This window comes from Cyrtonyx montezumae, unplaced genomic scaffold (assembly GCF_038088225.1).
Source record: "Cyrtonyx montezumae isolate F1298 unplaced genomic scaffold, pur_monq_1.0 scaffold_3, whole genome shotgun sequence".
NCBI lineage: Eukaryota > Metazoa > Chordata > Aves > Galliformes > Odontophoridae > Cyrtonyx > Cyrtonyx montezumae.
Window position 1 is genome coordinate 87807851 of NW_027072034.1, and position 60288 is coordinate 87868138.

Here is a 60288-nt window from a genome sequence, read left to right on the forward strand (position 1 = left end):
AAACCTTCAGCTCTTCCTAAAACTTGGATGGAACTGGGGTGGGTGTGCTGTGGAATGCACAGATCATTTTGTGGAGTAATGTCTCTCTCACATCTCCTACTTCTCCTTCACTATGTCCTGCATGGTATTATAACTGTAGTGTTTTGGAGAGCTGCTGGGCCAGAATATCATTTTAGGTGGTTCCAGTAAGGTTAAAATGCATTTCTTCTTTCTCAGGTCTGGCTGGTAATGTGCTACTACCTGCTAGAAATTAGTGTGGCCTACCAGTTCTACCTTTTGTTTCGTTCCTCCCACTCTGTGCTGAAATTTCCCTTTGTCATTCTCAATTAAGTTCTCTATTTCTCCTTAATTCCTGTATGCTTGAATTTCCTTTTCTCAACTCCATAATCCATTTCTTTCTAGGTGTCTTAGCACCTCCTTATTGTATTGTGGTTTACATTCTGCACTGTGGTAATCATTCCATTAGCAAGGAATTATATTGAAAGGAACAGGTAAATCCAGCTGATGAACCCAAGGCACTGAAGCTGCTGTAATGGGCATGATTTTGGGTTTCTTCCCCATGGGATGCTCTATACTACGCCAGATTTACTGGCACCTTAATGAGATGCACCTTTCTCAGATGGAGGAAGTAATTTTTCTTTGGATGTTAGCTGACCTGATTGGTAGAAATTTAAACTAGATTTGCAAAGGAAAAGGGATAAAAACACTTACTAGTGGTATGTTTACCACTATCATGACAAAATTTCATTGCATCCTAGAGAATTCCTTCAATCTGCTCCATGAGGTGCTGGGAACAATTAAGTAAATTAGAAATGTTTGTACATCAAAGCATGCAGCATAAGGAACTAGCAGAAGAGCTATAAACCTTGGCTCAGTCCCAGAGCTAACAATACCATTGACATAAGCAAACTGGGAAGAGTACTGTGACTGGTGTGCTGAGGTGGATGATTCTAGGCTCTTTAAAAGGAAAGACAGGGCAAAAGATGTTACTGTGTATGAGGGAGAGGCTGGACTGTTCCAAACCCACAGCTGGTGATGACACGGTTGAGAGCCTCTGGTTAGGATGAATAGACAAGCAAATAAAGTGGATGCTGTTGCGAGAGTCTACTGTAGGCAAGGGTGATTACACCAATGAATTATTCTTTAAGAGATACCTCTAGATCAGCTGCCATTGTCATTATGGGTGACTTCAATTTGCCAGATGTTAACTGGAACACCTGATACAAGCAGGTCCAGAAGATTCCTAAAACACCTTAATGATAAATTCTTGGAACAGGCACTAAAGGAGCCAGCTGGACAAGGTTCCTGTCTAAATTTTTGCTTCTAAACAGGGAGGATCTCTCTACACCTCATACAACCTTCAATCAAATGGGTCAGTAGAAAGAACTTACCATTAAAAACTGAGTTTAATACTTCACTTGCTGAGAAGAGAGAAGCAACTACATTATCAACAACACTACAGTCAAAGCAGCCTGTGATGGTCAAATTACTGTCTATTTATGCTGGGCTTATAATTTTTAACTAAATCTTATAGCCCATTTATCTGGACAGTAGTAGTGCTAAACATAGAAATTAATGATTAATGAATTTATCCTACCTTCAATGGTATTATTTTGAATTCTCCACTGAGACAATCTTCTGTTTTCTTTTACAGTGCTCTGCAGAATGGCAAATGGAAATATCGTGTCCATACTGCCATCTCAGTCTCTAATTTTGTTGTGCTCTTTAGTCTGGTATGCAATGGGTTGATGTGCACACAGAAGTATGAGATATTTATTTCATTTCTGCACAGAGATCGGTGCTGAGTGGTTCATCCACAAGGTTAGTATGCCCTCACACCAGTACAGAGTGGACCAGGGATGCAGGGTCTCCTTACCTCTGAGTCTACTAGTAACATTTACCTACATGAAAGTGTGCAACTTCTCTTAATTTCTACTTGGAGTGGTAGTGCTTTCTACTCTCAGTTCTGCTTCCTCTGATTAATACTCAGAATTGATGCCATTTACAGCTGGTGCATTCCATTCAACATTCATCCTAACAAAGACATCTTCTTTCAACTTAAATTATGGTCAGAAAACCTATAGAATAGAAGTGAACTCATGCTTATGATCAGTAAACTCTAGTAACAAAAACTTGACTCTCTCAACCATGGTCACGCACAGAAATGAAGATGGTAAGTTAATATAACTGTGGAATAGTACCAGTTTAACTGGTTGTTCCTGTTGCAATGGCTGATGCAAATTTTTGTGAGCTGTTCTGCAGATAGAGACATATCCTAGTACTGAAATGGAAGAAGTTAAAATATTTTTAGATGTTGTCTTGAAGGTCATTATACAGTAATTCTATAAAAGAATACAAAGTTTTTGAGGAGACATAAGGGGAACAAAGATGAAATGTTGCATAGAAAAATTTGGTGAAGATGCGTATGTAATACTGGTGTGAAGGAAGTGAGATAGGATAAACGAGAAAAATGCTAAGGAAGATGAAGACTACATAAGGAGGATATAAAGAAGGGCAAGATTGTAAGTAGCACAGAGGATGAAGAATTAATGAGAAAACTGAGGGTTCTTTTTTTTGGTTCTGAATAGATTTAGTGACTGAAGAGCTTAGGCCAAGTGGACTAGAATGGGGGAACTGTATTTCTCTAGGGCAGGTAAATCGGAGGTGATATATATATATGAAAAAGAGCTAAGGAATAATAGTAAAAAAGAACAAAAAGTTATCAGAGAATCACACAGAATCACAGAATTGTAGGGGTTGGAAGGGACCTCCAGAGATCATCAAGTTCAACATCCTTGCTAAAGGAGGTTCCTTATGTAGGTAGACATCCAGACAGGTCTTGAATATATCCAGAGAAGGAGATTCTGCAGCCCCTCCGAGAAGCTTATTCTTGGCCATCTCCTCTCCAGGCTGAAGAGTCCCAGGTCTCCCAGCCTTTCTTCATACAGGCTATGCTCCAGGCCCTTAATCTTCTTTGTCAACCTCCACTGGACTCTTTCTAGGAGGTCCCTGTCTTTTCTGAACTGGGGAACCCAGTACTCCAGAGATGGACTAACAGGGCAGAGGAGGAGGATCAACTCCATCAACCTGCTGGACATGTTTTTTTAATGCACCCCAGGATACCATTGGTCTTCTTGGCCGCAATGGCACACTGTGGCTCATGGCCAGCCTGTTGTCTACCACGATACCCAGGTCTTTCTTTGCAAAGCTCCTCTCCAGCTGGTCAGCCTCTAACATGTACTGGTCAGCCTCTAACATGTACTGATTCATATGGTTATTCCTCCCAGGTGCTAGACTATACAGTTACTTGCTTTTGAACCTCATCTAGTTCCTCTCAGCCCAACTCTCCAGTCTGTCCAGGTCTTGCTGAGTGGCAGTAGAGCCTTCTGCTGTGTCAGTCACTCCTCCCAGCTTTGAATCATCAGCAAACTTGCTAAGGATTCACTCTATCCTATGAAGATGTTGAGCAAGACAGGATTCAGCACTGACCCCTGGGGAACACTGCTAGTAACAGGCCTTCAATTAGACTCTGCACCACTGATCACAACCCTCTGTGCTCTGCCAGTCATCAAGTTCTCAAGCCCACCTCACTGTCCACACATTCATCCCACACTTTCTAAGCTTTCTTACAAGGATGCTGTGGGAGGCAGTGTCAAACGCCTTGCTTGAAGTCAAGGTATACAACATCCACTGCTCTCTTCCCATCTACCCAGCCAGTAATGACATCATAGGTTGGTCAGTCAACATGGATTCCACCAAGTGGAAATCATGACTTCCAATTGCTTAGAGATGGTATCCAGAAGAAGCTGTTCCACCACCTTTCTAGGTTTCCTGCGTCATCCTTCTTACCCTTTTTGAAGACTAGAGTGACAAGTAGGTCCTTGAAGAGGTCAAAGTTAGCTCTCCTGAAGTCTAGGGTATCAATCCTCTGTTGCTTTGTTTATTACACACAAGGTCCTGAACTCCACCATCTCATGATCGCTGCATCCCGAGCTGCCCCCAACCTTTGCATTCCTAACCAGCTAACCAGCCCATCCTTCTTTGTAAGAACAAGGTTCAGCAGCATAACTCTCCTTTTTGGTTCCTCCACCACCTACATCAAAAAGTTATATTCAGTGGATTGCAGGAACTTCCTGGACCATGTGTGCTTGGTTATGTTTCCCGTCAAAAAAATACCAGGATGATTGAAGTCCCCCCATGAGAACCAGTGCCTGGGATCACAAGATTACTTCCAGTTCTTTGTAGAAGGCCTCATCAACCTGATGAGGTGATCTGTATTATTACTATATGATTTCTGATCAGGTGGTCTGTAGTACACACCCAAAATGGTGTCACCTATATTAGCTTGCCCCTTAATTCATAACCACAAGCTTTCCACTTGTTCAGCATTTATCCCCAGGTGGAGCTTGATACATTCCTGTAGCTCTCTCCTATAAAGAGTACCTTGCCTCCTTGCTTGTCCTAAAAAGGATATAGCCATCTATGGCAGCCAGTCATGTGAGTTGTCTCTCCGTGATTGCAATGAGCTCATGGCCCTGCACACATATCTCAAATTCTTCATGTTTATTTCCCATGCTATGTGCAGTAGTATACAGCCACTTAAGTGAAGCAGAGGGTGCAGATATCCCTAGAGAGATGGAAGAAGATTTCCTTCCTAGCCCATCCCTTGTGAAGAGCTTATAGCCATCCACTGCAGCACTACAAGTGATCTCACCTTTTTTCAGTGGTGGCAACCAAGTTGTAGTTTGCCTATCATACAATAGCTTCCAGCTCCTCTTGTTTGCTGCCCATGCTGCATGCATTATTGTAGATGCACTTCAGCTGAGCTGCTCATCTCTGCAGTGTGTGTTCCTGAACCATCTCGCCTTCAGTTTTGGATGCTCTCTCTCTCATTTTATTTTATTTATTAGCTTCAATTCCAATTATATTGTTTTATATTGTGTTATCTTGCATTATGATATCATATGTAGTAAATTAGTTTTCTCTCTTGGCTCGTTGCTGCTATTTTGTTCTTAGGCCCATTTCCCTGCCTTTTCCCATTTTCCCCCTTCCCCATCTCCCAGGATTTGGGCCTGTGAGTCCCCTTGCCTAATTAGTCACAGAACTGGGCTGAACCAGCCTATAAGCTGTTGACAAACAGTGGTACCAACTTGTCAAGAAAACAAACCACACTGAGGATAAAGATATTTGTGGCTAATGCTTGGAAAAAGGTTTCATGAATGGCCTCTGCCATAGTGAGCAGGATGTGAAATGCTAATGCACTATGGATGACTAGATGGCAGGGGACAGTGTCATTTTCTATCTTGAATTCAGTCACTACTTTAAAAAGATCTTCTACAGGTTTATTTATTTATTCATTTATTTTATTTTTGTTTGTTTTGCTTTGTTTGTTTTTCTAAAAAACAGAAGAAATTTGTCATCCAGACTGATTTATAAATGCTGAAATCTGTACTTTGCCTTGCTAAGAGTGGTAGAGTCAAGAGCTTCCCAGAACAGTCATTTCAAGAAATTGTCAAGAAAAGGATATTAATCTCTATCAAAAAAACCTTGAAAGTTAATCTGACAGATGTCATTGAAGTAGCAGCTATGTTAAGATTACAGGGACTACCAACTTTTCTTCAGCTTGGTATAAACTGAATTCCAGGTGAGAATGGTGCTATATGCTTGTGACTCATGTAAGATCATCCTGCAATGGGCTACAATGTTACGACCCACAGAGTGGTGCCAAAGAAACAAAATGACACAGCAACCACAGAGCTCAGGCAAGCACTTTCTAATCCACTCCAGTGCAAAGGCAGACACATACCTCTAAATCATTTTCAGCAATGGCTTTAACTACTTCAGCTGTCTTCTAACAGCTCAGTTTTCAGATGGTGACCTCCAGTTATGGACCAAATAGAAAGTACGTAGTAAAATGTTAAAATTGGGATAGTTGTTTGCAAAGTGGCACAACCAGCTGCTCTCTTGCTTCTTTCTTCACCAAAGGCTTTAACTAAACTTTACCTTCAACTGCTTGCTTGCCTCTCATGAGCTCTGAGATATAAGAATATACTTTTTTTTTTTTCATTATAATGATGGTTAAATGCTGAACAGGCACCAATAATGGTTGTAGAATCTCTGTCCGTGGAGATACTCATTGCTTGGCTAGAAAAAGTCCCAAACAGCCTTCTACAAGTGGGCCTGCTTTGAGCCAGAGGTTGGCTCAGTTAAAGTGCAAAGGTCCCTCTCAACATCAGCTGTTCTGTGATTTGAGTTTCTATCAGCAGGTTCCAAACACACTGGCATTTAACCACTTCTGAAAAGTCACTGTGAAGGTTTTACTTCAGTAGAACTGTTTCCTAAGCAGAGTCAGGAAGATTTCACAGAGAAGAGTCTTGTTATTATTGACGTGGTCCATTATTCTTGTTTGAACATAGCTCTGAGACAGAAACGAAGCTGTGATGCATTCTTTCTTATGCGGCACAGAACTTCAAATTCTCACCTCATTTGCAAGAAATTGCCTGAAGAATTATAGTAACTGTGAAGGATTTTTGTCAAGAAAAGAAAAAGCCCTTAGCTCTTATAGCAGCACTAGGCAGGAAAGGACAACTTATGCTACTAGTTCCCTCCAGTTACAGCCATCTACACAATACACAATCTAGTGTGTAACACGCACTACCTGAATCCACACAGTGTCTACACTGTAACAAAACTAATATCCCTGATACAAATACTTTGAAGTCCACATCAGGGGTGTCCAAAAATTGCGTAGGGCCACTGTATGTGGGTTGCTCCAAAAATACTGCCTCCTACTTATTTCCATGGAAATGACAACAGATGAAATGAGCACAGTAACTATGCTTGATAGAGCAATTTCTCAACTAAAAAATGATATTTTTCAACATACTCACAGCATTAGCTGTACATTTTCCCCAACAATGAAGAAAAGCCTACATGCCCTGCTCATCAAAACCTGCACCAGAGGAGGTGTCACCACTGCTAAAACGCACCAGCCACCACCTCACTCTGCTCACATTGACTATTTGATCTCCATAAACACTCAGAAAGCCCTGGTTAATGTCAGTGAGTGCCATTTTGTCTACATGGAAGAGTTCAATGGCACACCTTAGTTTCAAACACATTTCCATGTCAGACACTGTTCTGTCAGGCTGCCCCTGTGCTACCATCTGTCACTGTTGTGGTTTTGTGAATTTTGTTGTCAGTATTCCTCATCAGAAAATCATGTAAGACAATGAGAGTTAAGAATTAATGTTCTGGTTCTGTGGATTGCCTTTTTTGGGGCATTTTGGATCCTCGGATGTGAGGGGAGGCGCGGCATTCCCCAAGGACCTGGCAGGCAGAGGAAGAAAGGTGAAGCTCCTGGTGTCCCACACCACCCCCTCCCTCTCCGTTTGCCGCGGAGAAAAGCATGTGCTTCCCCTGCAGTCTATCGCATAAGACCTCGTATTTTTGGACTATCTTGTTCTCTCATTTTGTTTGATTTTGTTGGATTTAGTAAATTACCGTTCCTCCTTAGATCGTTGCTGTCAGGTTTTTTTTAGACCCATCTGCTACCTCCGTACCCTTTCCCCTCTCCCCCTCTCCCAAGAGCACACAGCCCCACTCAGGGCTGGCCACGCTGCAGAAGGTAGGGCAGTTTTTTTCCTTTCCCCCTCTATCCTTTGTTTGTTTGTTCGTTTTTCCTGTGGTTTTTTTTTTGTTTGTTTGTTTGTTTTTCCCTGTGGGTTTTTTTTTTATTTTTGGTGTCCCTGTCACAGACTCAGATCTAGGGACAACTTCTTGACAGTCACAAAGCAACAAAATTTAACAGAATACTGATGGCAAGTTTCATTCTCCACTGCCATACCACCAATATTTGTCTCTGATGTTATGTGCCACTATAATAAAACAAGAGGTATGACTTTTGAAGCAGCCCTCACAAAATATATAATATATTTAATGTATAAGTAATAAAACATTTTAATGTTAAATATTTTTATTAAAATATTAAAAAAGAGAGAGAGAGAGGGGAACAAAACCATAAAACTAGTGGGATATTTGACCTTGTTTTTGTGAAACTAACTGGTTTGATGGCAGTTGTTGCAGTTCTTAGTAAGGTCTCAAGGTGTTCATCAGAGATTTTTGATGAAATTTTACTCTTTCTGTGCTTCATCCTTGACTATAGTTATTCAAAATGTGTGCACTGCCCAAAAGCAATGACATGAATGAGGTGTGATTGCTAACCAAAGGATATTTTTATCTGCTAGGATAGGGATTACGGAAGTCTGGTAAAGAGACACAGTCAGATTTTTTAGTTGAATATCTGATTGCAACATTCCATTTGAAAATGTGAAGGTCATAGAAGGTCATATATTGTCATAAATGCTCAGAGTCCAATCGGAGTTTTTGGAATATTTTATTACAATCAAAAGGTGAAAAGCAATAAGCAAGCAGCGCTGGGTGTGCTGGGAAGTCTCCGCTCCGCCAACAACGCACACCAAGAAGATGGTTCCCTTTTATACAGTGTCTTATTTAAAATTCCCTGAAGTCCCCTCCTCCTTTCAGTTAATCATTTTATTCTTCTATGCTTGCGTGGCTAGTCGCTAGGCAGTCACACATTCCTTCAGGTGGTCTTTCGGATGAAGTCTGTTTGTCTTCCTCAGTGCCCTCTGATTCATCCCTCTGGGCTCGGCCCTGCAAGGTTTGCATTTGAGATGCTTATCTCTGCCACCCCTTGATTTGAGGAATGCCACTCCGGCTTCATCTTGCAAGGTTTTGTGTTTGAAATGCAAACAGAGTTCTGTTCTCAGTTTATCCTTCCATGCCTTATAAGGAAATTTTACTCCTTTAAGCAATTTTCTCTGCCAATTATGGTTAAGGCTAGTTTACAGTTCTTGTATCAGCATCCTTGACACTGTGTCTTTTGACATGAATCACATCAAGTTTTACATATATCAACTGAAAATAGTCTTAAAAACGTGCATTTTTTTGTTCATCTTGCAGACTTGAAACCCTAAGCTATGGGCTGCAGTCAACACACCTGAGGAACAAGATGCCATCCAGAGGGACCCAGACATGCTTGAGCAGTGGGCCCAGGAGAACCTCATGAGGTTCAACAAAACCAAGTGCAAGCTCTTGCACCTGAGCCGAGGCAACTCCACTACCAATACAAGCTGGAGGATTAAAGGATTTAGTATAGCCCTGCCAAAAAGACCTGGGAGCACTGGTTCATGGCAAGCTGGACATGAGCCAGCAACATGCCCTTGCAGCCTAGAATGCCAATCATACCTTGGGCTGCATCAAAAATTGTGGCCAGGAGGGTGAGGAAGGTGATCCTGCCTCCTTTACTCTGTACTGGGGAATCTTTACCTGGAGTACTGTGTCCAGATGTAGAGTCCTCAGTACAGGAGAGACAGAGCAGTTGGAGTGTGTCTAGAGGAGGGCCACAAAAATTATCCAAGGAATGGAACACCTCTCCTATGAGGACAAGATGGGAGAGATGGGTCTGTTCAGCCTGGAACAGAGAAGGCTTTGAGGAAACCTGATCGTAGCTTTTCAGTATCTAAAGGGGGACTATAAGAAGGAAGGGGACAGATTCTTTAGCAGCGCCTGTTGTGATGGGACAAGGGAAAATGGTTTCTGACTTGAAGGGGATAGATTTAGGTTGGATGTAAGGATGTCTTCTACAGGTAGGGTGGTAAGGCACTGGCACAGTTTGCACAGAGATGTGGTGGATGGAGTCCATGGAGCCTTTCATGGACAGGCTGGAAGGGGCTCTGAGCAACCTGATTGAGCTATGCATGTCCCTGTTCATTGCAGAGGAGTTGGACTAGATGATCTTTAGAGGTCCTTTCCAGCTCCAAGGATTCTATGATTCTGTAGTTCTATTTTTAAATTTATCTAAACAGAAAGCATGACTATGTTCTTCGCTGTTCAAAGCCCTATGTCTAGCCAGTGTATCAAAATAATAATAATAATTACTATTATTTGCCATCATGTAAGTCATCAGCAGCACTCCCCCTCGCCCCTCCCCTCCCCTCCTCCCGGCACACACACACACTCGGCTTTCAGCCGATGCAGCGTTAAAAGCGTTAATAGTGCACACTGACGGTTTGGCGGTTGCTCAGTGATGGATACCTGCCTGGGGCCGCTGCACGAGGAAGAATCGCTGCCCTTACAGCTTGGAGAGGGATGGGCCGCACTGCCAGCCGTGCTGGGCCGCACACACCCCGCAGGCGAGACATGGTTTACACCACCCCAGAGAGCATCAGCTGGAAAGGTAAAGGCTTTATTTTGGTCCTGCTTCAAGAAAGATCTAAATAACTCAAGAAGTGTCAGAAAGCTGTAGAATGGAGAGAGTGAGAAATGATAATAATAAAAAAAAAGACAGACAAAAAGTGCTTTAAGAAGATCCAGACAAGTTTCCTACTGAGTAATCATCTGTTGAACACATTAACATAGACCGCATGAGCAAAGCTCCTAGTTAATTTCTCAACAACCTGTGAACATTGGTCTCTAATTTAGCCATTTGTTTGGGGAACATGGAGTAGGTATATTTTTTTGTTCCAGGAGACCAATTTCAAGGCAGTATTCAAGGCAGAATAATGGCAAAATACATCCTAAAGATGGTGTAAATAAATATATGAATATTCACTGGGTGATCAGAGGAATCCTCAGCATTTCTTTGGACACAGAGATAAGTACCAATTTCTCCCTTGCTGCTTGTGAAATGCACACTACCAACACGGGTTCCCAGGGAATTTAAACAGCACTTTTTCCTTGCCATTTAGACTAGCCCCGTGCCAAACCTGGCCTCCAATGAGCAGACCTCCCTTTACAAAGCAAACCAGGTCTTTTGTCTGTATGCCGCCAAAGGCATCCATACATTTTACTTCCTGAGGGATGCTGAACTCTGCCCTAGTCTGTACTCTGATGCCAGCTCTGAGGAGCAGCTGGGAGAGGGAATCCAAATGGTGATGGACCTCAACCAGGGTCCCAGGGGAAGGTCTGTGCCACTCCACATTATTTCTGAGGAACTGGGAAAACCTGGAGTCCTTCAAGAATCCCTGTTGGGAAACAACCACCATTTTGCCCTTCCCATACTTCTAGACCATTATCCTGTAGCTTTGTGGACACAAATTCTTTAGTGAATGGGAGTTTTTAATTTGCTTGTTTGGCTTTGTTATTGTACAATTCACCAGTTAAACTGAAGTAATTAAGTAATTAAGTAATTGAGTATATCAAGATGGCGGAGATAAAGGAAGCAACTGTTTTAACGAATTCTGTTATGCATCATGGAAGTGAGCAGGGAAACAAAGATGAGCAATTTCCCATTAACTATGTATTTGAAGAGTGAATGACTCCAGGAAGTCTACTAGGAACATGCCTGGTAGAGGAGCCTTACATGAAAGTTGCCAGAAAATGAAAAGACCTTGTCAGCATAGTATGCGGTATAATTTGAATCAGGAATAATGAACAATGTTATCACCTAAATTGTGCAGACATCAGCTAAAAGGACAGAACGCTAGTCTAAATATAGGCTTAACAGACATAAGCTCAGAACAGTAGTATAAATACAGGCTTAAGGACGGAATCTTGAGAAAACAAAATAATGAGAAAACAAAATAAACGCCAAAACAACACACTAGCAAAGGGAGGCTTGGGTTCAAGCCTCCCTGAAAAGGCAGGAGTTTACAGCAAGAAAGACATCGAGCTGTAATAAAGGGAATACCTGCTTGACATAACCCATTGGCATGCCAAGTTTCTCTGTCAGGTTTCTCGACTTCAAATTCAAACACGTATTTTACAATTTTCTTTCTAACTAGAAAGACAGAAATATACACATATTATATACACATATAAACAGAAATATACACATTCACTACATTTCAAGTTTTCGAAGTTGTACTTTTCTGCCTCTGTTTAGGCACTTAAAGCAAGCAGTATCAGGTGACACTGTGAGGAGGAAGAAAGTTGGTAGAATGATAGAGACAATCGGCTGCCCTGGACTAACTGCCAATCCAAACCACATAGGACCTAGGACAGGTCACTGCATGGGATATTCACGCCCTAGTTTTCTGCTTTAAACTGCCATGTGGCATCAAGAAAATTATTTCTCTCTTCTATAGCTTAATATTCCCATTTATAAAGTGAGAAGAGTGGAACTCACCAATATTGCCAAGGTCTCTGAGGTGACACATGCTGTATTTAAGGCTCCATCAGTTCAAAACTTTGACTTAGCTCTTCAGCTGCTGCTGAGTTACGGCTACCCTACCTGCACAAACTGGAAGGTTTTGAGGAGGAGTTTGACTTACTCCCACCCTTTTCCCATCACTCGTGATTCACATGACTGACTGGAGGACATAACCAATGGCAAGAGAAGCGACTGCCCTGGGGAAGTCCCTGATAGTGATCTCTACCAGTATTGGTACAGTGCTGTCATGGTTTTATGATTTTTGATACATTATTGATATTCCACATCATAACATCATGTAGTGTATTGGGAGTTAAAGAGTTAATGTTCCAGCTGCGTGGATCATTGATAGTCACTGATAAGCCTGTCTCATAAGAGAAGAAGAACTACATTCCCCAGAGGACTGTGCAATGCTTTGCATTTTTACATGTTTCCGCTCAGAAAAAACTAACTGTGGTCACGGGACCTTCTTCTTCCCTTCGGGATCGAGCTCAGCAGTGGGTGTTTGTTGCAGCCATCCGCCTTCAGCGTTAGCGTAAGGCCTTCGGTTTATCGGACACTCTCTCTCTTGCTCATTTTATTTGATTCATTTGCCTCAATTCCAATTATATTGTATTATATTGTGTTATTTTGCTTTCTGATATCTTATTTAGTAAATTAGCTTTCCTCCTCAGATCATTGCTGCTGTTTCATTCCTAGGCCCATCTCCCTTCTCCCTTTTTCCCTTTCTCCCTTCCTCTTCCCCAGGGCGTGGGCCCATGGGTCCCCTGCCTCAGTTGTCATGGTACTGGGTCAAACCGGCCTGCAAACCGTTGACAAGTGCTCTGTGGCTTTCATAAGTATTTTGTGTTTGGCTGCTCTGAAAGCAAAATCCATGTCATGCAGACACAAGAATGGAAAAGTTCTGGAAAAATAGAATCCTTAAAACAAATTTATTTTTCCAAGCCCCATGGTACTCTCAAACTGCAAGATGATCAAGCTGAGACACTGGGATATCGGGTTTCCTAGATTTCTGCAGATGAAGGCCATTCTCGCTTCTGATGTCCCATCTTCCTCACTCCATTTGCAAGTAACATACTTCACAGCAGGAGTCTGCAGCCCCCAGCTCTCTCCAAGAGTTCCGTTTGCAAGCCATGGTGGGGCTGTGGTAGGTGTAGTACATTAGAGTAAGAATTAGCGGTTAGCGATAGGAATTAGTACATTAGTTTAAGAACCAATATATTAGTTTAGCAAAATGAATCCATATGTGATAGTTCTAAAACTTTCCATTTCAGCTTTAGTGGGTGAATAGTCTTGTTTTCCTCAATGATTTTTCACACTGGGGATGTAACAGAATATTTTTATTTTCTGCCTCAATGATTTTGCCTAAGTACTGGAGTCACACTAGAATACTTCTACGTTTTGCCTCAAAATGTGCAAGGACATTTTCCTCGGGTTCTGCATACATCATTTTTAAAAAGTGGCTCACTATGGCCTAATAAGCAATGGAAATCTTCCAAAGTGGGGAAAAGTGGATGGAAGTGAGTCAAAGGTTTCAGTGATGAAGCTGATGGTGAAAAACTGGGGAAGAAGTAGGTGGGCACTCAACAACCCTAAATACTACTGAGCATGCCCAATAGGACATTAACACATACCTATGAGTCCTTGAAAAAGAATGAGTATGTATGCCAATGTACAGCATATGCACGTATTAACTGTATAAATGTAGAACCTGAGCCCTGAGAGGGTGCACTTGCTTGTCAAGTTGCCCAGTGCACACTGTAAGGAATAAAGACATGCTGCTTTCTAATACCACATTCAAGTTAGAGAGTTTTCTTTCCAGGTTTCGGATGACAGTATCAAATTCAACAGAAGGATAGTATTCAATCTTACCTAACGAGAAATAATGAATGAATGTGAAGGCAATTGTTCAGAAAATAGATTAACTAGATAATTTGGCTCAAACCCTATCAACAGTAAGTGAAATGTGTAGATGACTGGTGCATAGGGAAGGTCATTTATTACAATGTTACTAGATCTGAAGTAACGTGTAGGTACAGCACTTTGCCTTCACTGTTTTTTTACACGTAGATTGAATCTCTAAATTTCAAGGAGTCATGACTAAACTTTATGTGAGCAATTATGTAAATGAAACATTTTACCATTCACCAAACTAGAAATGTTTATTTAAGTTAAAATAGCATAAAAGAGTTTGGATTGCAAACACCATTTGTAAGATGCTTGAAAAATCTAACCCATTTGTTTTAGAAACTTTGCAACAACAAGAAGCCTTATTTTGGCATTATGAATCTCTGAATCTCAGCAAGGCTGGGATTTCATTAGATAAAATTCAAAAGTATAATAAAACCCAGAATGAACTGAAGTAGATCTCAGGGCAACTGCTGTTAAGTGTTAATTCAACCATTATTAGTGTAGTTAGTGATAATTCTGATATTACCAACTGTAAACTGTTTCTGTTGGTATAAATTTAAGAAATTAATCCAAAAGGTTTGGGCATTGCCTACTGTGATTAAGCATGAGCAATATGAGCTTGTGTGAAAGAATCTGCAATCTCATTGAAAAGGGAGGAGCTAATCTGAAGAAGTAATTAAAGCCAGGATCCATATATACTAGACTGAATTTGCCTAAAATGTGACAGACAGCTTCAAGATATTCCCCTTTATCTTCCTAATCTGTTTGTACAGAGACTTCTCCAATTGTCCTTGAATTTCACAGCAATCTTCAGGACAAAAGGAGTGTGGGAAAAAGTAAAGGACCCCCTCCTTAAGGACTAATAATTGACAATGAACCATCATGAAGCTAGAAGGACCTAGATGACATTGACGATTGCCAAAAAAGGCTGTGACTGTTGGGCAATCATTGGGAGAGAATAGAATAATGAATCTGAGATCATAAATACTATGTAATACATGTGAAAATATTACTTGCTCATGAATGATCAACTGGTGGAGCATTCTTGGTGAATTATCACACTGCCACCCCAGCACTGCCAATAAAGAATACCTTGCTTAACAATAACAAAACTTTACTGTTAAGTTTCTATGCATTGATTTCTTTGAATCAAAGCATAGCTAAAAGTTCTATGACATTTTTGTAAGGAAAGACAGTATCTACAGTAACATGCTCAGGCTTTGCTCTGCCGGACAATCAGGAACTTGGGTTGCAGCCAGTGAGCGCTCACATATGAACAACATTCAGAATAAAACTGTTAAGGCTGGACCACTTAAAAATGAGTTCAGATTTGTGTTAACTTGAAGATGGGGACAAAAACTCTTAGGACTGAACTTCTCAGGTATGCCCTGCACAGTCTTCTACCCTTTTCAGTACCTGTGAAAGAATAATCATCATCAGACTACCAGCAGGACAGGCTAAAGAAGTAAGCCATGAAATGATCAAAGAACGTGTAAGAAAGTTGACAGGGAAAAGAACAATAAATCCAGTTGCAATGGATTGAAAGCAAAAATGAATACAACACTTGTGCAAGGGTCTTTCTCAAAAAAAAAAAATAAAAACAGACAAACAAACAAAAAACACCAAACCAAAAACCTGCTCAGAACTGTGCCAAAAGAAAGCATCTAATAGAGATGAAGTACTGGCAGGCAGCCAAGCAAGAAAGCTTGTATCAGGAAAGACACAGCCAGAAAAATGTACAACAAAAAAAACCTCTTACACAAGAAAAGTCAAAGAAACAAAGACAATCAAATCAAAGGAAGAGAGAGGTAGAAAAAAGTAGGTGAGGCTGTAATAATAACTCTAAAATGTCAAATAAAAGCTAGATTCACCAAGAGCAACATCACAAACATTTCCAATAGTTTATACCAACCAAGGGTGGCTGTTAATAACAGCCAGGGGAAAAAAACGTAATCCATACAGACTGATGGATCAGGCTTACAAGGACAAGGTCAAGAAAGCAATTAAGAAAGCGTAGCAGAATCAATCTGACAATTGCCATCTGTATTTCGTTATTGTGGTACTATGTTCATATTGAAAAAAAACATCAGGAATTGCTCATTATTTCTGATGACAGCAGCTACTCAATGGCTAACAATGCAAAGAGAAAGAAATCCTGAGTGTCTGAGCCCATAGCTATCCATCAATCTCTATTATTTTTTGAAGATCAGGAAAGAATAGAATGAAAGCAGCTGATTACATCTGCTTGGAAGTTTTAAAATAATTTTTTATTTGAAAATGTAATTAAAACTGTAAATAAAATTTGACTAAATTCCTATCTGCCCAGGAAAGTAGGCTAACGTAAAGATATGGATGCACATAATCATAAGAGATCTATTTTTAACAGGATTATTTATTGTCTTTTTTAAAATCTTGAACTGTGATCTAAAAGGGGCAGCAGCATGTATCACATAAGCCATGGGTGTCCAACCTTGTGGCTTGCCTGGGCTGCACTGAGCAAAGAGAAATTGTCTTGAGCTGCGTTTTTGTACATCACTCCAAAAGCAATGTCTATTTTTTTCCATGGAAACTACAACAGATATAAGGAGAGCAGTAACACTGATCAAATTCTCAGCTACAAAATACATTTCATCACCCACAAACAGAAGCCTGCATGCCACACCTGTAAATGCCTGCACCAGCAGAGATGACCTGTTGCTGTCATCACTGCTGAAGCGCACCACCCACTGACTCGCTATACTCACATCCTCTCTTTGGTTTCCCTAAACATAGGTTCATAGGTTCATAAGGTTGGAAAGGACCTACAAGATCATCTAGTCCAACCATCCTCCTATCACCGTCCCTACCCAACTACTAAATCAAATCCCTTAGCACCTCATCTAAACGCTTCTTGAACAGCGCTAGGGATGGTGCCTCAACCACCTCCCTAGGCAGGCCATTCCAGTGCCTGACCACTCTTTCAGAGAAAAAATGTTTCCTCAGGTCTAATCTAAATTTTCCCCGGCGCAACTTGTGGCCATTCCCTCTTGACCTGTCATTCTTTATCAGGGAGAAGAGGCCCACCCCCTCCTCACCACAACCCCCCTTCAGGAAGTGGTAGAGTGCAATAAGGTCTCTTCTGAGCCTCCTCTTCTCCAGACTAAACAATCCCAGCTCCCTCAGCCGCTCCTCATAAGACTTGTGCTCCAGACCCCTCACCAGTTTTGTTGCCCTTCTCTGAACACGCTCCAGGGCCACAATGTCCTTCTTGTAGTGAGGGGTCCAAAACTGAACACAGTACTCGAGGTGCGGCCGTACCAGAGCTGAGTACAGGGGGATGATCACCTCCCTGCTCCTGCTGGCTACACTATTTCTAATACAGGCCAGAAGAACATTCAGCAAGTGCTGATGAATATCAATGAGTGCTTCTTTTTTTTTTTTCCCCCTGCATGGAGGAATTCAATAACATTTTTGCTTCACACACACTTCCATGACAGATATCATTTGGACCAACTGTCCCTCTGCTGCCATCTTTTTCTTGGCAACAAAATGTAATAGAACATTGATGGGAAGGCTCATTCTCTACTGCCATACCATAATCTGCCTCTCATGTTGTGGGCCAACATAATAAAACAGCTGGCATGACTTTTGGAGCTGCCTCCATAAAATATACAATATAGTTAATGTATATAAGTAACAAAAATGATAATTTTTAGTATTTTTTATTACAACATAAAGAGGAGAGCAACAAAACTGTAAGTTTTACGTAAGTTTTTATTTACAAATAGTGGACTATTTGACCTTCTTCCTGTGAAACTAACACATCAGTCTGGCTCAATGGCAGTGGTCACAAGTCTTCCCGAGGTCTCACTGTGTTCATCAGAGATTTTCAGTAAAATTTCATTTTTCCTGTGCTTTATCCCTGAAAAAAGTTGTTCAGAAATATATGCACTACCAAAAAGTGATGTCATGAATAAGGCATGACTATGAACTGAGGAATATTTATTAAGATAAGGCTTATGAATGTCCAGTAAAGAGAAATGATCAGATTTTTGAATTAAATGTCTGACTGCAACTCTATACATTCCATGTGAAAAATTGTAGGTAATGTATTTAAGTCAACTGAAAACAGTCACAAATATACAAATATATATATATATATTGCAATCTTGAAATTTGTTTCCAAATTTGACATGATGGAAAACACAGATGCACATTTTTCACTGTTCACAGGAGACTCTGTTTAGTCAGTGTTTCAAAATACATAAAATTATTTGCCATAACTTGAGTTAGCACTGCACTGCTCTCTTTGTCCTGGTTTTAGCCTATTTACGATTAATAACTCACCAATACCTAAAGCAATTGGTGCGCACTGGCCACCGCCACAGTACGGAGCAGGGCATATTGCAATCAGTGCTGGGCTGCATGTGGCCTACAATTTGGATATGCCTGACATAAATGAAACTCCCAAATAATATGGAGGTAAGTACATTCAGAAGTGCAGGAGAAGGAATCATAACCTTACTAGAAAATAATTTATAGAAATGAGAACTTAGCTAAATGAAAGCCCCAGGGCTAGTTTTAGAGAAGTGCTGACATCCATTAATTAGGGAAAGTACAGCTCAGAAATCTCAACTGCAAATACAAAGCCCTTTTCCAGTCCTGTTGTGGAGGGGTTGGGTTTTACCTGCATGTGTGTAGTGTAACAGCTCAGCTCAACTCATTTCTCTTAAAATGCTGCTAGGTTTTGAAACAAGAGATGAGTGTATTACCAAAGGTTTCCAACTGAATAGTAAAATAAAATAGGCCTGTCTCTAAGGCATGTGGACCATACAAATCTGCTACAGTCTACTGTGATATGAGAAATTATGATGAACATCTTTCTTCTAAGTTTAAAGGACAACAAAGAACTTGTTTGGCTATATACTGCTGAGCGCAAAGGAATAAGATAACGCAAGGATAACAGGGTAACTCACTGAAGCTGAGAAAGAAAAATATATAGGGTTTAACTTGTCTGCAGGTAGCAGCTGACATCCTTAATGGCACACACAGCAGTGTCCCACAAACTGACAGCACATTAGTCTGATGAGTATTTGTACCCTACCGAGGACTTCTAAGGGTATCACTACTGGATGCAACAATGTAAGAAGTGCGAATAAAAAAAAAAAAAAGCTACAGCTGAGCTATGTTGCTCTCTGCTCCCCTTTTATATCCAAACCTTTTTATCTCTGGCAAATCTTTAAAGGAGGGCTGCTCTGAAAGTAATGCCTGCTATTTTATTACACTGGTACATTATGTCATAGGAAGTTGGTGGTAAAGTATATGTTGAACTTTCCCACCAATATCCCAATACATTTGTCACCAAGCAAAAGATGGCAGCAGAGGGGCAGTATGACAAAATGGCATCTGACATGGAAACACATATAAAAGGATTTAGCAAGTTGCAGACAATCAGTAGCTAGTCTTCACCCCCTTCAAGGCTGTTCCAAAGTCTTCCTGCAATTAACTTTTTTCCAGAAATTTTGCTGCCTAGGTTGTTCTCTGCTATTTTAGACAACCATTTTATTAGCCTTCTGGCAACAGCCTGAAAGCTACAGCAAAAATTTTCATTTTCATTTCTGCTGCTTGAATCCATCAAGTTCTAAAACATTTCTTTTGTACTCCCCCTATCTTGCTTTCAAAATTGTCTCTACTGTATATCTTCTTGAAAAAAGGCCCATCATGATTCCTTTCCAGTGCTGTAGTACTACAAACATACCTTAAATGAATATTAAAAAGAGGTTTAAAAAGGGAAATTAGACTTTTTGTCTATCTTGTGACTTGATTTCCATTCTTAGATAGGTAGTGTCATTATGTCATTGACATAACAAAACACCTTTTTGTTTTTTGTTTTTTAAAGTTACCAGCACCCATTTTGCATAAGGCACTCCACATACAAACTATTTTCAGCTGTTGTCTACTGAACCTTAACCGCAGGCCCTTAGACAATATTTCAGCAGCCTTTGAAAGGGTAGTAAGGGACACAGCCTACTGCACTGGGTTGAAATTACTTATGGAAGAGCCTGCCCTGCAATTGAGGGAAATGGCTGAAATATATGAGGTACAGAACACATACTAGAGACCTCCGCTAGACACCTCCCCTTCCTTTTTATTATTTATCACTTTAAGCATGGTTCTATAACACTTGGCAATTGTAGCTAATTTGGCATCATTTCCACACACTGCAATTTCTTAAACACTGGCTTATGAAATATACAAGATACAGCTTAAAAAGTACTAGTCCCAAAAAACACATTTTGTTAAGAAATCTTCTGTTCCAATAAATTTTCTCGACCATCTTTATTCCAAAAAAGATACAGAGGAAAGCCTTCAGCTTTCTTTATTTGAATAAATCTCATGAGTACACTGGGGCATATCCCTCTGGGGTCTCTCAAAGTACCGGGGGACAAAGCCCCTTTATCCCTGTACCCTGATGCCAGCGAGCCCTTTCTTCTTTGCTGAGGTAGTCACGGTTCACATTCTTCTTGATTCACCTGTCAGCTCATCCCCCATAAGCTTGTTTATATATACTTCATAATCTGAGTTCAGAGTTTGTTGCTTTGCCCAACTGGAACTATCTTTGTGCCCCGTAAAGTCTGTCACTCTTTGTTCTGCCCAGCAAAACAATTTACATACAAGATAGCATCTCCTGCCACACACCTGCCAGATAAGCTTGTTTAACCAGATCCTTGTGAGTGAAACTCTTCCTCTCAACTTTATCTCGTTTTGCAGGGACCTCCTCTTCTTCATTTTTCCTACTTTTATTTTGCGAGAACATCTTATTTTTCCTTTAGTTTCATTCCATAACGAAAGGCAGAAAACCAGCAAAAGCTTAGTTTAGCCTAAAACATAGCATGGGATTATAAAATCTATGTAAAAAGAGAAATCAAGAACTGTAAAGAGAGTGCAGTGAACTCAGGCATTAGTGCTGACAAGAGAACATGCATTTAGTACAATACAGACTCATGAAACGCCTCAATATTTTTGCTGCCTACAGTCCAGGTTATAACGGCTTATAACGGGACTGGCAGCCCAGCAAGCCGAGATGCCTGCACTCCATGTGTTTATTCACCCTCACCGAGCCCACTGGTATGACTATAAACTATCTACCAGCACACGGAGCGAAAAGCCATCACATCCATACATTTGTCAACACTCGGGGTAGCAGGACGCTACAGCGAGGCTTGGGAGAAAAACCTGAAGCCCAGCCCAGCCACTACTACTTACTACCGGCCCAGGCACCCCATCACGCAGGAATAACGCACACCCCCTGCCGAGTACTGCATCAGCTCAGCTCAGCTCAGCTCAGCTCGGCACAACCTCTTCTCCGAAACTTCCCTCGGCCAGTAGACTCCTCAACAGTGGTCTCTCCGCCCCAAGGGCCGACACGCACTTTAATCCGCCCCTACCACGGGCGGACGCTCTGCGGCAGCCCGGCCGCCACTCTAGAAACTTCTCCGCCCCTCCCCTTCCTCCTCCTCCTCCCTGTCCCGAGCCTTGCACTGCAGTGAAGGCAGGGGAGAAGGTGTGCGTGGCGCTCGCGCTCGCTGTTTGCAGCTGGAGGTGCAGCGAAGCACCAGCGCAGCGCAGCAGGCCAGGACTCCATTAGGCGGCTCCTTCCGAAAGCAGCGGTGGCAGCGACGGACGGGATGACGGCGGAGGAGATGAAAGCGGATGGGGCTCCCTCTGAGGGGACGGACATCACCCCCAAGCAGGATGAGGGTGTTCTCAAGGTACCGAGTGACTGCGGCGGCCGCTGCCTGCTACTCGGGGACGGCGGGGTACCAGCCTGGCACAGGACTCTCCGGAGCGGTCTGCGAGCGGGCGCTCCCTTCGGCGTCCTTCCCCGCGCCACCGACTCGCCGCCTGTCCCCTTCACCTCGGGGAGTGGCGTTACCGGGCCGCTTGCCGCGTTCACGCAGCCTTCAGGGTTACATACGCATCAGCGGCAGCGCTGGAGGCGGCTGTCTCGGCCTGTGCGGGCACTGCTGCGTACGGGGCTCTCCGCAGGAGCTAGGGACGAGGAGCCCGCGTTTTTCTGTGAGGAAGTCCCGAGGGAGAGACGGGGGGAAAGGGAGCGTCACTCCCTGTCCCGCGTGGGTATGGGAAAGCCGGGAAGAGTGCTCTGCTCGCTGGTTGGGGGCGGGGTGGCTGGGGAGGGAGATCCGTCCCGCCCTCAGCACGTGGTCTGACGCTAGAATTAAAGATGGTGCTCTTACAGAACGTGCGCGTTCTCTTCTATCTGTGTAGCTGGTAGTGAGTAGTGCTGTTCTGTGTAGGCAGAACAAACTGCTTCTAACAACGTGAATATGGGGACGTTCCGTCTTAAAACGAGAATCTCCTGGAACCTGAGATATGCGTTTTACACTTGGACCTGACAGGTGTGCTTGATGACAGGAGCTAGGAAGGCTCGTTCAGCTTCTGAGAGAAAGTGAGTTATTTAGGAGTTAGTAGTGAGATTGTTAGAGCTGGCTGCAAGAACGGTGGTGGTGGTCTACACTCTCGCTATCTGCTGAAAATGCTGTAGTATGTCTTCTTTCTTTTGTATTTGTATGTCAGTTGTTAAGGATGACACAGCTTATGCTGTGAGGGGGACAGTTGCACTACCTTCCTCCCCTCGCAGGAGAAATCCAATTTCCCTGTTTAGGAAACTTTTTTAGTCTTTCTTAATAACTTTTTACAATTACTAGAAGCCATTCTTGAAATCTGAGGTTTATTGTTAGGAAATGTAAAAAGCAACAGTGCAAAAAAGGCAGAATTTTGTTTTTAAATTTTTGAGCTTTCTGGCTTTAGGTGCCACGTTTGTCATAGTGGCACTACCTTTCCAGGAAGGATGTTGCGACCGCATTGAAAAACAGGTGCTTGATCTCAATACTAATTCCTGTGTTTCTTGCTGACATACTCTCATGAGTTTGAAGCTTTTGTATGTAACTTGAATGTATTAATCAGGTTGGAGTTCTTGTATGGAGGCTGTAGAGGAAGCTGCTTGGAGGTCTCTTGTACCTTGGCTACTTGAACATCATAAAAGGCAGGAAGTATCTGTCTTCCGTATGTAGTACCTACTCTTATTATCATCTGCTTCTCCATCATCAAAAAAATATAAAGGAGAAGGGGAATGCTGGCAGAAGAACTGAGGTTCTGTTAACTTTAAAAAACCCAAAAACAGAAACATATATGTATACGTGTGTATATATATATATATATATGTATATATATGATTATGGGCTGGTAAGGCAAAATGTCGTGGAGGTCATGAATTCTAGTCAGCACAGCTCCAGGGTTGGTTGGTTTGTTTGTTTTGTAGTAGTGGTAGCTGCAGAAGTGCAGGCTACACCTACTGAACTGACCTAAACCAATTTTGTACAATCATTGCATTGGTTCCAGGAGAGGTCCTTTTGATTGTTCATGAGTTTTGTATCAGAATAATATGCAGGGGATTTTACCTGGTGGCAGCAGAACCACCTTCATGTTCTTCCTGCATTTAAAGCACTACTCATCTCCAGACAGTCTGGTTGTTACCATTGCAGATAACTGAAGCAAACCTGCAAATCTCTTGTTGACTGAAGAGCGTAAGGCATGCATGTTAAGTGAGTGGAATTAAAGTCCAACAGGCAAATCTAGTTTTGATCATCGTAGTGCTGCTTACTGTTTTTCTCAGGTTGTCAAGAGGGAAGGCACTGGTACAGAGTCTCCGATGATAGGTGATAAGGTTACTGTCCATTATACAGGATGGCTTCTTGATGGCACAAAATTTGACTCCAGTCTGGACAGGAGAGACAAGTTTTCATTTGACTTGGGAAAAGGTAATACCTTATGTTTGCTTTTGATCAATTTTAGTAATATTGAGATAGTTTCCCTGCACATATGGCTCTTTCATTTATTAAAATTGCTATTTAAACTTGTTTTTGGAGCTTAAGGTTTATACACATAAGGTGATTAAATCAGAAGTGTTTTGAGATCTTTTTGAATGGGCATGTTGTGTACCTGCCTCAGAATTCTCAGAACCTCAGATATAGAACTTCCAGGGGATGCAAACTCACCTCAATGTGAATTTCTTGTGAGATACAGTGATAAAAATCAGTTAAGTAGCCGCAGCATGTATTCTGATTGTTTTAACATTGCTTTTGTATTTTGTTGCCTCGAATTCAAGAAGACTTAATGGTGACTGGGTACTGAGACAGGGTGCACAAATACTGTAGTGATCAGCTACAACTGAAGGAAAGAGGAAATGTTCTCCCTCTTTACATAAGCTCTCAAATCTAATTGTTGAAGTAAATAGCTTTTTTTTATCAAAAACTTTTTTTAGTATGAAAATCCAAACAGTAGTTCCAGCAAAATTTAATATTCAATCTGTGTATTTTTTCACTAGGACTTCTTTACCTTCTGGGTTTTTATTTGGGAGAAATATAATACAGGGTCCTGAATTTGGGATGATAGAAATGATACAGGATGGTACAAGGCTTAATAAAAGCCAGCTTGACTGAGTTGAAAGACTCCACAAGTAGGAGAGCTTGAGTGAGAGGGTTTTGTTACTTTGGCTTTAGAAGGGATACATCTTCTGCTTTCCTTTCCCTTTCTGTTATAAATGTGTGCAACTTTGTTATCACTTGTGTTGGCCTGTGCCAACTGATAAAGTACAGAGAGAAAAAAGGCGGTTGTGGATTGTTCTCAAAATACGGGCAATCTCTTACTTGGTTGCACTGGAGATTGTGCCAGGCACTTTGGGTGTGATGTGTGTCCAGATTATCTGTGTTTTCTATGGGTGAAGAAGTAAGGGGAGAAAAAGAATCACTATACAGTGGAAAAGTCTAGCTAATTTTGGGTGCCCAAGTAACTTTGTAACTTGATTACAGTTAAAACGGCTGTATATGAACTGGAACAAGCATTATATAAATGAGAACAAGCATAAGTCAGTATTTCTTTTGTCTTAGTTTTTGTATACTGAAAGAGCTGCTTATATCTTTCATGTATACCTAGGAATCATTATAGAAATTTGATTTGTACAGGTGAGGTGATCAAAGCATGGGACATTGCTGTGGCAACTATGAAGGTTGGTGAAATATGTCAGATTACATGTAAACCAGAATATGCCTATGGCTTAGCTGGCAGCCCACCAAAGATACCTCCCAATGCTACACTGATTTTTGAGGTAAGTGAGATACAGTCACTAAAACTGTGTAACAAAACAAAAAACATATTTACTGTGAAAATTATGTGATATAATTTATTTTTAAACAGGATTGTTAGATATGAAGTCTTTGAAGCTGCTACTTTCTTTAGTCTACCTCCTATGTTTTCTTTCTAGTTTATTAAAAAAACAGTGACTGCATGGTTCATTTGTGAATGCCATCACTACACCAGAGTCGTGCAAAAGTTCCCTTACAAATAAAACACTTTGTGTGTGTGTGTGTATGTGCTTGTGTTAGGACTCTAAAATTTTTCTCTTAAAGATTCAGTAACTCTTAACTAATCATCACATCAACTGTTGGATACTGGCAGTTAGGACCTGAAATAGTGGATGTTTATATTTTATTTTTATTCCTTGTGATCTTTTAGGATATAGTGGGAAGGGAGCACACAAAAAGAAGTGGAGAAACCTGTATTTTCATCAGGGATGTTAGGAGCGTGTGTGTCAGATCAACTAAATTACCAGGATTATATTTGGTGTTAGGTATCCATCAAAATAGCAAGTAGAAATAATCTTTGTGATAATGCATATTCAGCCGCTTTCACATTCCTTGTAGCTTCCGTTCAGTTCATGAATCTCTGCAACAGTAGCTTTGAACTTCTTTAAAGTATTTTATTGTAGTCCATGGGTGTGCAAACTTCTGGTTTGCCTGGACATCAGTGAGTGAAAAGGAAATTTCTTCAGCTGAATATATAGCATGGTTAATAGAAGTAACAAAACTTATTTTTCAATATTTTTAAGTAAAACATTAAAAATAGAGCAATAAAAATATGAAACTAGTGGTATATTTGTGAAACTAATGGATCAGCCTGTTTTGATGGAAGTGGTTCCAATTCTTGAGATCTCAAGGTGCTCATCAGAGTTTTTTGTTGAAATTTTACTCTTCCTGTGCTTCATCCTTGACAATAATTGTTCACAAATATACTTATTCATGTCATTGCTTTTTTTGCAATAAGACGTGACTGTGAAATGAGGGATATTTTTCTCTGTTAAGATAAGTCATACAAGTCTCATAAACTGACATGATCAAATTCTTGAGTTGAATATCTGATTGCAGTTCTATATATTGAAAACACTGAGATAATGTATTTAGATGAACTGAAAGCAGAACCATGAATGCAACAAAAATAGGTCTTTTTTTTTAATACTGAATCCTATTCTCAAATGCTTTCTATTTGAAAAAGGAAGGGCTGCATATTTTTTCACTGTTCGTGGGACTGTGTTTAACCAGCATAATAAAGTGCATGAAATTATTTGATGTCACTTGAACTTGGTGTAATTTAAAGTTTCATTTCAAATACTTATGTTTGGAACACAGTGGAGATGAGATCATTTTCACTTTGAAGCTTCAGTATAATTAAATGAAAGGAGCAGTCAGATCCACAAAAAACACTAAATCTGTGAGCCATTTTTAATCTTCATGTTCTGGCACAAATTTTCCTTTCAATTCCATAAAGGAATTGATTTCGTTTCTCAAATTGTGTAATGTTTTTAGTGTTCCATCTTGATGTAGCTACCTGACTTCAGAAAAGTAAATGATGTCCCCAAAATCAGCATCCATACATTTAAGGAATTCCTGGAATTGGTGATGATTCAATCCCTTGAAATTCATGAAACTGAAAGCTTTGATGATGATTTGCATTGTATAATACGTGCACATACATTTTCTTGATATTTGATGTAATGATATTTCATCAAATGTGAGTTACTGATAGCAATTCTAAGTCCCTTTTTGTTAGCAGCTTGTCTTCAAGGCACTGGAGAGTACACCAGACATGATGACAAAGTTTAAAGAAAATTGCTTGAATGTATTTTTTAATAGTCATTCAAATAAAGAGATGTAGTTGAACCTTCTAAAGGCACTGGAGAAGCTGTTTCTTCAGTGATGTTATATTCATTTTCAGTACCTCTAATAGAGCTGTACCATACATTTTTATCTGTGACATCATACTTTCATCTGCTGCCAAAGCATAAAATTTGAAGTTAGCAACTTTACTGTCCAGATTTTTGACAGATTTTCCTATTTCTTCAGTTTTCCTATCTGTAACCTGGTAAGGCAAACTGATCTTAGATTTTTATTTAGTTAGGTTTTTTTCACTTAGGACAAAGTATATTTGATGTACTTTTCATACCTTGCTTAATAACCTTGCTCATAAAATTTTCTTTATTTCTAATTGGGTTTGCTACCACATAATAAGCTGTTATAATAGAATCTATATGAGTTGTTATCTCAACAAAATTATTTTAAATACACTTATGAGTCTTTTCTTCATTTTTGCTATTTTATGTTTTCAGAACTTTCTGTGATATATTTTGGGTTTGGCAGTGTGTTTTTGCTTATGATGTCTTTTCAAATTCCAATTTTTGAAACTGACATTATTTTCTTACAAATTCACCAAAGTGCCATATTATTTATCCTCATATGTCTGTTTCCCTTGGAGTGTTCTTCCTTCATCCTCAGTTTTCTTGTTTTGTGGGGGTTCTGCTCAACTTTGGGAGGACACCGGGTAGATTGAAATACTGTTGTCAATCACTGTGCTTTATTCACCAAGCAGCGCAAGAGCGTGTCATGTGTAATAGACAGTGTTTCAACTCAACAGAATGTGTGGCAGGTATGAGTGGCGGAGTTAGCCCTGTGCTGTACCCTCCTCTAGTCCTTGTTTCAGCTGAGGCAGTGTTAATAGCATACTGATGTTTTGGTTTTTGCTGAGTGACTGCTGTATGCCTGGGACTGGGTTGGGCGTTCAGTGGGGAGGAGCCACTGCCATAATGGTGCGGGGCAAAGGTTGGGCCTCTGTATGGGCTGGGCTGGCCTGCATGTGGTCCATGGGTTGGATGTGCCGTAATCAACAAATGTTGACTACATGATACTTTTCTGTGCAGTTTTTATTACTGTTTTATTCACAGACAAGATAGCAAAGAGTTTTTTTCATTAATTTTGTAGCCATCACAAAGTTTGTTTAGTGACTAGGTTGTTTTTGCACACTGTGTTGATACTCTTACTTCATACTGGTTTGAATTAAAGTCTTGGAAGACCATGTGAAGATTCAGAGTGGATACTCTATTCCAACATTAGCACCAGCACTTGAAAAGCTTAATTAATTTGTTGCAGCAGCAATTCTAGGCTAAAAGGTGGACCAGGTGATGGATTTGGTTTATTTTTACAAATACTTTATTTGTACTTCTTTCTCAATGATTAAATATGTCATCTTATTTTCTCTGTCTTCATTTTTTTCTGAGAAGCTCCCCCATTATACAAAGATAAGGCATGAGAGAGGAGAGAATGTAAGAGAAGTTAAATGAGAACAGTAGCTACATTCAGGCATGCAAGGAAGAAGGACACAAGTTTTGAAACTATGTCCTTTGGCAAAAGAATTGGAGGGTGAGGAAATAGATGGAGAATAGTTGAAATCTGAGATAAAATGATACCATTGAATTTGTTTTATTGCTGGGCAAAGATTTTGAATATTTTGGGCTCATTACAAATTTAAAGTTTACCTTAATTTGATGATAGATGAAATTATGGGTGTGATCCGAACTTAAGGGGAAGATTGCATCTTTTATATTTAACTATGCTGCTCCTCTCCTTGCATTCCTTCCAGCTCAACCTTACTACTTGCCCTTAGGGTATTCTTCTGTGAATAATTTTTTGTTTGTCCTGTATTAGTCCTTAAGTATTGAGGCTCATGTGAGCTTCACTCAGAAGCCAGTCTCACAGTCCTTTCAATTAAAGGATCTTATTTGTAGTATTGGAAGACCAAATTTGCTGGAGGAAAAAAAGCTTATGTAATCTATTGAAACTGCTCTGTAGGTTTCCATTCAGTATCTGCTAAATGTGGCATCTTTGTAGTCTTGGCTGTATAATATCTTACAGGGTATTAAGACAGTGGCTGTCTTAACAGCTATGGTTTGAAGGAACTCAAGTGCAAATTCTATGAGTTACTGAATTGATGTGATAGAAGTAAATGCAAGATTTTTCTTCCCTTAATAGATAGAGCTGTTTGAGTTTAAGGGGGAAGACCTCACTGATGATGAAGATGGTGGCATCATCCGAAGAATCCGTAAGAAAGGCGAAGGCTACTTGAAGCCCAATGAGGGTGCTCTTGTAGAGAGTATGTATGTTACACAAATAGTACATGAGTTTACTGTGATGGAAAATGTTTTTTTCCCTACCTGCCATTTCTTTGTTCTGGGAGAGAAGAATACGCATCTTCTCTTCAATTGGCAAGTAAACATAACGACTAAGAGTAAGTTTTCATTCTCTTTATTCTAGAGAAGGTTAGATTTTTTTCCAGCAGGAACTGTGTTCTTCAGAGATACTAAATCTGATCAAGTGCTTATCCAGTCACAAAAGTTAAAGGAGTCTAATAAAGTATGTCCATTTCCTGAGGAGCAAGAGGGAAAGTAGTTCTGGCATTTGTTGTTGGAATGGGGAAAAAAAGCCCACACAAGGCAACAGCTTGAAGGAAAAAGCATTTATTAACTAAAGCACCAGATGTGGAATTTGTTGCCAATAGATAAAACATGCATATTTAACCCTTAAAAAAAGATTGGTTAGGAGGGGAAGTTTTGGCATTCCTTGTATTGCCTGTGCTGCATACCCCCTTACCACATACAGGCACCTTCTGATTTGTATTTCGGTTCTCTTTTTTGTTACCAGTCCAGTTTGAAGGCAGATATGGAGATCGTGCTTTTGATAGGCGTGAGCTGCAGTTTGAGATTGGAGAAGGTGATAACTATGATCTTCCTCATGGTCTGGAAAAAGCAATCCAGAAAATGGAGAAATCTGAGGAATCCATTTTCTATTTCAAACCCAAGTAAGCTGTTTGTGATCTTATATACATGAGAGGGTTTATTCTAAGTGTCTGGTGAGAGCAGTGTGTTTATTTGCAGTGTTTTTCAGCTCTTTTCTGTGCTAAACACATAATCAGACCTAAAACTTCGATTTATAGAAGATATGAAGCTAACATTACTTAGCCACTGATGCTAGTGATGAAAAAGAACTTGACATAAGTCTCTATAGTGCTGATCCTAGTGAATGTTATAATAAATACTGTTGCTGTTTTTAACTCACATTCATGTGGGTCTTTCTTAATGAAAGTACACTTAATATACAGCATTGTATATAAAGACACCTAGATTAAGTAACAGAAAAGTTCTAGTAAGCCTTCTGTGTAGTCTTATGTGATGAGATATGCAGTGTTCAGGTGAAATGTGGTTAGTTAGGAGTATCTGAAATCCTTTGACACCGGGAAGTGTTTGCTTGAATTCTTAAGCAATTTGGAAGAAAACATTCAGGTTTTCTGTAGGGAATAAGGTGGAGCTTTGCCTAAACCTTGGATCTAAAATCTCAGAATTCTGAGACCAAGAATAACCAACTCAGAGATATGAATGGACTTTAAATGCCCTTAAATGCAAGCAGAATTTTCTCCTTCTAGCATTAACAAATATAAAACAAGTGGAGTTTGCACTGATTTTTTTTTTCCCATCAAACTTGAATGTATTTGTTTTTAAGGTTTTTAAACTGAACTAAATTTGATAGAAGAAAGAAAAATTAGACCTATGTTCAGGGCTTTTCTGCTAGTATGCAGCTTTTTACTGGAGTTTCAGAGCAGAAACTTTGTATGGTCATTTACTGTTAATTACTGGATTGGCAGTATCTTGTGCACAGCTGTTCACTTAATCTCTGTGTATTGCTGTCTCTTTCAGGAAATAGTTAGAATACAGATCTTGTGAAAGAAATAGCCTGTGTTGTTTATAATATAAAGCAAGATATATGCAACCTCAGAATATATATTTTTTTCCAACTTGCTCTCCCTTCATAGAAACAGCAGCAACCAAACAACTTGAAAAACAAAAACACAGAACAAAGTCAAAAACCAAAGCAATAATTATTAACATGGAAATTAGCAAAATTAATCCCAGGTTTTTCTTCCTCTTCTGTCTTGTGCATGCAAATTCTGAAAAATTATCTGCTGTTTCTCGAGATTTTTCTCTTGCAGTAACACTACATAGGCAGATTTTTATGGTTTTACATCCAGCCTCCTGTGTAGAGGTTTGTCTGAATATCCAGTTTCTGAACTTTTTTTTCCTCCCAATCTTACAGCTATGGTTTTGGAAGTACTGGGAAGGAGAAATTTCAGATCCCTCCAAATGCAGAACTACAATATGAAGTGAAACTCAAAAGTTTTGAAAAGGTGGGAATGAGAACAAACAAACTGGGAAGTGGGGATTGTTGATGTAGCTTAAGGATTCCACTGTCCTTGTTTAGTCTTTTCTTCTGAAGTAGGGAAGATGTTACTGCAGGTGGTAAATATGCTCTGGGGGTGCTTAATTGAAATTGTCGTTACTGGTCTCCTGTTTATTGCTGTCAGCATTTTTTCTGCTCAAGCTCTGTTTCCAGTAGCTGTGCAAAAGTGTTTTTTCCAAGTCTATCTCTAGTGTGCTGTTACTGAGAAATAACATGGCTGTATGGTTTCCCTGTTGTTGTCTTAAACTGTTCCTATTTGGATAGGCTAAGGAGTCTTGGGAAATGAATACAGAAGAGAAATTGGAACAAAGCTGCATTGTGAAGGAGAGAGGCACTCAGTACTTCAAGGTAAATTATTATACTCAAGAAATAATAACATCTTAGTCCGTGTTATGGACTGATAACAGTGATCTACAGCTTTGATTACTTTAGAGTGATGTTTATGGTTTTCTCCATGTCATTTCATGGGGAGGACTATGGGGAAAGTTGTCTGAAAAAAAAATACCCTTAGATATGCAGAGTCCAAATAGTTACTCTAATCTGCTGCAGTAGTGATACACAATGGTGGTAGTGTTTTTTTGGTAATAGAAGTTTTCTGATTACTCTGATTTTATTTATTTTCTCTTTTTTCAGACCTATTGTTCTAGGTAAGCAGAAAGGGGCAGGGGAAAGTTTAAGTAAAAATTACTGTGGTGAGCGGTGTGAAAATTAAACTGCCTTATTTACAGGAGGGGAAATACAAACGAGCAGCATTACAGTATAAAAAGATTGTGTCGTGGCTGGAGCATGAATCTGGACTTTCTGATGAGGAAGATGTAAAAGCCAAGAGCTTGAGGCTTGCTGCTCACCTTAATCTAGCTATGTGCCATCTCAAGCTGAAGGAATACTCTCAGGCTCTGGAGAACTGCAACAAGGTAGTAGGATTTATTCATTCTTAGGCTGTTCAAGCAATCTGACAATTTCTCTCTTGCTTTAATGACTTGAGGAATACTCAGCCATGTGGTGTTCAGACTTTCTGATTAGCTGGCAGTTGGTTATTAGCAAATAAGTATGAACATAAGGTGCTGAATATGGCATACTGTATCTTTTTCTACTTATTTTTGCTGTATTTAATTCAACTTATTATTAAGCCCTGACAACAATGAAAATAGGAATGTTCATCTTCTAGCAGTTGCTGATGTTCTGACTGCATATTAGTTTAAAAAAAGCAAAGCAAACCAAAAAAAACAGACACTATGTTGTTTTCACATGCTGTTTTTGTTTCTTTATTTCTCTGTTTTATATGCAGGCACTTGAACTGGATAGCAGGAATGAAAAAGGCCTCTTCCGTCGTGGAGAAGCCCACTTAGCTGTCAATGATTTTGAATTGGCCCGAGGAGATTTCCAGAAGGTGATACAACTCTATCCAAGTAACAAAGCTGCCAAAGTGCAACTAGTAACTTGTCAGCAAAAAATCCGGGAGCAGCACGAGAAAGAGAAAAAGATGTATGCCAATATGTTCCAAAGGCTTGCAGACAAAGACTTAAAAGTAAGTACTGCTACTCCTTAGCACTAGAAGATTACATTGTCTAATGTTGTATGTTAGACAAAAAATATTTGGCTTACTTACAGAGTGAAAGAGCGCTCAAGTAGCTAGCTGCTTTTGGGGGGGAGGGGGGATATTGGGGATAGGCAACACTTAACGTGATTAAAGCATTGTGTTTTAGCAGCACAACTGTCAGAATATTGCATAAAATTCTTCTAGTTATTGAAACTGATTTTGCAACAGAGCAGTATTAACAAGAAAGTAGCAATGAGGTGTGAACACAACATTCAAGAATTTAAAAAGTGTATTTTGTCCTTGAACTGATTATTCTGAGAACAGTCGATTCTGGTGGCTAGGTGACTCTGTGAGTCTGTCCTGGGCCTATTGTCCTCAAAAAAAAGTAAGTATCAGCTGACTGCTTCTTACATGAAACACTCACAAATTATTCCCCTTCCTCTGCCCCTCCCGCATTCTCTCAAAATAAGGTGTGCAAGAAATCAAGTTTTCTCTCAGATAATGGTAGATGCATTTAAGTTTCAGCTCTGCTAAAGTCATATAGTAAAGGTGGGAGGGAAAGGGGCAATAATTCTTAATTCCATGGTTAGATGGGCAAGCTGCTCTGGAGAATTTGTTTGCTTTTCTTTTTGAAGTGTAGCAGTAGTTCCTTGCGTTCAGTTCTCCTTCTCATGGAGAAGTGTAAACAAACATAAAAATTCCCTGCTAATTCTGCAAGGAAAGTGGCATTGTCAGTGTTTTGTACCTGGCTAAAGCAGTCCTTGCATATCGGATCCTGGGACGAAGTATTCTGTCCTAGACACTGTCATATATACTTACACAGTGTCATGATTGTTCTTAATCTGAGCAAGATTAAGATGCAGCAACCGAACTAGAATTGTTATGTATCTTCACATGTATAATTTCAGGGTTTAATTGGTAGCTGCACTAGATATGACCTTCAGAGGTCTCTTCCAACTCCTACAATGCTGTGATTCTGTGAATTGCTTGTTATCTGGCTGTACTATGCAGGTTCCTTTCAGGCAGCACAACTGCTGGGAGTTCGGGTGTTTGTAGTTGTAGCACATGACAAAATGTGCTGCTAATGGAAGAGTGGATTGCTGAAACAAGCTGTAGCCATGAAAAGTGCTAAAGGATCATGTGAATGCTACCAAAATGTATGCCTCTGCCCTTATGAAAGATGAGTCCTGTTCTTTGCAAAAGGCAGAATTGTGCACTGCCTACCACTAGAGAAACTGCTTTTTTTATTTTTTCTGTCCCCTTTAGTGTAGGATTTGTTTGCTTTTCTGAATATAGTCAGATGATGTTGAGAATCAGTTCTAGTGATAGACATTAAATGACATTTCTGGTATTATTTCAGATTTTGGCAATTTTTTTTTAAATAATACATGAAGGCATTTGTTTTATCTTATGTCTCTGTTTAGCCAGCTACTATTCTTCAAACCAGCCACACTGAAGATGCGGAAATGAAAGATGAGCAGAATGGAGTTGAAGATAAATAAGGTGACAAAGAAGCATAAACAAACCATATTCCATTAGTTTTGTAAATGAAAGAATTTCCAGTGAATTAGACCTTATTTTTCTACCTGGTTGGACAGTGGCTTCAGAGGAGCAGAGGCTGAGTCACCACGCCACAGTCAAGAACAGCTTTGTATGTCTGAAAGAAGCTGAATGGCAGTACAAATCTGATTTAATCCTTGGGACATTATTTATTCATACATCTTCTGTTACTGTTTGGGTTCAATCTGGATTTATTCTGCTTGATTCATCTGCATTTTGCCATTGGTGTTTGTGTCTTTCTGGTTCCAGCTCACTTAAATTTAGGAAGCAGAGTCTGGGATTAGTTTCCTTGATTTTATTTTTTCTGTTTTCTAAAGCAGTTGGCCTTTTCCAGCAGTCTTCATGTGAGATTTGAGAACAAATCAGTGCTCCTTGTTCTACTGCCTTGGCATTGTCTCCTTCCCCTTCCTCCATTAAGTGTTGTATCCTTCTTTGTATGCTTCTGTTTTGCATATTGCTGAAGGTGAAGACTGTGAAGTCAGCATAATAAAGCTCCAAATAAGCTTAAGGAACTGAAACTTTTCGTGTGTTTATTGGCATTTGCAAGGAATTGTGGGTATTGTCTTCTAGTCATTTAGCATTTTCCTATCCACACAGCAGTACAGTAGCCACAGTATCTACTTTTTTCTGATACTGTTGATTCATTGGCATGTTAAAAAGTGTGCACAATTTATACAGAATCACCTATCTTTTTGCAAATGAAGAAAATGCTGCTTAAAAGTGTATAATGATCAGAAAAATAATGATTTATATTTGAACATGACTGGCTTTGAAGATAAAGAGCCAATAGTAAAACATGTTTAAAAATGCTTATAATTCCTAATGAAATGCAAGCTTCTGAGAGATTCATAAGTTTTGATTAAATAATATCAGCCCTGTATATTTGAAAGATGTTTTATGTTATACTAGAGCACAACTGCCTCTGAATGGAACATTTATAGATGGCTCACAAGGGAAGAATCCTACTGAAGAGACGCTAATGCATGGTTGTAGAACCTTTTAGCTTGCCTGGGCTGCATTGAGCAACCAGGGAATTGCCATGGGTCGCATATTAAATATATAAATTCAATGTAATTAAGTAACAAGTCCTATTTTTTTAATGCATTTTTACTAAAACACACACACACACAAAAAAAAAACAGTAACAAAAGCATAAGGCTAGTGGGATGTTTGACCTTGTTTTTGTGAGAATGATGCATCAGGCTGGTTCAGTGGCAGTGGTCGCCATTCTTGGCGAGTTCTCCAGGTGTTCATCAGATATTTTTGATGAATTACTACTCTTCCTGTGTTTCATCTTTGACAGTAATTGTTCATAAATGTATGTACTGCCAAAAAGTGATTACATGAGTACAATATGACTTGTGAAGTAAAATGTATTTTTCTTTGATAGGAGAGGGCTTATGAAAGTCTAGTGAAGAGACGTTAATTTTTTTTTATGTTTGACTGTAACTATACATTCTGAAAATGACTGGAAAATGGAGTCACAAATATACAACAAAAAAAGATACATATTGTCAAATTCCTTTATCAAAACAGAAAGCATGACTGCCTATCTTTCACTGTTCACAGAACTGTATCAAAGTGCATGAAATGATTTGCTGTAACTTGTAGTTGGCGTAATTTAATTTCCATCACTGTCATTCTATGAAAGAGCACAGATAAGGTGATTTTCACTTTGAAGATGTATGATGGACCAGGTAGAAAAGTATGTACTGTTTGTTTTGGTTGGAAGCAGAAGTGTGTGTTCCTTTCTCATTCACTGAGTATGAAATAAAGCTATCAATTAGTATGCATAGACCTGATACCTTCCCAAGGGGAGGTAGGGATTGAGAAAATACATAAATGGTGTTTTGGGGTTTAGGATGGAGCTGGTAAGGGGTCTGGAGCACAAGTCTACTTAGGAGCAGCTGAGGGAACTGAGATTATTTAGTATTGGAGAAGAGGAGGCTCTGGGGAGACCTATATAATGGCATAAGAAGAGAGGTTGTGGTGAGGTGGAGGTAGGCCTCTTTTCCCACATAGCTGGTGATAGGACTAGAGGAAACAGTTTCAAATTATGCTGGGGGAGATTTAGGTTGGGTGTTAGGAAAAATATATTCTCTAGAAGAGGCACTGGAACAAGCTGTTCTGGGAGGTCGTGCAGTCACCATCCCTGGAGATGTTCAGGTATTTAGATGTAGTACTAAGGGACATGAAGTGGCTAAAGTGGGCTAATATTGGTGGTAGGTGGATGGTTGGACTAGATGATCTTGGAGGTCTGTGAAGGCATTGAGAAACCATTTCTTCAGTGACATGAAGGATATCAACTTTTTACCCAGGTGTAGGTAGTGATAGGGCAAGGGTGGAATTTCACAGAGATACCAATTCTTAAGGTAATGGTTCTTTACAGTAGTCTATAGTATTGAGGAATTTTTAGAGGTGATGGCAGATGCTGGGGCATGTTAGCAAACCTAAGAGTACTATTTTGCCATTGTTACCAAGTTTACCAAATACACTTAACTATGCAATATTCAGCCAATAGAATTTTCTATGCTATCTTTACGGATGAGTCTAGCTGCTGACAGAAAATAGCATACTAGTATTTATAACAAGTCACACACAAGCATCACAGTTTATATATTCTTCTAGAAAAATGCTTTAAATAAAAATTAAGAGTACTGACTTGTAAATTACACTTACCTCTCTAAATGTATAAGACTTGTACCCCACGTGGTCTTCTTACAGTATCTTTAAGGTACAGTAACAAATCTGGCCATTTACTATCGAGAGGTGGTGGAGTCACTGACCCTGGGGGTGTTCGAGGAGCATTTGGATGTCGTGTTGAGGGACGTGGCTTAGTGGGAGCTACTGGTGATAGGTGAATGGTTGGACTAGATGATCTTACAGCTCTTTTCCAAACAGCTCTTTTCCAACCTTGGTGATTCTATCATTCTATGATAAGTAAAAATGTAATGAGTAATGTAACTCGGCCTACAACATAAGCGAGAGGAAATCACTAAGCGGCATAGTTTCCCGCTGAACCCGATCAAGAGTCGCACAGCTGCTCTGAGTAACACGGTGGGGCACCATCACGGCACGAAGCTGAATCACGTAGCACATAACCCCGGTTCGCAACGTCGCAACATTTTGTGGGGAGCGCATCCCCGCTCCGCCCCTCCGAGCGCCGCACCCCTCCGCTCTGACGTCATTTTCCGCCGCACCCCTCCGCTCTGACGTCATCTTCCCCCGCCCCCGCTCGCTTGAGCTCTCGGAGCCGCCATCGCGCTCCCGTCGTCCCGGCTTGGAGGCCGGAGCGGCAGTGAGATGCGGTCCGTCAGCTACGTGCAGCGCGTGGCGCTCGAGTTCGGCGGCAGCCTCTTCCCACATGCCATCTGCCTGGGGGACGCTGACAACGACACGGTGCGGCCGTGGCGCGCTACCGGCGGGATCTGTTCCGGGCTTGAGCAAGGGGGCGGTGCGGGGATATGCGGCGAGTACACGTGCGAACCTAGCGGAGCTACGCGTGGGGGGCTGCAGCGCGTGGCGGGCGGGCGGGCGGGCGGAGGTCGTTCTTAAATGGAATGTGCCGTCACTGCATTACAGCCTATCAGTGTTTGCGTTACTGTTGGATATGGTAGGCGTCGCTTATAAAGTTGTTAGGGAAATTAACTTCTGGTCCCGAGGGGTGGCGCTGCTGTCGGTGCACGACTGGAAGTGTAGAGCTGTGGGGAAGCAATTTGTTGTAGTGCAGTGGATCACAAATGGAATAAAGTCGAGATGAAGTGTCTGTTGGTCTGTACGAGGTGCATCAGTGCTATTAGTGTCAGCTCCACAAAAGGCTGTTTTTTATATATCTGATCTGGCTGTAATTAGGAAGAGAACACATATATGAAGATTGTCTCAAAAGACAAATCATATTGTAGTCATACCCTGCTATCCTGGAAAATGTCATAGCTAGCAATGTGATCTAGTGTTACATGGGGTAATGTGCAAAGGGAGCGATGAAATGCAAAAAGTGGAAGTAGAGATGTAACGGAGAGGATGGCATGGCACAAGTGGGCTCATGAGCAGGAGGAGATGGTGACTTTTCAGCTGTTGTCTTTCAAGAAGTAGTCACTACTTAGCCACATTGTCAGTGAGGCTGAACATCCAGTGTAAATATATTGTGTTCTTGCAGACAAGAAAGCCCAAGTCAATCTGAAGAACAGAAGATGGGGGAATTGATTATTTTCAGAACAAGATTTTAAACTCAGAGATAATGGCTAGAGAAGCAATGAATAGTAGGTTGTTGGTCTTTGGAGCCAGTTTCTAGCTGTTTTGTCTGCTTGTGTAAAGTGAGGGCTCTTAATTCTTTTTTTCTAGACCTTCTCTACTGTTTCAAGTTTTTAAACTTTTGTTATGTTTTGCTGATTCTTACCCAATTCAGGTATGATTTCTGTATTTCTCATTGTGCTGGGAGTGCTATGTTACTGCAATTGTAAACAGCTTACTAATCTTATTCTTTTGTACAGCTGAATGAGCTAGTGGTAGGAGACACCACTGGGAAACTCTATGTGTACAAAAATGATGACAGCAAACCCTGGACTGTACGATCCTGCCAAGGAATGGTCAGTTCTTGACAAAGCTGTTAACTGGTTGGGCTTTTTAGTGTTCGTACATACTATTGTTCTTGATTGCTGTTTTGGAATATGAAAGCCAGAGAGGAGTGGCAGCTAGAACTGCTTCTGATGCTGTTCATCTATCTAGTGATGTATGACCCACTTTGCTTACAGCGAGCCCTTTAGACTAGAAATTATGAGCAAAGTACTGAACAAACACTGGAACTGTGTTGGGGCTTCTCCCACCATGAAGCTGTTCCTGCGCACTGTGAATTTTGCCCCAGAGCTCTGGGCAGTTGAGTAGCTGATGTGTTTCTGTCCTGGTCTGCTCTTTGTTGTTAAAAAGGCTGTTTGAGTTCAAGAGACTGTTGATAAGGAGAGGAGGGGATAGGGCAAGAGTTTACGTAAAAGTGCTTCTTTGGGTTTGCTTTCTCATGGTTGGACTCTTAAGGCCTTCTTTTCTCTTGCAGCTTACATGCGTTGGTGTGGGAGATGTATGCAATAAAGGAAAGGTAAGAGCAATCAAGCTCTCTCCATCTGTGTCTGTATGGCAAGCAGGACGTGCTTAGGAGATTCAGCTCATGTCCTGTCAGGAGTGTGGAGGATAAAAGATTATAGGTGTTTTCTCTCCAGGATCTGCCCTTATGCACAGAATTTTATCACTGCTATTTTAAAATTGTTTTTGTGCTTACATGTAAACCTACATCTCATCTGTCTGTGAACACTGTACAAGTCTTAGTGAGCAAGGAGATCTTTTCTTCAGGAAGCATGACTGATAAGCAGATCCTCCTGTGAGTGCCATGAGGTTTCAGGGATTTGAGAATTACTCCTTTTCCTCAATGGCTTTTATCCAGCTGTACTGGGCCGTATTGTGGGCCATGGCTCTTCTGCTGCTTGACTGTATGTATTTAGGGTCACTTAAACAAAATGGCCACAGAATAGTCTAGACTTTCAAGCAAATTCCAATGGGCCTAATATGACTTCTTCTGGGAGCTTGCTATTTTTGGGAGTTAAACAAATTATTAAGGAGTCAAAAATTCTTACTTTATGTACCCTGCCTAAAATACTGTGCTCCAGAGGAGAGCAGAGCTGAAGTGAGGTTTGAGTAAGCCACGTATTGGAAATTGCACACACACATCAGCTTGATATTCTGTTCTGAAAATGATGAACAAGAGGTTTGAACCCTTTGAGACCTGAGTGTTTTGTATACTGGCCAGAAAAAGTCTCTTGTTCCCTTGTAGCAGTCTTCCCTTGCCCTGCTACAGTTTCTAAAAGGAAAAAATAATACAAAGACTGTTCTCTTTCTCTCCTAGAATCTTGTAGTGGCAGTGAGTGCAGAAGGCTGGTTTCATCTTTTTGATCTGTCTTCCTCCTCAAAGCACCCAGATGCCTCAGGCCATCATGAGTTAGCAGAAGATCATAAACCAGTGTTCAAGCAACATATTCCTGCCAACACTAAAGTCATGCTAATCAGTGACATAGGTGAGTGGGGCAGCAAGGACAGGAGTACAGGGTGAGGGAATTTTTGGGCATGAAGTGGAGATGGGGAGAGAGAAAGTGTATGGAGTACACATAGTAGAAAATGACTACTTAGCTGAAACAGTTGTTTTAACAAAGACAGTCCAGTCCTTGAGGGGAGGAGCAAGAATTTCAAAAGTTTTCCCCAAGTTTGAGTTCTTCTAATAGGATTGAGATCCTCAAGAATGCTGCTTAATGAAAGCCAGTGCACTGGTTTCTGGATGTTGGAGATTCTGCAATTTTGAAGGCCTAAGAGAGCCCTTCTGTCTGCTGGTTTTCCTGCAGATGGAGATGGGAAATGTGAGCTGGTGGTAGGTTACACTGACAGAGTGGTGCGTGCCTTCCGCTGGGAGGATTTGTCAGAGAATTCAGACCATGTCTGTGGGCAGCTGATCCTGCTGAAAAAATGGCTGCTGGAAGGTCAGGTAAGAATATGGGAAGAGGCACGAAACCTCAGTTCTGTCAACAAAGTAATTGTTATCTTGATGGCTTGAAAGGAGATATGCCCAGTAATTGCCCTGAGGTTGCAGGGAAGTTGGTGTGATGTTCTGGGAAGCCATTAGCTTATTTCACTTGACTAGAGAACGTTTTCCACTAAGGGTATTAAGTGGTTTTTGCTAGGCGAAGATGCCTTTTACTTGGATATTTTGCCTGTAGCTGGCTTTGTTCAGCTCATGCTCAGCTTCTATGAGTAAAATCTGTTATGCTCAGATTTAGGTACAAGTTGCACAGTGGAAACTTATAGGTTATGTAAGGTTCTCAGTTGAACTCTTTGTTTATCCTGTGCCAGTACAGGTGGATAGCCTTTCTGTGAACCCAGGCCCTGATGGCTTACCAGAGATGATGGTGTCTCAACCAGGCTGCGGTTATGCCATTCTGCTATGCACCTGGGACTCTGAGCAGCAACACATGTCAGAGGGAAGAAACAGTTCTGCCCCAAGCAGGTGAACAGTGACTGCATGGAGTAGATGAGGAGATTCTTCTGTAGATATCTGTCACAAGAGAGCACCATCATCATGCCTTTCTGAGGGGGATTGCTGTCATCCTGGTGAAGGCAGTGCCTACTGTGAACTGCCTGGTGGGAGTTCATGACTTAAGCTTACCAGCACCCAGGTGTCCATGAATTCAGGTCTTTATCCTAGAGACAAATACTACTGTTTTCCTTATGTCCCACTTTTCTTCTCAGGTTGGCCAAGGAGAGCGTGAACTAGATCTCAAGAAAGAGTAGTCAGGGGAGCTGTCTAATGATGGGAGGGGTGACATCTGTAAGGCTGAGCCAAGGCCAATTAATTTGTAGTCCTGGGAAAACTACTGGTTTCTTCCAGGTAGGACAGGATTTCTTAATAAGAAACTGGCAGCCAGTGCTGCAAATTACAAGCAGAGAAGTCAGAATGAGTTGTGAAGTTCTTTTCCTTGTCCCTGGAGGGACCATATGGGAAATTCGGGCACTCCTGTGCTACTCTGTGAGACATTAAAGCAGACCCTTAAAGAAAACTTACAGGATGGGAGCTGGGCAAGTCTTGATGTCTTGGAGACCTTAATGAAATGTAAGTACCCGTCTGGCCAGAACCCAGGCCCAGACATGATCTCTGACCAACTTGTTCAACCACAGGCAGACAGTTTTCCTGAATGAATAGCATTCAGGCATGTGTGACAGTAAATAAGTAAAAAATAAAAAAAAGACAAATGTCCTTGTTTAGAATAGATGTTTTATTGACCTCCTTGAGTTCTTTCCAGATTTCTGATGCTACAAACCAACAGGTGTTGTTTTTTAGTCACTAGCAAATTTCTATTATTCCTGAGGTGGTGTGCTTTCTTTTCATTGCTTTTTGTCAGCAAATAATCCTTCTGCTAATGATTAAATGTCTCCTACTTAACAGCAATCTCTGTCATTTTTTTTGCATTTGGGATCACATACTGTTCCTGAGCATTTCATTAAAGGGTTAGCCTGTGCACAGACTCTATCCATCTCTGGACTTGGAGAGTTCTGGAGTACTCTGCTCTTGAGATTGTTCTGACACAGGACCAGGCATGATATCCTATCCTTTCCTGATGCCTGTCTCTTTTCTCCCTAGAGAGGCCTCTGTTCGAGATGTTATTCTCCATCAAACATCTGGCCGGATTCACAACAAGAATGTTTCCACTCATCTGATTGGTAGCATTGGCCGAGGTGAGAGGTTAGGAGCTTGGGTTCTCTGTCTCAACAGTTGTCTCTGATTGTCACGCTCCAATATAAAGGAGGGAGGTGAAGTTCTTAGATTATGTATATACTCAGCGTGAGATTAAGAAACAACGGTTTAAATGTTGGTCCGACCAGTTTATTACTAGGGAGATGAGGAGAAAGGTGGACACTGTTAAGAGTGATGGGGAAGGGAAGGCATGCGACAGGAAAGATAGGAAAGAAGCAAGGATTTGTACAACGCGGGGAAAGTCACCAGCCAGGATCCCAGGGGCGGTCTGGTTGTAAGCGGCTCCGACGGTCCGAGGCAGAAGAGCAGGGGCGGCAGAAGCGGGGAGAACAGCAGCAGCGACGGGCAGCCCTGAGCAGCAAGCAGCTGTCCTGGAGAAGCGGCACCGGGTCAGCACAGGAGAAGCAGCGAACAGTGATCAGCTTGTGAGGTCTCTTCAAAGGGAGGGCCTCTCCGGGAAGCATCAAGCAGTGATAAGCTCAGGAGGTCTCTCCAAAGAGAAGGCCTCTCCAGGAAGCAGCAAGCAGTGATCAGCTCGGGAGGTCTCTCCTAAGAGAAAGCTTCTCCAAGAGGAAGCCACTCCAGAGAAAACCCTCCAACTTCGTGGCTGCAGGACCCCTCTATTTATCTCCCAGATTTCTCCAGTCTACATGAAGAACCTCTCCTGCTTGGGCATCAGGCGTGTATAGCCTGAGATGGTTATCTCCCCCTGGAGATGAGTTCCACAAAAGAGTGTTCAGTGGCCACTGAGCTGCAGCTTATGTTGCCCCAGGACATGCCCATCAGCTTGTCCCGTAAACAAGGGATTTCACAACCTTTGCCCAGGACTAGCTTGGACATGTTAGGACATGTTCATCATCAAACTTTGAGGCAATGATATTAAATATTAGTCTTTTACACTGATATTTTTCCAATATGTCAGTCCAGTGTGAAATCAGATTTCCAGTAGCTGAAAATTAAAAACTTTGGGAGTTAGCTGCTAGAACAGAAGGATCTAATCTGTTGGTCAGCCTCCAAAGAACAGCTAAATATTTGCTTTTGAACTTTTTACAGCCTTTGGTCCTTCCCTTGGTTACTTTTCACCCAGCACAAGTTTTCTGGCATCCTCCACTTGCTTGCATTTACTCATCTTGAATGGCTATGAAGCCCTGCTCTGCTGCAGACATACTAGATCCTTGCTTTTGCATGGCTGCTGCTTCTGCCTTCTTCTTACGTAGATGCATATCTTTCTTTCCACAGCCTCATTTATATTCTTGCATTTGAGCACTTGATTCCTAGTACCTGTCCTCAAGCAGCTATATCCTGCCCTTCCTTTACTTAAAGAGTTCCAACACCTCCAGAACTACTTTCATATTTCATTTATATTGCTGTCTTCTGTCTCCTTTCAGTTAATACTGTTTAATTGTTATCTACAGCTGCTAGAATCTCTCAGCCCTAAACCACTGCTGTTGTATCCAGACATTTCTTTTTCTTTCCCGGACTGATCCGCCCTTCTGATTACTACCCACTATTGATAGTTCAGGCTGGCAGTGATGAAGTCGCTGAGAAAAGCCTGAAGACTATCAAGGATGACTTCAGGGGACTGCGGCATGTAGTTGAAGGAACAGGTGTGCAGATGATTTTTTCTTCTATACCTTCAGTGGCACAGAAGGATACTGTGAGGATCCAAAAAGCCCATCTCTTAAATAAATGGCTTAAGAGTTGGTGCAAACATAGGAATTTTTTTTTTTCACCACGGCGCAATTTACTCAGCAGCTGGCATGATGGCTGCAGGTGGAAGCATCCTGTCCCTGAGGGGTAGGAGGATTCTAGCTGAGGAACTGGCAGGACTTATTGACAGGTCTTTAAACTAGGTATGAAGGGGGAAGGGGACAAAATGAGGGCTGCTGGGGCTGAGGGGGTAGTTTGAGGCTCAAAACAGAGCTTGCTGGGTGAAGAGAGTGGAGTTCAGAGGCATGGAGAGAGGCGGGGGGGTGCTGCTTCCCTTAAGTGTCTGTACACTAATGCATGCAGCATGGGAAGTAAACAAGAAGAGCTGGAGATCTGTGTGTGGTCACAAGGCCATGATCTCATTGCGATCACGGAGACGTGGTGGGACAGCTCTCATGACTGGAATGTTGCCATGGAGGGCAATGTGCTTTTTAGGAAAGATCAATTGGCAAGGCGAGGTGGTGGAGCTGCTCTTTATGTGAGAGAGCAGTTAGAATGTATTGAACTCCTCCTGAAGGAGAGCGATATAGCAGTGGAGAACTTGTGGGTGAGAATCAAGGGGCAGGCTGGTAAGGGTGATACTGTTGTGGGTGTGTACTACAGGCCCTCTTCTCAGGAAGAGGAGGTTGATGAGGCCTTCCATAAGCAACTAGAAGTAGTGTCACGTTCTGAGGTGCTGGTGCTTATGGGGGACTTCAATTATCCAGATATTTGCTGGATGAGCAACTTGGCCAAGCACTCACAGTCCAGACGGTTCTTGCAATGTGTTGAAGACAACTTTCTGATGCAGGTGGTGGAGGAACTGACACAGGGAGAGGTGTTACTGGACCTTATTAACAAGGAAGGACTTGTTAAGGAAGTAAAGGTTGGGGGCAGCTTGGGTTGTAGTGATCACAAGATGGTGGAGTTCAGGATCCTGAGTGGAAGGAACAAAGCAAAAAGTAGGATTGCTACCCTGGACTTTAGAAGAGCCAACTTCAATCTTTTCCGGGACCTACTTGGAGCTATCCCATGGGCTAGGGTGTTAGAAGGTAAGGGGGCCTGTGAAAGCAGGTCAGCATTTAAACAGCTCTTCTACTGAGCTCAGGATCAGTGCGTCCCTGTGAGCAAGCAATCGGGAAAGGGTGGCAGGAAACCTGCATGGATGAGCAAGGAGCTCATGTGCAAGGGAAGAAGAACGTCCGTGAAATGTGGAAAAAGGGTCTGACCACTTGGGAAGAATATAGAAATGTTGTTAGGGCCTGCAGGGATGCTATGAGGAAGGCTAAAGCATATCTGGAATTGAATCTGGCAAAAGTGATGAAGGATAATAAAAAAGGCTTTTTTAAGTATGTTAACAGTAAAAGGAAGACTAGGGAGAATGTGGGCCCCCTACTAAGTGAGGGGGGTGTTCTGGTAATGGGGGATGCTGAGAAGGCAGAGATACTGAATGTCTTCTTTGCTTCTGTCTTCAGTGAAAAAGCTCTCTGTCAGGAATCCCAGACCCTGGAGGTTAGTGAGAGAATCTGGGGAATGAGAGACTTTCCTTTAGTCAGGGAAGAGGTGGTCTGTGAGTGCCTAGGCAATGCTAATGTTCATAAATCCATGAGACTCGATGGGGTGCATGCATGGGTGCTGAGGGAGCTGGCGGAGGTGATTGCTGAACTGCTCTCTATAGTCTTTGAGAGGTCTTGGAGAATGGGGGATGTGCCTGAAGACTGGAGGATAGCCAGTGTCACTCCAGTCTTCAAAAAGGGCAAGAAGGAAGATCTGGGTAATTATAGTCCAGTCAACCTCACTTCTGTCCCTGGAAAGGTGACGGAACAGCTTGTGCTGGATGCCATCTCCAGATAATTGGAAGAAAAGGAGGTTATCAGGAGTAGCCAGCATGGGTTCACCAAGGGGAGGTCATGCTCGACCAGCCTGGTGGCCTTCTATGATGTTGTCACTGGCTGGGTGGGTGGGGGGAGGGCAGTGGATGTAGTCTACCTTGATTTCAGCAAGGCATTTGATACTGTCTCCCATGACATCCTTATAACAAAGCTAAGAAAGTGTGGGATAGATGAGTGGACAGTGAAGTGGGTTGAGAACTGGCTGACTGGCAGAGCACAGAGGATTATTGTTGGTGTTGCAGAGTCTGATTGGAGACCTGTAACCAACAGTGTCCCCCAGGGGTCCATGCTGGGTCCAGTCTTGTTCAACATCTTCATCAGTGACCTTGATGAGGGGATAGTGGCCACCGTCAGCAAGTTTGCTGATGATACAAAGTTGGGAGGATTGGCTGACACGCCTGAAGGCTGTGCTGCCATCCAGCAAGACCTGGACAGGCTGGAGAGCTGGGCAGTCAGAAACCGGATGAGGTTTAACAGTTTAAAAGCAAGTGTAGAGTCACCTAGGGAGGAATAATTGCATGCACCAGTACAGGCTGGGGGATGACCTGCTGGAGAGGAGCTCTGTAGAGAGGGACCTGGGTGTCCTGGTGGATGACAGGTTGAACATGAGCCAGCAGTGTGCCCTTGTGGCCAAGAGGGCCAGTGGCATTCTGGGATGCATTAAAAAGAGCGTGGCCAGCAGGTCAAGGGAGGTGATCCTCCCTCTATACTCTGCCCTGATGAGGCCTCATCTGGAGTACTGTGTCCAGTTCTGCACTCCCCAGTATAAAAAAGACAGTGATCTCTTGTAAAGAGTCCAGTGCAGGGCCACAAAGATGGTGAAGGGCCTGGAGTATCTTCCCTATGAGGAAAGGCTAAGTGAACTGGGTCTCTTTAGCCTTGAGAAAAGAAGACTGAGAGGGAACCTGATCCAGGTTTATAAATATCTGAGGTGTGGGGGGCAAAGTGGCGAGGCCAGACTCTTTTCAGCAGTGTGTGGAGACAGGATAAGGGGAAACGGACAGAAACTGCAGCACAGGAGGTTCCACATGAATGTGTGCAAGAACTTCTTTACGGTGAGGGTGATGGAGCACTGGCACAGGCTGCACAGGGGGGTTGTGGAATCTCCTTCTCTGGAGATATTCAAGACCCGCCTGGACGCCTACCTGTGTGACCTGGTGTAGGGAACCTGCTTTGGCAGGGGGGTTGGACTCGATGACCTCTTGAGGTTCCTTTCAACCCTTAAGATTCTGTGATTCTATGATTCTTACATACTGCCAGTGCTTCCACCATCCAGGTAGTTTGTGGTCTGGACTGTGCCTTGCCTGCACACTGAATATTGTTTTGGTACATCCAGGCAATGCAAGTTTCACACTCCCTTGGAGCATATGGACATAATGCAAGAAAGGAGAAGATTCAAAGCACAGGTCATTTTCCCTCCTTGTCTGCAACTGGCTGGAATTGATCTGCATTTGTGTCATCATCTGCAGTGCTGTCTGAGGAGGAATTAGTTGTCTAATGTGATTAAAGCTGAGGGAGAAGGACAACTGACTGAAGCCTCACCCCTCTTTTCCCTGCTTCACAGAGTACAATTCCTACCCAGTTGCAAAGCTTGTAATATTTTCAGCATCTCAGCTGCTACAGGTACCATGATCACTGAAGCATGAAATCAGTTATTTCACTCTAATGAAAACGCTAATAATAACGCATGATCTCTACAGACTCATTCAGGAGCTGCTATTAAGGTGCTTTTGTGCCACTTTGGCTGAGATGTAGTCCTTCTAGTGGGACTTCTAGTGTTTTTTCCTCTTTTTTCTGGAACAGCTGAAGGCCACATTCCTACCACTGAAGGAAAAGTGAGGGTAGAGTTGCAGTGTTCTTTTAGCTTAGGCTATTGTCCACATTGTCCCTTTGTGATTATTGTGCCTGTGTTTGTGCATTTGTGGAGCCTAGAGAGGGTATGATGATGTTAACTGCAACCAGAACTGCTGAAGGCCTGTGTACATATGGTACAAACAAAATCCTAGAAGCAGTCAGCAGAGCCAGATGTGCTCATACCAGTGCAAACTAAAGATGCTGGATTCTTAGGTTTGCACTGACAGTAGTGCCCTACTGTCAGCATGGCATGAGGTTGCAAGACTGCAGGCATCTGTTATGCAAAGTTTCAAGACTGGCTAAAAAGGAAAGTAGTATTGGGCCAGTGTGTTGTTTTTAATCTTTTTTTTTTTTTTATCAAGAGAGGGTAGAAACAGTGCTCATAAGTAGGTTTCAGCTGTAATTCTCTTCTGCATTTACAGGCTGCTCCAGTGTGGATAATGGCTCAGGTCTCTTTGCCCTGTGTACTCTTGATGGTAAGTTCTACCACTGTCTGGAAGAAGGGAATGTAAAAAAGCCCAAGCTTTTCCCTAATTCAAAGGAGATGCGGGTTTTTTTGTTTTGTTTTGTTGTTGTTTTTTGTTTTCAATATCTTAGTATTTGCCTTTTTTGCTCTGTATTACAGATCCTTCATCTGTGGATTTCAAAGTATTTTACAAACATTTATTACTTGTACAACACCATAGCCTATGGGGATAGAACTGTTAAAGCTTTGCCCAAAACTAAAAGCTTGAAACTAGCATCTGCTTACTCCTAAGCTGTGAGCTTACCCAGTATTTAAATAACTGTTTCAGATGCCAGTTCAGCAGTGCAGCATGAGCCTGTAAACCATAGCAGAGATATGCCCTTGTACTTGAAGGGAACTGAGTTGTTTCCAAAAGCAATGAAGGAAATAGATGCTGAAACTCAAGTATTTGTAGAGAAGAGCTTGCTTCATGGTAGCCTGGAGACATGTTTTTCTGCTCCATTGCAGACTGAGAAGCGATAAGACAGACTAAATCTAATGAATTGAATGGAGGAATTCGGTTCCAAAAGCAGCTGTATGGAGACAAGGTGCTGTGCGCCTCTGTTCCCAGATAGGTACCCTGGCTTGTATGGGCCAGATGTCCATCTGCCCTATGATGCCCTGCTAGGGAGTTTCTGATTCTTATTTGGGCCTTAACTGTGAAGCTGCCTCAATGGGCAAGGCTTTCATTCCTTCATGAGCCTTACTGAGGCTGAAGGGCACAGTGAGGATAGGTTCATGTTTGTGTTGTATGACCTTCTGTCTCACATACACGCATCTCCCACTAGCCTCCAGCACCTTACTTGGTACTTTTATGGTACCTCTGGATAATAGGAAAACGATATGAGGTAAGTGTCCAGGATGGTTTTAGCATCCAGGAGGCCACTTCTATGCTACTAGCAGATACCTGTTCTCTTGAGATTGTCATCTGTGGGTCATGGTGGAGAGTATTCTAGTTTACATGGTCTTATGTGAGACCTACTGATGTACCATACTCAGGGAGCATGTTTTGAACAGTTTTCTTCTTATCTTATGGTGCAAGCCGATTAGCATGACTGCTGCCATTTCTTCCTGTTTCCCGTTACTGCTGAAAATATAAATAACCACCATCCCTCCCAGAAATGAGACTGTGCTATCAGTTACAGTTGGTACTATGCAGACATTGTGTTCCCTTTTAATATTTTCAGGACAGTCATTTTTATTTCTTTTTTTTTTCTCCAGGGACGTTGAAACTCATGGAAGGGGCAGACAAGCTGCTCTGGTCTGTGCAGGTTGATCACCAGCTATTTGCGCTGGAAAAACTGGATGTTACTGTGAGTACTGTATGAATAGGTCTGAGAGTGAAGGAGTGAAGACAAAAATTCAGCGTAGCTTTTCTGTGTATAAATTTAGGAAGGGTAGAGAGAATATGACTCAGCTTAAAAAATGCTGGGATTATTGCAGGGTGATACTCTTGAGGGTTCTGATTATACTAGTGCATTCTGCTCTCATGTCAGTCTGCCTGCCTCCAAGAGGTTGAGCTGTCTGCCTGTTTGACCTAGTGAGCACAGCACTTTGCTGTAGATTTTTCAATCCCCTAACTGTTCTTTTATGTCATTGCAACATTGAATAGTTTTGCAAATTGTCAGTACCCCAGCTGTTTACAGGCTCATAGGGTACATAAAGGATTGTGGTAGAGAAGGAAGAATTTGTTTCCAAGTTAATGAAAAGCATTGTCTTGTTCATTTAGGAGTGTTCTGCCTCTGAACAAGCAGAAAGATTCTCAATTGCCTCTGGGAATAGTTGATGTCTGTGCTAATCTTATGGTTCCTGCAGGGCAATGGGCAGGAGGAGGTAATCGCATGTGCATGGGATGGCCAGACATACATCATCGACCACAACCGCACGGTTGCCAGATTTCAAGCAGATGAGAATGTCAGTGCATTCTGTGCAGGTGAGGATCTTGAATGCAAAGCCAGCCCACACAACTTTCTCCATCAGAGCTACTGGTCTCCTCTGGGGAACCTGGGAACCTGGTTTGCCTGCAGTGGGGAATAATTTTCCTGGAGTGTATATTCTACGGGAAGAGGCACAGCTAGTTTTCCCTCTGGTGGGTGTGGGAAAAGCAGAATGAGTCGGGGTGATGCTGAGGTATGGCTGTGATTGATTTAGTTTAGTATTTTATTTCCTGTCAAATCTGAGAGTGCTACAGTGTTTTCTTCTCCATTGCTTTTTAATTTGCAGTCTTCTAAGCTGTTCTCTGTTGGAGATACAGACTTCCATGCGGCCAGCCTGAGCCTTGACTTTGCTAATTCCTCTCTCTAAGACTTGCAAAAAGCAGCTTGCAAATTCACAAGCTGCATACATTAATGACAGTTTAGAGACAACTGGATTGTGTCAGAGGAGCTTAACACAGCCAAGTCTACTTCTATTCTTCCCTCAAAGGTGCTTACTGCTCTCTGCTAATGTCTTTGTTATCTCATCATGAGAAGCTACCTATTTGCCTTCTCTGTATTTTGACAAGCAGCCAGATTCTCCATACTTCTGCTCTTTGTAGGCCTATATGCATGCAAACGAGGAAGCAACAGCCCCTGCCTAGTTTATGTCAGCTTCAGTCAGAAGATCTACATCTACTGGGATGTTCAGCTGGAGAGAATGGAGTCTACCAACCTGTTAAAAATCCTGGAGAGTGACCCAGAGTTTGGCAGTCTCCTGCAGGAGCTGGGTATAGGTGAGTGCAGAGAATGAAGGATGTACAAGAAAAAAAGGAAAAGCTGCTGGCACTTGGGATCTGGAGTTCCAGCTACTTTTTGAGAAGGGCTACTACCTGTTTAGAATCCCTGCCAATTGTCTTTCTCTTTTTTTTTTTTCTGTAGAAAAAGGTGATGTTTCTGCAATTCAAGATCTGATTTACAAAACACTATATTTTCCTGAGAAACTACAGCCTAACAGCCCCTTGCAGTGTCAGGTTCCTGCTGGAACAGACTCCTTTGTCCACCACGCTGTCATCTAGAATCCTTTACAAGATTCATAGAGGTTTACATCAGAAACTCTTCTGACTGGAATTGAGCATTCATCCTGCATGATACTGTTATTTTCCCCTCTAAGGCCACATCCAGTGGTGAGAAGTGCTTGGCTGTAGGCTTAAGTGAAGGATATGAATTGATTTGCTTTTAGCTGAGAAAGCTACCAGGACAGCAGGAGTCCAGGGTTTTGTTCACTGTCCTGATACTGTCAGCTTCCATGTTTCTGCTAGTAAAAGCACAATATGAATGACTGTGAAAGAGTACTGAGGACATAGATAGCTAAGCTTAGTCTCAGATTAGGGCTGTTTTTACAGCTGCTCTGGTGGTTATTTCTGATTTTTTAGGAGGAGCTGCTGATGCCTTTCTACATGGTACTGTTCTCTTTTTCCCCGTCTCAGCTTGTCTCTTCTATCTCAGCTTAATTTGGATGGGAGTAACAAGCTTTACCTGCTGTGTTACATCTATATCATCTCCCATTTATATAATGTTTTATTGGACATGCATAATAGATGGAGCAGTCCCTTCACTGTTACGGCATCCTGAGAGGGTTGGGTATGAGAGCAAATATTACTAATTCAGTGATTTTGTGTTAGCAAGTGATAACACTTAAAGATCTTGAATGCTGTTTTTTGAAAGCTTGCTGTGCTATGCTGTACAAAATATCCAAGAGTTGTCCTAACAAAGAGAATGAATTTTGTCTGGAGGAAAGGGGTCTTGCCATTGGGTCGAAAAACCTGTTGCTCTTGTGTGGGAGGACAGGACTTTTTACATAATACTACGGATTTGTTTGTTTGTTTGTTTTGTTTTTGCTTTTTTTTTTTTTTCAATTTCCATTTATAAATTTATGAAGTATTTATAGAGAACAGCATCAGTTCTCTGTATCTGATAGCTGTGAAAATGGAAGCACAGAAAGGTTGAGAAAAATCCGATAAATATGTGGCTTAGAGGCTGGTGCCACCACAGGAATTTGGGCTCTTTCAACCATGGGGCAGTTTACTTGGCACCTGACCTGATGGCTGCAGATGTGTCCCACCTGTCTCAAAACAGGAGATGGGTCCTAGCCCTGAAGTTGGAAGGGGCTTTAAACTAGTTATGAAGAGGGAAGGGATAAAATGAGGCTTGCACAAGATGAGCCTGGCACAACAATGCCAGGGTTGGGGCCAAGGCGAACATCTTAGCTGAAGTGCATCTACAATAATGCATTCAGCATGGGCAACAAACAAGAGGAGCTGGAAGCCATTGTACGATAGGCAAACTACAACTAGGTTGCCATCACTGAAAAATGTGAGATCACTCTCACAACTGGAGCCATGCATCAGTACATGTTAGAGGCTGACCAGCTGGAGAGGAGCTTTGCAAAGAAAGACCTGGGTATCGTGGTAGACAACAGGCTGGCCATGAGCCACAGTGTGCCATTGCGGCCAAGAAGACCAATGGTATCCTGGGGTGCATTAAAAAAACATGTCCAGCAGGTTGATGGAGTTGATCCTCCTCCTCTGCCCTGTTAGTCCATCTCTGGAGTACTGGGTTCCCCAGTTCAGAAAAGACAGGGACCTCCTAGAAAGAGTCCAGTGGAGGTTGACAAAGAAGATTAAGGGCCTGGAGCATAGCCTGTATGAAGAAAGGCTGGGAGACCTGGGACTCTTCAGCCTGGAGAGGAGATGGCCAAGAATAAGCTTCTCGGAGGGGCTGCAGAATCTCCTTCTCTGGATATATTCAAGATCTGTCTGGATGTCTACCTACATAAGGAACCCCCTTTAGCAAGGATGTTGAACTTGATGATCTCTGGAGGTCCCTTCCAACCCCTACAATTCTGTGATTCTGTGTGATTCTCTGATAACTTTTTGTTCTTTTTTACTATTATTCCTTAGCTCTTTTTCATATATATATCACCTCCGATTTACCTGCCCTAGAGAAATACAGTTCCCCCATTCTAGTCCACTTGGCCTAAGCTCTTCAGAGTCTCTAAATCTATTCAGAACCAAAAAAAGAACTCTCAGGTTTCCCATTCATTCTTCGTCCTCTGTGCTACTTACAATCTTGCCCTTCTTTATTATGCAGTATCCACTCTTTATGTAGTCTTCATCTTCCTTAGCATTTTTCTCGTTTATCCTATCTCACTTCCTTCACACCAGTATTACATACGCATCTTCACCAAATTTTTCTATGCAACATTTCATCTTTGTTCCCCTTATGTCTCCTCAAAAACTTTGTATTCTTTTATAGAATTACTGTATAATGACCTTCCAGACCAATTGTACTCGTGAAAGATGAAGAGACAGATAAAGGTAACAGGAAAATGTTGGTGAGACTAATAGGGAGAAAGAACAGGAGGAAATAAAATAACCAAGGAAAAAAGGGTAACCATTAGTGAATTCTGATGCTGCTGCCTCTGTGATGAGATACAATGCCTAGTTGTCCTTTTTTGAGGTATATGTATGACAAAAACCACAGTTATAATTAGGTTTCCTCTTAATGAGCAATATAAATAACTTGTTAAAAAATGAAACACCTTCATCTTCCAAAAAAAAATACACCTGCTTGGTGTAGTTATACTGAATACTATTCATCCTACTAATCTGTTTTCGTGATGTTAGTGAATCATGAGAATACTGAGCAGATACAGGCTGAAGGTCAGGAGGCTTGCATAAATGAACAAAATATGGAGGCCACAAAACTCGTTGTCAAGTAGTGTCCTGTTTTTGAGATAAATTGGCAAAACAGATGCCTCAGCTCAACATAAGTCAGTGGGAACCATTTTGGGCTACACCCCCTTAAATGTTGGAAATTTACAGCAAAAATGACTATTAGCTTTAATCTATGACCACCAGAGATGTCAATAATTTCTTGAGTTTCTGTCTGTGTCCTTGGAATTTAATGAATATGCCTTTAAATATGTTGTTGTTTCTCTCTTTGGTGTGCATGTTTGGTGAGTGATCCCCATACATGCAGCACTATAAATAAAAGGAATACCTGCTTGATGTAACTCATTGGCATGTCAAGTTACTTCGTTGATTTTTCTCAGCTTCATTAGCATAGCTACATCACAATATAAAAACCAGGGTAAACAGTGCCTATCCACAACTGGGAAGGTGGAAAACAAACTGGACAATGGATTTGCATAGGCTTGAGACACTTGAACTGGACACACCGGAAAATATCAGTCTATGTACATAGGAATGAACTGTGTCGACTAAACTTTTAAAGGCGTATGTTTTTTACTGAAAGTGTGGGCTTTGGACTCTAACGTGAGATGTTTTTAGGACAGGTTACTGAAATAAATACTGCTGTAAAACTGATTTTTATACCAGCTGAGCATTCTGTATATTTTGATGAGTCTTATATCTGTATGTTGCTTGAGATAAGGACGTCTTCAAGCTTCTTTTGCTAATAAAATCATTTACACAGAGACTTGGGAGCAAGGGTTCTCAAGTTGTGTAGAAGCTTGCAAATTCTTTTCCACTCAATCTATACACCCTCACCAAAAGGGTTTTAGTTACCAAGGTCTATCGACAACCTGACCGTAACAAACTGTGAACTTACTTGCACAGGCCTGATAGGTCACATACATTGGGAAACATGTACTAGGTTGACCAGGTAGTCTGTAACCAAGTACTGCAGCCAATGAGAAAAGGAGGAAGGACAATGCATCAGAAAGAAAGATAAAAAAGAAGCTGTGACTTCTGAGGTGCTGAGAGACCCCACAGGGTCTCCCTTTATTTGAATAAAAAAAGCTAAAGATTGTCCTCTCTTTTTAGGATAAAGATAATTGAGCAAGCCTATTTGAGCAAAAATTTTCCAACATTTCTGAACAGACTTAACCATAAAGCATTTAAACTCATTTTATGGGGCACAGCTTTTAGACTTTCATTTTAATTGCATAGGCTAGGGAGGAGTGTGTTCTGCTGTATTGGTGGGTACAAGAAAAGGATGCTAAAAACACTGCTTCAATGAAGAAGCAGTGTCAGATCTTTCACATTCTGCTTATGGCTTACAATACTTGAAGCAGTAGTTGAAAAAGTAAAGTAAAAAAATCCCTCAATTCCTCTTTCCAGTCTTTTTCCAGCCCACTGCACAGGCCCACAGCACAGCTGATTGTTGAACTTTACTCCTTAAATACTCAGAGCATGGTGCCAATTTGACTGCCAGCTAACATCTGGGCCATGGGAAAGAGGCAAGGAACTGACAGATGATCTCCAAATTCCCATCCTCCTTATTCTGATTCCTCTCATATTTTTTCATGCAAATGACCTTTCCCTTTCCCTGTAAACTTCCTTACAGTAAGAGTAGACCCTTTACAGCTCTTTAGTCTATCCCCTTCTTGTTACTCAGGCTGGGAATATGCTAAGCACTGATGAGTAGCTGATCTTTGGGGCTGTGAATCCATCTGATTCAAGAGCAGACTACTGGGGCTATCTCTCTCTCTTCTATATCACCAATGAAATGGAGGGAGAAAGGGAGAACATTTTCACTTTTGAGCTGACAAAGAGATGAAGAGCATGGTGAAGGAAGATCTGAAGGGATTGTGGCAGGTAGCTGGAAGGGAGACCCTCTCAGGATTCTCAGGAGGATGAGAGTAGGTTCCTATTACAGCTCAACATTTTAGACTGATGTGAAATCTCAAGGCATTGCTATGATTAGTGAAGTGAAATAAGATGGGGATCCTGATTTCTGGGAGGGAAGAAGCTAGATCTTCAGACTTTCTTAGTACTTCTTTAGCTCATGCAGCAACTTCTTAAGAAAAAGTCACACATAGTTGTGATAAAGCTGGAGATGTGAGGTTTCCATTGAAATGTATAATTTCTTGCTGTTGGAGTTCTGCATACTGCAGAAGAACCTGCATTATTGTCTTTTACCATTCCTGCAGGGTATGGTAGAAGTGAGCAGATCCATGCTAACAATGTCTTAGTCATACTGTTACAGACTATAAATGAAGGGATAGAGTACACTCTCAGCAAGTTTGCTGATACAAAGCTGGGAGGAACGGCTGACATGCCAGAAGGCTGTGCTGCCATTCAGTGAGACCTGCACAGGCTGGAGAGTTGGGCAGAAAGGAACCAGATGAGGTTTAAGAAGAGCAAGTGTGGAGTCTTGCACCTAGGGCGGAATAGCCAAGTGCACCAGTACAGGTTGGAGGATGACCTGCTGGAGAGGAGCTCTGAGGAGAGGGACCTGGGTGTCCTGGTGGATGACAGGTTGGCCATGAGTCAGTACTGTGCCCTGGTGGCCAAGAAGGCCAATGGGATCCACATTAAAAAGAGCGTGACCAGCAGGTCAAGGAAGGTGATTCTTCCCTCTAATCTGCCCTGGTGAGGCCTCACCTGGAGTATTGTGTCCAGTTCTGGGCTCCCTGATACAGAAAAGACAGGAACCTCCTTGAAAGAATCCAGTGGAGGGCCACAAAGGTGATAAAGTGTGTGAAACACCTCTTTTATGAGGAAAGGCTGAAAGACCTGGATCTGTTCAGCATTGAAAAAGGAAGATTCAGAGGGGATCTCATCCACATCTATAAATATCTAAGGAGTGGGAGGCAGATGAGACTGGACTCTTTTCAGCAGTGTGTGGCATAGGACAATGGGAAATGGTCACAGACTGATGCATAGGAAGTTCCATACAAATGTGTATGACAACTTCTTCACAGTGCAGGTGACAGAGCACTGGCACAGGCTGCATGGAGAGGTTGTGGAGTCTCCTTCTCTGGAGGCATTCAGTATCCACCTGGATGCCTACCTGTGCAACCTGGTCTAGGGAGCTGCTTTGACAGGGAGGCTGGACTCGGTGATCTCTAGAGGTCCCTTCCAACCCCTACAGTTCTGTAATTCTGTCAAATACACTGTGATTTTTAGCTACTGAATGCTGTTCACATGTAAAGGGTTCTCAAGACTAGAAACATAATTTAATCAGCAGAGCTGTTAATAATTGACAGTTCTAACAAGGAATATCTCACTAGAGCAAGTACTTGAGACCTCATGGAGCCAGTATTATTATGGCCAAGACTATCATCTCTAATCTGCAAGGCAACACAGTTCTCATTTTTGGAACATGGTGCGATAGGAGTTAGTGTCAAAGCAAAGAAGGTAGACATGTTTCTTTTTGTTATTGTGTCTGGACTCAGCAAAAACGTGGTACTAGAAGACTCAAAAGATTTCCCACCCATTTCCTACTGAAAAGTGTATAAATAACAGCGTAGGAATATGTTTGACTCCTGAGCTGCTGCATTACATTACATACACAGTCATTGCTAGACTGCCTGTGCTGTCAGGTCTTCTAGACTCAGTTTTTTAATACCTTCTTCTTCTTCCATGCCTTGCCAACAGGCCATTTTTGTGACCTCAAGCAATGAGCATGTTCTTATACAGAGGCTTACTGATTACTAGTCTCTGACAGAATAATCTCTGAAAAGGACCTAGGTGTTCTGCTAGACACCAAGTTGGACATGAGACAGCAAAGTGTCTTTTCTGTTACTGTCTGGTTACATTAGGCTATGTATTGCCTATAGATCAAGAGAGGTGATCTTTCTTCTCTACTCAGCATCAGTGAGGCCACACCTAAAGTGCTGGGCCCAGTTCTGGGGTCCCAGCACAAGACAGACATGGACTCACTGAAAGAGTCCAATGAAGGGCAACGAAGTTGATTGAGAGACTGGAGCACCCTCTCCTACAAGGAGAAGCTAGAGAGTTAGAAATGTTCTGCCTGGAGAAGAGGAGGTTCAGGGGATATCTCACCAATGTCCATAAATACCTGAAAGGGAGTATGCCAAGACGACAGAGCTAGGCCTTTTCAGTGGTGCCCAGTGTCAGGATTAGAGGTAACAAGCACAAACTGGAACACAAAAGATCCTCTCTGAACATAAGGAAACACTTCACTGTGAGTGACCAAGCACTGGCATAGAGAGGTTGTGGAGTCTCCCTCCTTGGAGACCTTCAAAAGCTAAATAGACATGGTTCTAGACAACATGCTCTGGGTGTCCCTGCCTGAGCAGGCATAGGACCAGAAGACCTGCAAAAGACCTTTCCAGCTTTAACTATTCTGTCGTTCTGAAAGCAGATGTGCTACTGTCAAGGGCTGAAAGAGCATGGAGTGCAGTCCCAGAGTGAATTTAAGTAGCCACCCTTGCCCCTTCCAAAAAGGGAATTTCATTAATAGCTAGGATAGTTGGTGAGGTGGGAGCAGGAGGGCACACCAGCACAGAGCCCACAGAACTGACCCCTCACATGAATGGCAGAGCTGCTCCACTCAAAGGTGTCAGCAAAGGGGAAGATTCCATTCAGACCCACATGCCTGGGACACTGCTAGTCATGTACCCAAGTGCAAAGCAACACCTTGCTGCTGACAATGGTGTAGCCTTCAAAGGGAGCTGTGAAACAGAGGAAATGACTTGACAAACACACAGGCAACCCAGATGTTACTTTAATGGTCTAGAAATACAGAAGGAAGCACGGTGGGGTACTCTCTGCCATACCTGGAATAATTACTTGAGCTTCCTGCCACTGAGGCTGCCCTGGTAACTTCCCTGGTTGACAGGCCCAGGCTCCTGCTGCAGCCTAAATTATGCCTGTGGTCTCATCATGTGCCAGGCCCAGCCCCTGTTTCAGGAAATGTTTTTAGATCTTTGTCCTTCAGCAGTAGTACTCCACAATGGAGAGAATTTAGACAGCAAAACTGCCAGAGCAGGGAGGAAATGCATGCAGTGAAGTCAGTAAGAACTCCTGTAATTCTCCCTGCCTTGTCATGCTTCCAGACCACAGAGTCTGCCCAGAGTCCGGACCAGATTCTTCTCTGATGCCTCATGCTGCACAGCTTCATGGGGAGATGTCCCAGTGCCTCACATCCATGCCTCCTCCCCACAGGTTTCATTGTTGCTCAGTTCAGAAAAAGATAGACATCCAGTTCATGAATAACACGCTTTGAACAAATTTTAACACATTTTGAAGAAATTCAAGTGTTTACTCCACAGGAGGGAATAGATACTTTCAACATGAGTTTGCTAATAAATGTTGTTTTTTGTCATTATTTTCCTCTCATTTATTGAAGTAATTGGACAGTTTGAACTGATAACTGATTTCCTTGCTCCTTCCTTCCAACTTCCCCCCCCCCAAAAAAAAAAAATCTGTCTTATCTAAGACAGATAAGTCTGAATATTTTCTGCTCAAACAATTCAGATTTTATGATGGAATCACCCACCGTGGTAACTACTAGAATAGAAACAGTTTTGTGTGCATAATGCATATATTGTGACTGAAAGGCTGAAGGATGTGTCATAACCTCAAGGATTTGACAATGATGGTTTAGCAGTATAATTTTATTTTAAATTACAAATAGGTTGTTTTTTTAATTTAGATTTTAAGCTGCAATTGTATATTGTGTTATAGAATCATTAAGGTTGGAAAAGACCATCCAACCATCACCTCATCATTACC

General features: G+C 41.7%; 2 protein-coding genes across 4 annotated transcripts; both read left to right on the forward strand.

The window, feature by feature from the left end:
• Nucleotides 1-21584: 21584 nt before the first annotated feature.
• FKBP4 (FKBP prolyl isomerase 4) lies at nucleotides 21585-34696 on the forward strand. Of its 2 annotated transcripts, none has more exons than XM_065742351.1 (10): nucleotides 21585-21834; nucleotides 23760-23904; nucleotides 25108-25250; nucleotides 29281-29401; nucleotides 29950-30106; nucleotides 31396-31486; nucleotides 31804-31887; nucleotides 32268-32453; nucleotides 32828-33067; nucleotides 34504-34696. In XM_065742351.1, exons 1-10 carry the CDS (start codon nucleotides 21751-21753, stop codon nucleotides 34579-34581), a joined length of 1329 nt encoding a protein of 442 aa, XP_065598423.1. In that variant the 5' UTR covers nucleotides 21585-21750; the 3' UTR covers nucleotides 34582-34696. The 2 variants fall into 2 exon arrangements, with proteins under 2 accessions (XP_065598423.1, XP_065598424.1); XM_065742352.1 differs by lacking the exon at nucleotides 21585-21834 and adding an exon at nucleotides 22379-22532.
• Nucleotides 34697-37889: 3193 nt separating this feature from the next.
• Nucleotides 37890-51881, forward strand: ITFG2 (integrin alpha FG-GAP repeat containing 2). 2 transcript variants are annotated; one of them, XM_065742346.1, is made up of 12 exons: nucleotides 37890-38038; nucleotides 39130-39225; nucleotides 39687-39728; nucleotides 40530-40698; nucleotides 41020-41159; nucleotides 41530-41678; nucleotides 42810-42904; nucleotides 48781-48834; nucleotides 50085-50176; nucleotides 50679-50796; nucleotides 51400-51573; nucleotides 51719-51881. In XM_065742346.1, exons 1-12 carry the CDS (start codon nucleotides 37943-37945, stop codon nucleotides 51853-51855), a joined length of 1362 nt encoding a protein of 453 aa, XP_065598418.1. In that variant the 5' UTR covers nucleotides 37890-37942; the 3' UTR covers nucleotides 51856-51881. The 2 variants fall into 2 exon arrangements, with proteins under 2 accessions (XP_065598418.1, XP_065598419.1); XM_065742347.1 differs by lacking the exon at nucleotides 37890-38038 and adding an exon at nucleotides 38803-38952.
• Nucleotides 51882-60288: the final 8407 nt, after the last annotated feature.

Excerpts from the sequence above, each read along its gene's own strand:
- FKBP4 (XM_065742351.1), top strand. The coding sequence starts at position 21,751 with ATGACGGCGGAGGAGATGAAAGCGGATGGGGCTCCCTCTGAGGGGACG. Across the intron at positions 31,487-31,803 it reads AACTCAAAAGTTTTGAAAAG|GCTAAGGAGTCTTGGGAAAT; the intron begins GTGGGAATGAGA and ends CTATTTGGATAG. Across the intron at positions 33,068-34,503 it reads TTGCAGACAAAGACTTAAAA|CCAGCTACTATTCTTCAAAC; the intron begins GTAAGTACTGCT and ends GTCTCTGTTTAG.
- ITFG2 (XM_065742346.1), top strand. The coding sequence starts at position 37,943 with ATGCGGTCCGTCAGCTACGTGCAGCGCGTGGCGCTCGAGTTCGGCGGC. Across the intron at positions 39,226-39,686 it reads TACGATCCTGCCAAGGAATG|CTTACATGCGTTGGTGTGGG; the intron begins GTCAGTTCTTGA and ends TTTCTCTTGCAG. Across the intron at positions 50,177-50,678 it reads TGGAAAAACTGGATGTTACT|GGCAATGGGCAGGAGGAGGT; the intron begins GTGAGTACTGTA and ends TGGTTCCTGCAG.